Below are 72,089 nucleotides of genomic sequence, written 5' to 3'. Positions count from 1 at the left end.
ACCATGCCAGTATCTGCCTGAAGCGATTTGAGGAAATTAAGGAAAACCTAAGTCAGGATGATCGAATGCGGGTTTGAACCGTTGTCTTCCAGAATGTGAGCCCATTGTGCTAACCACTGCACCATCTCGCTCAGTGCGCTAGGGGTCTACATTTCAGAACCTTCAACATCGCAGCGCGTCAGCAATCGCTGGTTAATATTAAAAAATTAGAAACCCGACTCGATTGCGAAAAACGCACCTAGTGTTAACCTAGGTTTCGGCGTAGATAACTACACCTTTTTCAGAACAATAAAACCAACAAGTTCCTAAGAAGACCTTTGTCTACATTTCTACAATTGTCTACATGTCTACATTTCTCCAGCTGCCTGGTGAGCTGCAAACTTGCCAATTTTCTACATTCTTTGAAAAAAACTTGCAGTGAGTGTTAGCAGATAAAATTTTGTAATGGACTTCTCTCGATGTATTCCTCCTGTACAAAAAATTTCAGGGATCATTTCGACATGTCGCATTGTACCATTCACTTTAACTCTCCAGCACTATTCCAGAATAACGGGCTGCTCCCCAATGATCACGCATTGCGAGTTCAGAGATACATTGATTAAAAAACAATACCGATTGTGTGGGTTCAGAGTCAATGAGACATAAAATCAAATAGTTGGCCTTATGAATATAAAAACGTATTTTCTGCGAAATAAAGCCGAAACAGTAACTAAAAAAAGTCTCCATACTTCTACATCCATGAAATGACAACTGCTGCTCGTTGATCACCCTCCTGCATTGTAAAAAGTTTTGATCCTCCTTGAAGGGCTGTCTATAAGGTGACGTTAAGTCATTCACAGTATGATGATGGTTCCTGCCATGATGCACTGCAAATTTAAGAACTACCAATGGGGTTCATGTCAACAGGTGCCGTACGACATTCCACTCGTTTGATTCTTCCCTTCTGGAGGGAGGAATTCATTCTACTCATGCATTCTCGTATTGAACCTTCGAAATGACTTCCACAGTTACTAACGGGGTGACCTACAGTTCAGTTTCAAAAAGTAAACATTATTTTAAGTAAAATATTTAGTTATATACTAATGATTGTGCTTAAAACAATGTTTTCTTTTTGAAAGCTCTTTTCAGTAACTTTAAAAAATATGTACGTGCTAAAGGTGGGTCAAGGAAAGAACTGGCAGAGAATGTACTGACATCAGCATCAGCACTTTCTTACCTGTGGTATCATATCACAGCTGAGACAACTGCAGATGTCATATCAGCATCAACACTTACTTATCCACAAGGCAGTGCGGGGATCGGAGTCCAGCTACCTGCAGAGGCCATGGAGGGGCAGGGGGCGGGAGGGGAAGGGAGGGGAGCGTACAGTAATAGTAAGAGATGTGCCATTTCCAGAGACAATGTCAGAATCGATATCTCGGAAATAAATGAATTTACGTACCATTTACTATCGAGAGATTGAAAGGTAACTCTGGTGGGACTGTTTAATTGATTGAGAATGTCGGCAACATTTAGTGTACAACAACATTTATTTTCCCAAACACGACATAAAATATACTAAACAAATTATAGATTGAGTACCCTAAACAACTAACAGGTAATTTAATACTACACTGGGTAGATCCTGGGTGGCAAAGACAATTTAACGAGGTGATCAGTGAGTCAAGTACTCTGGCCATAAAAATGTGGATAACGCAAGCTGAATTGATCTGACGCTGAGCGGACTTTGACTGATCAAATCTACTGAAGTTTCTCTACACAGGTGCAGCTGAGAGCGAGTGGCGATTGAGATCTGTACGCCCTGACAATGCCGGAGCGGCAGTACGCTACCCTCTGTACTTCGTGCAGCGACGTGACTTGCAGCTGGCGAGATGTGTGACGGGGAGGCGGCACCTGTGAATCGACCGCGGCCACGAAAGAAATGCAAAAATCTCACGGTCTACCGATCAGGCAGACGAATCACAATTTACTCTCTACCAGAGCCCTCAAATCACGGTAGATTTCAGTGTGTGACACACCCGTTCCCTGGTCGTACCAAGGACCAATTTGGCTCACTTATACGACAGAGCGCTCAAGGATACCAAACGTCAAGACTGGTAAACCAAAAACGAATAAGTGTGCCCTCGGCAAACGAGGCGTCCGAGATGTACCAACCAGACATGCCAGAGCTTCGACCAGAAGTGCTTACCGGACCAAAGCCCTGTACCTGAGTGCTTGGCACCTCTCCAGAAAAAAAATTCCATTTTCCCACAAAGTGCATGAACGACACCACCTTCACCCTGTCTTGAGCTAGTCACAAGGCTCTAGAGGTGCTGAATCTCTCCTCCCACACGACAGCTCACTCGAACCAGAGCAGGACTTAAGAAACCTGAAAAAAAAGGAACCGCCAATCACTAGCTTTTTTTAAGGTTATGCAGAGGGGGAAGAGATGATTTTTTCCGAAGACATGTCTCTTCCCACAGCATAAAGCAAACAGATACAATCTCAAAGATGTTTATCTAGATCGTCTGTGCCTTGGAGCTTGTTAGTCCTAGCTATGAGGTGTAATAAAGATTCTATCTCTAGACGTTTCTCAAATGCCAGAGTTCTCTTATACAACAGAGGCAGCCGAGGGAAGTGGTCCACTGGCCAACTTGCACTATCGGCGAACATGAAAACATGTGATTTTTTATTACACGTAGTTCTGCATACAAAGCCTGGTTTACGACTCCACGGTGTACGCGCGTTCCTTTAGACTGTCGCCCCAGCCCAGGCTTCTGCTCGCGCCGTGGCAGGTAGCGCAGCATTGTTCTGCTGGAGTCCTGTCTTGATGAGGGGCTGTTCTGTCTGAACTGTAGCCTACAGCTGTGGGCTTGTCCAGCAAGATTTACCAAGGGATGGCCTCGCCGCCAATTGCTTTCAACTCTCAACAAGCCGTTTCTATGAGCTAAGAAGCACAAAAGTACATCATGCTTTTAGCGCCCTGCCACGCTCCATCAACGTGTGATCAGGCAGTTAACTTTCTAGAGTCTCACTCAAGGTGCGTCAGGTTGTAATAAGATCTTTTATAACTTATGCGAAAATTAGATGAGAGAGTAATTTGTCCTCTTTCAAGATATCTCACACTTTGCAAGCACATTGAAGATCCAAAAATTAAATATTACTGCATCTAAATAGTCTAGCATTAAAATGCATGGTTATCGTAATATAAGCACGACTTCTACGAAAATCCGAGTAAAAATAAAGTTGTATTACCTGCCAGATTTCGCACACCTTGAAACCATAGTGAGGCATCAAAAATGCTTAAAGTCTAACACAACTCATTATACATATGACCACCCTCCATTGCCATAAATGCTAAACAAATGCCGCAACACGTATTAAAGTGATGATATTCTCCGTAACGTACAGATATGTACATGTACATATGGAAGTAGCTGTTTTCTAAAATTTAGGGGGAGTCACAACCGGAGATGATGCCAAAGGTTCTATCAATCTTTGATGCTGTTTTAGCTGAAATATTCGCTTAACGCAGTTTTATTCCACAACAGAGTAGTTGAAAATAAAGATACAAGTCATCGTGTACATACCTAAACAGCTTTGCGCAGGGATCAAACACACGATCCATTCGCTAGTGGTCTCCAGCCTGGTAATAATATGTTCTTTAGCCAAGGAAGACGCAAACTTTTCCCGCAGACGCATGTCTATATACTTTATAAAATCTATAAGATGGCTACCAATAACGTTGTTCGCTCCTGACCTTGTGACCCCAGCTCTCTTAACGTATAATATAATATAGGTGTCATTTTGTACGCGAGATGTCACCTCCAAGAGAACGTTATAGTCCTCCTACGAAACTTTACAGAACTACGGAAGCAGGATGATCCCTGTGACTACAGCATGGCGGTGAAGAACAATAAGAGCGTCTCATATCCCTTAGTATAGATTTATAATGTAGTTTCGTGAGGCGTTATAGTATGTGACTCCAACGCGTCGTGGGTATAAATTAATAATGTCATCGTACATTCCGCAAAATGACAGCGAATACTAACATAATTGAATAATTTAATGCTAAATTCCGCGATTTGTGTGTGACGGAGCGCCAAATTGCGATGGACAGACTGTTCTACTGGTGATATTGTGGAGAACAGTGTTTCTTTGTTATTCTGTGCTGTGTGACAGGCAAAAGACCGGAGAATTCCTTGTAGCTTCTGTCCCATGTATTATATGGTTCGTGCTGAAAGGATGGTTGACGATAAAATATTATATTTTCTTTCACAACAACTAAACGATCGAAGCTCTGTAACGTGTCATGTAGTTGAACGGTGTCAGAGACGCTAGGGCGAATTTTGTTTAGCATTTATAGAAATTGAGGGTGGTCATACAATGTGTCGTTATGGCGAATGTCTTAAAGTCATTGATTTGTCGTTGAAATAATGTGAAAAAAGTGATGGACTGTGTTTCTACAACAGGTGCTTCTGATGCGGATGTTCCAGCCGGCTCACAGAGTCCTGGGGCTCTTCACATGATTACAAGCAGCGAAGAATCAGATGGAGGTATGGTGAATTATGTATTGGTGAGAACGTAGCTCAATAGAATAAGATTATATCTACAAGATTATGTGACGTCATGGATCTAGGATCTCTACAGTATACAGTATAATAACGTAGTGTTGTTCTATGTGTGTTGTGTGCCAGACACGTGTTTCAGTTAATTAAGAGGCTTATAGTAGGAATGTCCATTACTTTACTATATGTACTGCTGTAAAATAATTCATGAATTTCCAGGGAAAATAGGGAAAAAATTAAACACACATATTGCAACTTGTAGAAAGAAATATCGGTTTATTACAACTTCTCATCATATACACACACACACACTCAGATCACTCTCCCTATAGTCAAACTCGAACAATCCATTCATTAGTTATGAATCACAGCTTAAAGAACCACATCCTTTTTTGTGAATGAAATTATACATCTTTAGAAAAACCATAACAATTTATAACATTTTTTTCGTTTATATAGACTACTATCAGCACATGGTCATTTTTTCCCTTCCGTCAAAACCACGTACCATGAGGCAATATTTTCCGAGTAATTTCCTTTTATGCACTCTAAATTCGCTATGTATGTAACCCCGTCCGTGAGATGCTATGAAATTACTGAGCTCAGAGCAACAAATAGGGGATGTTGTACAATACAACGCACAGCAGCACCGACCACATCCTTCTCATCGTCAGTTATTGGATGTATCTGATCTGCGGCGAAACGTGTTGCTTCACATAACAATCAAATGTCTGCAATGCTTAGTTTCTTTTTAATAACACATGATACGTTGTCATATGATCCAATAGTTTAAGTGCTGTGCCACTGAAAACACAAACTATTGAGGAGCTAACACGCTCACAGCTGGTGAAGGCATTGATCTCTATGTTGAGGATGTCTGGCTTGAACTCTTTGGTTAATCGGCTCTCAGTGAACAACAGTCCATCGCAAAAGCGATACCATTTTGTTTGAGTGATTTGGACCTTCCTACGACGTACCACATCCTTTATTTCAACAATCACAGCCATAGAACAGTGTCGTGAGAGATGCCGACATTGACACCCTGTGAACCACAGTCGCTCATAGAAAAGGTTCTCTTGAACAACAACATCGTACTAACGACTACGTGAGCTGATGGGTTTGTATATATGCATGTAGTCCCACCCCTTCCAATCCCCACCCCAGCTGCTGTTGTTTACCGGTCACCTCCCCATGCCTACCTAAAAGGTACCTTGCCACGCGAAATAATCCTAAGATCGTTCTTCACGAGAAATTATTGGTTTGTATATGAAACTGAATAAAACAGTTCTCTACTTGCGACACACTAATACTGATACTGGTGCTATCAGCTCTTAGACTAAGACCGATGTGGGAAACTGGTTACATTTAGATTCTATGCAGCACTGGACAAAACACCACTTGCCCCCTAGTGGCTTACAAAACTAGCATCACCAACCATGATTTGCTAGGCGTTGGAAAAGAACGCAAATTCAGCTTCTATACTTTTAATGTTTATGTAGGGGATACAAGCATTGTCGTCTAATTCAGTTACTACAATGTAATTATGTGTCAACAACAATTTTTTTTTTACAATAAACTCAAGGCACTCGTACAGATTACCTGCATGTGGTGGCGTAAATTATAATGCAGAGTCCAACAGAGACGAATAGAAAGAGTGTATGTTTAAATGTAAGTCATGCTTCTAATAACTCAGAAGTTAAATGCTCACAAACAGATTCAACAGGCACACTTGTCGGGTACGCTTCCTTACGTACTCCCTGTGTGCTCAGAACTGTAAAGTCCAAAGTGACGAGGTAAACGGGCATACTACAGACAGTGTCATCCGACAAAATGACCTTCTTCCATTGGTCCAGAGTCCAGAGTTCATTGTTGAAATACCTCGTTTTCCTGTAAGTTTCATTCGCATCACTGATGAGTGGTTTGGAATTCCAGCTCACCCTGGAATATCCTGCTTATGGATCACTCAGCTTCTTTACGTGCTGAAAGGGTTCGCTAGTGCGACATTCAGTTCTGCTGTAGCTTTTGCAGGTGTCGACCCCCTATTTTTCGCAACAGTCTTCACCACTTTCCCTGTATGCGGCATAAATCTTCGATACAATGCCTCTTGGAGCACCAAATACTTCCGCTACCTAGGTCACCGAGGGACCCGCCATCCGAGCACCAACAATTTGACCACGTGCGAATTCACTTAGCTCGAACATAATGTCTGAAATAGCGCCGGAGGCACTGACACCATGAATTCTGTAGGGACGTCCATAAAACCGTACGAGTACAAGGGGTTGGAGATCTCTTCTGAACAGCACGTTGTAAGGCATTCCAGTTACGCTCAACAATGTAAGGGGAGTTTGATGGCCAGAGGAAGTATTTAAACCCAGAAGATAATTCTTGGAGTCCCTCTGTAGCAATTCTGAACGTGTTGGGTGTCGCATTGTCGTGCTGGAGCTGTCGAAGTCCGCCAGAATGTGTAATGGACATGAATGGATGCAGGTGATCAGACAAGATTCTTACGTCCGTTTCACGTGTCAGAGTCGTATCTAGACGTATTAGTGGTCCCATGTCACACCAACTGCACACACCCCACATAATTACAGAGCCTCCACCAGCTTGAACAGTCCGCTGCCGACATGCACGGTCCATGGATTCGTGAGGTTGTCTCCATACTCGTGCACGTCCATCAGCTCAATACAATTTGAAAAGAAACTCGTCCGACCAGGCAGTATGTTTCCAGTCATCAACAGTCCAATTTATGTGTTAACGGACCCATGCTAGGCGTAAAACTTTGTGTCGTACAGTCATCGATGGTACACGAGTAGGCCTTCTGCTCCGAAAGCCCATATCGATGATGTTTCGTTGAATGGATCGCACGCTGACACTTGTTGATGGCCCAGCATTCATATGCAGCAGTTTCCGGAAAGGTTGCACTTCTGTCACGCTGAACGATACTCTTCCGTGGTCGTTGGTCCCGTTCTTGCAGGATCAAATGTCAGAGATTTGATGTATTACCGGATTCCTGATATTTACGGTACACTTGTGAAATGGTCGTACGGGAAACTCCCCACTTCATCGCTACCTCGGAGATGCTGTGACCCATCGCCCGTGCACCAACTATAACATCACGTTTAGACACACTTAAATCTTGATAACCTGCAGTAATAGATGTAACAACTGCGCCAGACACTTGTCACGTTATATGGGCGTTGCCGACGGTAGCGCTGTATTCTGCCTGTTTACTTATCTCTGTATTTCAATACGCATGCCTATTTCATTTCCTTTGGCACTTCACTGTGTAAAAAGATCGGAGAAACATAATATAAAAAAGGCGAAACTTTACGTGCTTGAAATCTTTCGCTTCATCATCGCTTCGGAATTTACGTCAGCCTCAACTTTCTAAGAGACTGAGCGAGATGGCAGGTGACGACACACTGAATGCGTATTTGTGAGTACGGTGGTCCAAAGTTCTGTCCAGTTATGCGGATTTAAATTTTCCCAGGTTTTTCGAGATGGCTTTTTGCAAATACCAGGATGATTTCTTAAAAAAAATTGACGGACCCATTCCGAGCTTGTGCTGCATCTCTGCTGATTCGTCGTCGACGGGACGGTCAGCCTCAGCCTTCCTTCCTTCCTTTCTTCTTGTTGAGTCGAAACACTCAGTAATCATTTGCGGTGACGTAAGTGTGTGTACAGGATGTGGCAGAATGCAAAATAAAGAATTAAATATTTTTGCGTCATCAACCACGCTGCGTGCGGCCCCATGTTGTTGAGCTGCAACCGCAAACCGGTTCAAATGCTTATCAAGTACATCACAGTATGGCGCTATGTTTACTCTTCGTCTTCTTGGAATATAACATTACGTGGTTACATCAGCTTAGTCTTAATAGAGCGTAGCCAGTACTTTCCTGGGAAAAACATTGTTGGGAATTTCTTAGCCGAAAGTCGTTAGTCATTGCTGTTTCGTTTAGTCAGTGGATGAAAGTAGTGTATTTTGTTTCCATCTCCAGTTCATTAAATAATCTTCTTCAGCCAAAGTGTTTTTTTAATATTTTAAAAATCTTCCATGCGAAATTATTTCAGTTCAGCTGAGGCGTAGCGCCTTCGCAGCGCTAATAGACGTCATACAACAAGTGTCAGCATCATACAGACTATGAAATCCTAAGCAGTAAAAAAAAATGTAATTTGTAAATGGAACTTCGTCTCCTGTGAATTTTATGTCTTTTTTAATTATAACTGATTTAATATGTTTAGTTATTAGCGTGAACAACAATATGATAAGTGAATTTGGTCATGTCTACTAACTGCGTGAATTCTGTCTGTACAGAAAGAACTAAGCATCCTCTCAGAGGAAATTTGTAGGTTGTAATTCACCAGTTTATGTTACTGGGGAAACGAGAAACCTATTACGGTAATTCAGTTATTTAAAGACAGAATTATTTTGATATATGTGGATTTCATAAAATTGGTCATTTTTAAAAATTTCCTCATAATAGCTATTATATTTTGATTGGTTCCTGCTAAAAGAAGCGGTATAGTGCGCTTTTGTACTAACATGTAACTGGCTATATTTCTCTAAGCCAGTAAGGGCTGAAGATTTACTTTGTGGGGTCTTGAGTGAAGTTTGAAGCTCAGCCACCACGATAGGACGTCTGAATTAGGAGCTCTGAATAAATGCAATAATTTTGAGGAATTACGATTTAAAAATGAGCATGGAGAGGTGCCGCAAAGTAATCACGATCAATTGCTAAAGACGATCACGCGAAATTCCGGCTGTGACAACTGAATTAAGTATTATCCGCTGTACTTATTGTGCAAGTCGGAATCGCGAACTGAACGTTCTCAGGGATCGAGTTATGCAGTATTTGAGCGAGCATTCTGTCATAGTCAGTCCGTTTTGTAATTTTTCCGGCACCAGGTTTGGTTAAACATAATAAGCTGGCTATTATGAATTGCTCCGATTGCGTGTGTATGACGAAACTGTAGCTCGGTAGTTACTTTTAACAGAGAAATTAGAATAAAGTAGAATTGTCATTCTAAGGCTTTCCTTTTACTGTATAGTAAACTGGACCTGAGACTAGACAAAAAGAAATTGTACTCCTTACATTTCTGTAGTGTTACTGGTTCCTTTGCAACATATCCATTAGAGAAAGGCTATTCATTTTTAATTGGTAGGAGTATGGACAGAATTGCACTGCAGAAGAAGAAATCACCAAAGGCCAGCGGTCATTTTTTGTAGATGGAACATTTTATCCGCACCGTCGCACCCCATTGTTTTGGTGTGCTAAGAGAGAAAATCTTTTAGTATTTCCGCAAATAATCAACAATGTGATTGTGCCATGCTATACTTACCGATTCTGACATATTGCTCGATTCGCTGAAGTGATATTTTCTGGTGCGTGCCAGTGGCGGCAGTTTGAATGGAACATCAATCCGTGTTGATACTGCGGATTTTTAGTTCATGCTGATTTAACGCTTCACTCTTGCGCCACTTACCTGTAGAAACTTTAGGAAGTAGCAGAACAAACGCTCAAATTCGTCATTGTTGGTTGCATTTTGTTCTGAGCAACTATTAATTTACTACCATTGGACTAGAACTGGAAACATGTTTACTTCTCTAATTCCGACGGAGTATTTCTCAGTAAATATTTACAAGTATTATTCTTCGTATAGTGATATAATTTTCGTTGAAGCTGCCATGAAAATCGTGTGTATATCTAGTCTCCATTAGAGAAAGGCTATTCGTTTTTAATTGGTAGGCGTATGGAGTTCGAGTCTCGGTCGGGCACACAGTTTTAATCTGCCAGGAAGTTTCATATCAGCGCACACTCCGCTGCAGAGTGAAAATCTCATTCTGTGTATATCGACTTTGCTCACGCCAAAATCAGCATAAAACATTCCTGTCCCTTGTCTCTGATGGAGAACTAACAGCATATCGACAGTGAAATGCAAAGAGGTACTGCCATTGTCTCGGCTAATCACTAAATGAATTGTCAGTGTCATGCAGCGACCACGCAGACAAATCCAGAGCCTAAATGGCAGAATAAACAATATATCCTGGATGTTCATACTATGAATAAAGCGATGGAGTCCTTCACACACGAGCGTAAAGGCGAACCACATAAAGAATTGAAACTGAGGAAGAAACACAAGTTGCATGGAGAGCATATTTTTCATGCTTGCATTACTGTCCAACATTTGATACACTTTGTCAGGTGAAATGAAACTTGACACATGAGTAGTATATCTATGGGGCTTCTGGTCCACTTCGCATTTGAACGTGTTATTTAACCTTGCAATTCAACTGAAGTCACAATCGAAGATGGCGGACACTTTTCTCTTCAACGGCCTTCAACGCGAGACATCATAAGCCACACTTCCACTTATAAGTAACGTCATTTAGCAATGATAATACAGTCGTGATGTCATACGCTAGATCTTTTCATTATGTGACGCCACGTTGGTGTAAAACACCAAATACACTGAGAACACAGACAAAAACGTGTTCAATCCAAACAACTAGTGTTATATTTTCAAATACATAAGCTTCAAACGATCGCATAAAATGGCAATATATCAAAAATTATTCCCGTATCAAAAATCCGTAACATCCACGTGAATTGCGTAAAGTGACGCTACGTTAAAAAAAGATGTCAGCATTTCTAAAAATTACGTTATCTTCACCCGAATTGTGCAAACTGGTGCTTTTCATATCTCTAACACATACATCTACCTACGCACACATTGACAGATTCACATGCACATGTATTCATGTCTCTGAGGATCATGCCACATGCTAATACCGCTGATAGACATAGGTTGAAAATTTAACCATTAATTTCCCGATATGTGATTGACGTCACCACACAGTGCGATAAATATCATACTGGTGCTTCGTAGTGAAACATTTACCATTTCCGTCAGTGTATCTTTACCTTGATGCTGCCAGAGGAACTACAAAGTGTAGTCCTTCGATTCCACACAGAGAAGTACAATGGCTGCAAGCCGCAGGGCGCCCAGCGGTGACAAAAGTGTGGAGGGTGGCGAGCGGAGCAACAAAGTGAGCACCTGCCAGCTGGCGAGTCGCCGTCAGTTTCCGTGCCGGCCGTAAAATTAGCCCAAAAAAGGCGCCACTTGTTATTTTTTTAATACAGAAAGAACCGCGACCTGAGCGGCCCGCAAACTGCTGGATTGGCCGCAAGAACCAGTTCTGTACCCGACGACGGCAATTTGAGCGTCTGTCTGCGCGTAATGAGCGCTGCGCGGTCGTTACACTGCCGCCAAATTCCCCACAAATTCGAGGCACAGGTAGCAGCGGCCTTCGAGAAACCGAAAATCCGTGCCAATGGGGCCGTTTCAGAGACCTTAGCGCCCGATAATTAGCTGTAATGGTGATAAAGGTGAAACTGTGTCGGAATACTTTCCAGTTCATGGCATCATTCACAGATAAAGCAGGCATTACACAATGTCTACATCGACATGTGCACCCAAATTGCAGACCAGTGTCAAGTGCGTAGCAGAGGGCACTTCGAATACGAGTAGAATGTCTACTAAAATGTCTCTGTGGTCTGCACTTCCCTTGACGCTCTCCAGCAGATGAAACAGCCCTGTCATCATTCATGCTACCTATCTTACCGAACTATCAGTTTAATAAGTCACGTCTGCAAAATACTATCGCGAATTCTTTACAGACGAATGGAAAAACTGGTAGAAGTCGACCTCGGGGAAGATCAGTTTGGATTTCGTAGAAATATTGGAACACGTGAGGCAATACTGACGCTACGACTTATCTTGGAAAATAGATTAAGGAAAGGCAAACCTACGTTTCTAGCATTTGTAGACTTAGAGAAAGCTTTTGGCAATGTTGACTGGAATACTCTCTTTCAAATTCTGAAGGTGGCAGGGGTAAAATACAGGGAGAGGAAGGCTATTTACAATTTGCACAGAAACCAGATGGCATGAAAGGGAAGCAGTGGTTGGGAAGGGAGTGAGACGGGGATGTAGCCTCTCCCCGATGTTATTCAATCTGTATATTGAGCAAGCAATAAAGGAAATAAAAGAAAAATTCGGAGTAGGTATTAAAATCCATGGAGAAGAAATAAAGACTTTGAGATTTGCCGATAATATTTTAATTCTGTCAGAGACAGCAAAGGACTTGGAAAAGCAGTTGAACGGAATAGACAGTGTCTTGAAAGGAGGATATAAGATGAACATCAACAAGCCGGCCGTGGTGGCCGAGCGATACTAGACGCCTCAGTCTGGAACCGCGCGACTGCTACGGTTGCAGGTTCGAATCCTGCCTCGGGCATGGATGTGTGTGATGTCCTTAGGTTATTTAGGTTTAATTAGTTCTAAGTTCTAGGAGACTGATGACCTCAGCTGTTAAGTCCCATAGTGCTCAGAGCCATTTGAACATCAACAACAGCAAAATGAGGATAATGGAATGTAATCGAATTAAGTCGGGTGATGTTAAGGGAATTAGATTAGGAAATGAGACACTTAAAGTAGTAAAGGAGTTTTGCTATTTGGGGAGAAAAATAACTGATGATCGTCGAAGTAGAGAGGATATAAAAGTAGACTGGCAATGGCAAGGAAAGTGTTTCTGAGAAAGAGAAATTTGTTAACATTGAGAGTAGATGTAGGTGCCAGGAAGTCATTTCTCAAAGTATTTGCATGAAGTGTAGCCACGTATGGAAGTGAAACATGGACGATAAATAGTTCGGACAAGAAGAGAATAGAAGCTTTCGTAATTGTGGTGCTACAGAATAATGCTGAAGATTAGATGGGTAGTTCACATAACTAATAAGGAGGTATTGAATAGAATTGGGGAGAAGAGGAGTTTGTGGGGCCGGCCAGAGAGGCCGAGCGGTTCTAGGCGCTACAGCCTGGAACTGCGCGACCGCTACGGTCGCAGGTTCCAATCCTGCCTCGGACATGGATGTGTGTGATGTCCTTAGGTTAGTTAGGTTTAAGTAGTTCTAAGTTCTAGGGGACTGATGACCTCAGAAGTTAAGTCCCATAGTGCTCAGAGCCATCTGAACCATTTTTTTGGAGTTTGTGGCGCAACTTGACTAGAAGAAGGGATCGGTTGGTAGGACATGTTCTGAGGCATCAATGGATCACCAATTTAGTATTGGAGGGGAGCGTGGAGGGTAAAAATCGTATAGGGAGACCAAGAGATGAATACACTAAGCAGATTTAGAAGGATGTAGGCTGCAGTACGTACTGGGAGATGAAGCAGCTTGCACAGGATAGAGTAGCATGGAGAGCTGCATCAAACCTGTCCCAGGACTGAAGACCACAACAACAATAACAACATCTTACTATACGATCAATGCCCCTGTTTGGTGTATCTGGTACTGGTTTCATACACTTGAGCAATATTTCAGGTTTAGTCGAGCGCGTGTTATGTGGGTAATCTCCTTTGTAGACCGACTGCATTTTCCTGGTATTCTACCATTGAACCGAAGGCTGCCATCTACTTAACCTACTACTTACCCTATGTGACCATTCCCTTTCGTATTTCCAAGTATTGTTACATCCAGGTAGTAATATGAGGTGACTGACTCCGGTGGTGTCTTCATGATATTACAGTCAGATTACACCATATCCACTCTGAAAACTAAAGATCCGATAGCTGGTTGTAATAGTCTAGCCGTACACGTTAGAGTTGTTGTTGGAGAAGGACATAAACAGGTGTACCTCGCTCGGTTTCTTGTTCTCACTTGATGTCTTCTTAAGACACCCATCTCGCTGCATTCGTGCTTTTCAACACATCAGTATGATCTAAGGACTTCTTTGTTTTATTCCGTGCTGTAAATGTTGCCCCATCACTGTTACCATACCAAATGATTGCACAACCTGTCATTTATGTTAAAAAAAAAAGTTGCCACACAGTTCCACTAACGCTTAACCACACTCTATCGAAAACATTCTGAGCAGTGAACCAATTTACACACACTAGAGCCGGCCGGAGTGGCCGACTGATTCTAGGCGCTACAGTCGCTACGGCCGCAGTTTCGAATCCTGCTTCGGGCATGGATGTGTTGATGTCCTTAGGTCAGTTAGGTTTAAGTAGTTCTAAGTTCTAGGGGACTGATGACCTCAGCAGCTAAGTCCCATAGTGCTCAGAGCCATTTCTGAACACACAGTAGAACTCATGACGTTAACAAGGTTTACAACCACGACAGCTGTTGGCGTCGTGACTCGAAGTCGTACAAGGTGGATCCTCAGACCATGATTCCACTGTGTCTTTCCAGACTATTGGAGGAATGGAATGTCTCTGCAGGTCACCACTATACTCGGGGACGATAACCGAGCACGGTACTGCAGAAGTGTGATTCATCGCGCAACACAGTGCGACGCCATTCGTCAGCAGTCCTTGCTTCCCGCACGCGGCGCAGCACAGCTTGTGTCGCATTGTTACTTCCAGCCTACGCAGGAATTGTAACTCCCTAGACCGACTGCTACTAGTCTCCGAGAAGTTTTGAGGGATGCCACAGAATGTCACAAGGATTCCGTTGGTTATTCTCGGGTGGCGGATGCAGACGTGTAGCGGGTACGAAACGTTTGGTGCACAATACGGTGACCCTCTCTTGCGGAGATCAGACGTTGCCGATCGGAATCGTGATGACGACTATGGCTGCCCCACATTCCCATGGTGTGCAACGTTGGCCCACTGTCACATCCGAATGCTTCACACTTTTTAATGTAGCACGATTCTACCATCCGGCCAGATAAAGACTCAGTATGAGGCCCCTTTCAAATCCTTTCAGTTAGTTAGTTAGATACTTTCATGTTCCATGGATCCTTTTGCACGATAAATCGTCATGATGTGGAACGAGTCCTTTTACATTCATACTGCCAATTAATTTGTACCCTAAACACCACCATATAATTATTTTTCCCCACGAAATGAAAACAAGATACGCAGATTGAGTTATCAGTTCCTACCTACCACCTTTTACACACTACAAACATAGAAGTTCTTCTACGGAATAGAGAAACTTTCTCAGTTTATTTTCAAATTTTACCTTAATGTCTGCTAGATAGTTTATATTACTGGGTAAGTGATCAAAAATTTTTGTTGCAGCGTTGTGCACCATTATCTGTGCCACAGACAGCCTTAATGTTGAGTAATGAAAGTTATTTTCTCTTCTAGTGTTGCAATTATGTAACTCATTGTTTCTTTTGAACTGTAGTGGATTATTTACAACAAACTCCGTGAGGGAATAAATATACTGTGAAGCAGTAGTCAGAATTCGCAACGCCCAGCACGTTTTTGGGCAATGAAGACCATCTTTCTTAAAGATGAGTTACCCCAGAACATTATTCCATGCGACATTACTGAATGACTTACTGATTTCTCTCTCCCCAAAATGTGCTGTGATTGTAAGTGTAAATACGGCTGAACTAAGTTGTTTTAGGAGTTCCAAAATTTAAATTCTCATCAATATGGACCCTAAGAATTTTGAAGTTTGTACCCTATGTATTCTCTCATCACCATGTGTTAAACTTATCACTGGTGGAGTACTCCTAGAAGTGCAGAACTGAATATGATGTCGACGTAAAAGTTTTCTGTGTTTGGTACTGCGTCATAATGTAAAAACTACTGCTTCTATAGAAAAACCAACGTTTCGGCCACGATTGCAGCGGCCTTCTTCTGAGTCTAATGGTGCGTTTTAGCTATGCAGTGTCCTTTATATTTTGTTGTTAGTGTTCACTGCGCATGCCATTACGTCATAATTTTAAAAAGGTAGTTAGTTTCATTGGTCACTTAAGGAAGAAGGAGAGGGAACTTTATTTTAATAGGTTGTTGCGGTGGAGGGAGAACGTGACCTCTGTTGTCCATTAGTTCTTGTGTTATGTACCATGACTGGTGGCCACCGTCGAATGAGAAGTTTGCTGCTGTTTACCAACTGCTGGACCTGTGGTCGCGCGGCGGCAGTTACTCGCCGGTAGTGCTCGTGCCTCGTGTTGACAGTGCGGTCTGTTGGGCTCTGACTCTGGCCGCGGAAGCCTACGCAATTATGAACATGATGTGTCTATGTGAAATTCAGGGTGAGACCATTCGCTGAAAACTAGTCAATGATACTTTTGAGAACTTTGTGCACCATTTCTTCCACTTCTGTATGTATACTGGGAGTGATTAGAATACTGGTGTCATCTGCTAAAAGAACTAATTCTGCTTGTTGTACATTAGACAGTAGATCACTTACATATATGAGAAAAAGTAGTGGCCCTAAGACTGAATCTTAGGGAACCCTATACATGATTTCTCCCCAGTCAGAATTATGTCCCTGGATTCTTTTGGTTGAATTACTACTAAGTACATCTTCCCGCATTCTTTTGACTAGATATGACATGATCCATTGGTTGGCAATACCATCAATCCCATAAAACTTCAATTTATCTAGGAGTTTACTATGATTCACACGATCAAATGCCTTCGATAGGTCATAGAAAATACCTACCAGTGCTATTTTGCTATTTAATGCGTGTAATATCTGGTGTGTGAACATGTTAATGGCATTCTCAGCAGAGCAACCCTTCTGAGACCCAAACTGTGATTTGCTGAGTCTATTATTGTTGACAAGGTGGGACACTAGTCTAGAATACATCACCTTCTCAAAAATTCTGGAAAATAATGTCAGAAATGAAATAGGTCGGTAGTTACTGACGTCTCTCTTATCATCTTTCTTAAAGAGGGGTTTAACAGCGGCATGTTTTAGTCTCTCTGGAGAAATGCCTTGAGTTAGTGATGCATTACATATTTCTAACAATGCCAGACTTGTTATATGGTAATAAAGCTTTAGTACTCTATTTGAAACAGCATCAAAAACAAAAGAGCTTTTATTCTTGAGAGAATGTATGACCCTCTTAATTTCAGAAGTAGAAGTTGGTGGTATATTTATATGATGTAATTCTCTGAGAGTTACTTATTCAGCATATTGCTGTGATCTTTTCTTGAACTGTTGGTCCCTATGCTTTCTACTATGTTTAAGAAATGATTATTAAATACATTTGCTACCTGTGACTTGTCATTCATAGCCCCTTCATTCAATTCAATAGTAATGTTATCCTATTCTGTGGTTAGTTGTCTCTTGTTTCACTGTAGTCCATACTGCCTTAATTTTGTTGTCAGACGTACTGATTTCTGACATTATGTGCACGTTTCTTGATTTTTAATAACCTTTCTTAGTAATTTTGAGTAGCTTTGGTAGTGTGCAACTACTGCAGCGTCTCTACTTGTTCTTGTCAAAGGATCCAATTCCCTTTTTCTTTCACAAGCTATTTTAATTCCCTTAGAGATCCATGGCTGTTTAACGTCCCTTCTGATTAGCTTATGCGAAAAGCTATTTTCAAATACTAATATCAGTTTATCGCAGAACAGATTAAATTTTATATTGGTATTTCGATCTTTACAAATTTCATCCCAGATTGTTTCTTGTAAACCACTCTTAAAAACATTTGCCCTGTAGTCATTAATGATTCTAACTGACTTCCACTGAGGTGTATCCACACTGTAAGGCACTATGTCATTTATCCTGACTAACTGTGCATCATGATCAGAGAGAGAATTTGTTAATGGGTAAAGAGTTATTTTCTTGCTTTTGGCCTCATCCAAGAAAACATTATCAAGTAGGGGCCCTTTATCCACTCATGTTAGAAAGTTAACTACTGAGGGCAAATTGTAGGAACCAAATAAGGTTTCCAGATCATTTTCCCTATCAAAATACCTCAGAAAATCTACAATGAAGACGCCACAGACTATTAATTGCTTGCCGATGTCTGACAGGCAGCACGGTAAGGAATCCAGGTTCCTCATAAATAATTCTAAATTTCTCATTGGGGATCTATATACTGTTACAATTAAAAGTGAACTGTTTTTCAGCACTAATTCACAAGCACACACTTCTATGCGCTGATCAATACAAAATCTACTTGTGTCAATGTTTTTTAACTTGTGTTCTGTCTTAATACATGCAACAACTCCTCCTTTTCCCACATTAGTTCTGCATAAGTAAGCTGCTGGACCGTAATCTTTTATATGAAACTTATCTAACCCTGTGGTTACGTGGTGCTCAGACAGGCACAAGATGTCTATTTTTTCCTCTAAATTTTGCAAGCATGCAAGGATCTGTTCTACCTTATTACCCAGTCCTCTAATATATTGATGGAATAAGCGAACCTTACTTTTCTGTGAATTATTGTGGGCCTCTTCTGTTATAGCGACATTTTTCAAAACAGGATGCCTGAAACTTGATTCTAAACTAAAAAAGGTGCCTCTCTGACACCATTAAGCACAGGGGTCTTGAATTGTGTGATGGTGGCCCCCCGTACATTCCCAGCAAGAAGTTCAGCCAACCTATCTTTCCCTCTTCTATTCAGATGGAGGCCATGTCTAGTTAAATCCCATTTTTCAATTGTAGCAACGGGCATTGCACTCATATGAGAATTCATTTCAGTCAGCAGTAACATGCCCGACACAGAGTTAACACGGCCCACAGCAGTATTAACCCAGGGCTGGTCATGGCCCAGCAGGACCTCCATGAAACTCACATTTGTGTGTGTAGTTGCTACTAATATTTTATCCAGGTGACCCCTAATGCTGTAATTACTGTTCTTAGCTAGGCTATTTCCTGCTGCACCTACTATAATAAACTGATACTCTTTGGCAAAACCTTTGCAACTGTCCTCTGTCACCTGGCTAAGGCTGGCACTTGGCTGCACAATACTTGTCTCCTGGTACCTTGCTCCTAACTTTTCCTGTACCATCTGGCCTACATCCCTCCCATGGCTACTACCTAGCTGCAAGACTCTTTTCTTTCTAGTCTCATTTGGTACCGACCTAAATCGAGTTTCTTGGCTAGAAGCCTGCTGCACCCTACTGTACCCTACAGCTGCATGAGGCTCTTCCCCTCCTACTTCAGGTAACAAGCTAAATTTATTCGAAATTGGAAGTTCAAACGTAGAAGAAGTTGATGAGGTGTTCCCCTTTCGCCCATTGTTTGTTACCTTTACCCAGGTCCCACGACATTTCTCCCCCTTCAATCTATCTACTTCCAATTTCGTGTCATCTAATTCAACCTAAAGCGCACAAATCTTTGCCTCCTGTTCAGCGATTCTCTTGGTTTTTTTTCCAGAACTACAGTTCCATGGGAGAGCCTCATTCAGTTCCCCACAACAATCACGCCAGTGAAATTACATCCCACAGTCTACACATACCACTTCCTCTTTCACTATTTTCCGGCTACATCTACACTTATCACGCATTGCTAGACAGATTACACGCTTGAAAACACAATGAAATCACTTAACACGCTTCACACTACACGAGTGTTCGTTATTTATGGGCATAAATCGTAGAAAGTTATTTATTTTCGGCTACGAAAATGGCTCTAAGCACTATGGGACTTAACATCTGAGGTCATCAGTCACCTAGACTTAGAACTACTTAAACCTAACTAACGTAAGGACATCACACACATCCATGCCCGAGGCAGGATTCGAACCTGCGACCGTAGCAGCAGCGCGGTTCCGGACTGAAGAGCCTAGAACCGCTCGGCCACAGCGATCGGCTTATTTTCGCTTAGAGCGTGACCTTAGCATTCACTTAAATTCAGTACCTGTTAAATAACGTAATCACAAGTGAATGGACTTTACTGTACGCACACTGTATGTAAACGAAAGACTAGTTCGAAAGTTTCTAAATAAAGTTGCTTTGCACTGTTTACGTGTCGAGACAATCGAAAACAGAGAATTGCGTCTACACTATATGAACTTTTCATTTATTTCTGAGCTGGACTAACAACGCAAACTGTACTGTGCTGAAACAATTTGGTAACTGACAGTATACGATGATGTAAACAAAACTTACTTCAACATTCTCGTCTATGAAATGTTTTCCTTCATCCAAAAAATATGCAAATAAAAATGAAACCTTCAATAGATGGCTTACAATAGGTAGTAATTTACTTATTGGCTTATCTTTACGCGAGCTCTGAATGTTCACAACTCGTCAACCAAAGATCTCAGTCTTAGGTGCTGGCAACGCAGTTTCACACGAGTACGAGACTTCTGAGCGTCCTTCACGGTGATTACCCAACCTCTCTGACGCTCCTGGCTCTGAGCACTATGGGACTTAACATCTATGGTCATCAGTCCCCTAGAACTTAGAACTACTTAAACCTAACTAACCTAAGGACAGCACACAACACCCAGTCATCACGAGGCAGAGAAAATCCCTGACCCCGCCGGGAATCGAACCCGGGAACCCGGGCGCGGGAAGCGAGAACGCTACCGCACGACCACGAGCTGCGCACTCTGACGCTCCTCATGCCACTTGTATACCGTAGCATGCCTGGTAACAACCCTAATGCACTTTGCTGGCCTCGTCACAGAGAACTGAAGTTCGAATCATTTACACTCCTGGAAATTGAAATAAGAACACCGTGAATTCATTGTCCCAGGAAGGGGAAACTTTATTGACACATTCCTGGGGTCAGATACATCACATGATCACACTGACAGAACCACAGGCACATAGACACAGGCAACAGAGCATGCACATGTCGGCACTAGTACAGTGTATATCCACCTTTCGCAGCAATGCAGGCTGCTATTCTCCCATGGAGACGATCGTAGAGATGCTGGATGTAGTCCTGTGGAACGGCTTGCCATGCCATTTCCACCTGGCGCCTCAGTTGGACCAGCGTTCGTGCTGGACGTGCAGACCGCGTGAGACGACGCTTCATCCAGTCCCAAACATGCTCAATGGGGGACAGATCCGGAGATCTTGCTGGCCAGGGTAGTTGACTTACACCTTCTAGAGCACGTTGGGTGGCACGGGATACATGCGGACGTGCATTGTCCTGTTGGAACAGCAAGTTCCCTTGCCGGTCTAGGAATGGTAGAACGATGGATTCGATGACGGTTTGGATGTACCGTGCACTATTCAGTGTCCCCTCGACGATCACCAGTGGTGTACGGCCAGTGTAGGAGATCGCTCCCCACACCATGATGCTGGGTGTTGGCCCTGTGTGCCTCGGTCGTATGCAGTCCTGATTGTGGCGCTCACCTGCACGGCGCCAAACACGCATACGACCATCATTGGCACCAAGGCAGAAGCGACTCTCATCGCTGAAGACGACACGTCTCCATTCGTCCCTCCATTCACGCCTGTCGCGACACCACTGGAGGCGGGCTGCACGATGTTGGGGCGTGAGCGGAAGACGGCCTAACGGTGTGCGGGACCGTAGCCCAGCTTCATGGAGACGGTTGCGAATGGTCCTCGCCGATACCCCAGGAGCAACAGTGTCCCTAATTTGCTGGGAAGTGGCGGTGCGGTCCCCTACGGCACTGCGTAGGATCCTACGGTCTTGGCGTGCATCCGTGCGTCGCTGCGGTCTGGTCCCAGGTCGACGGGCACGTGCACCTTCCGCCGACCACTGGCGACAACATCGATGTACTGTGGAGACCTCACGCCCCACGTGTTGAGCAATTCGGCGGTACGTCCACCCGGCCTCCCGCGTGCCCACTATACGCCCTCGCTCAAAGTCCGTCAACTGCACATACGGTTCACGTCCACGCTGTCGCGGCATGCTACCAGTGTTAAAGACTGCGATGGAGCTCCGTATGCCACGGCAAACTGGCTGACACTGACGGCGGCGGTGCACAAATGCTGCGCAGCTAGCGCCATTCGACGGCCAACACCGCGGTTCCTGGTGTGTCCGCTGTGCCGTGCGTGTGATCATTGCTTGTACAGCCCTCTCGCAGTGTCCGGAGCAAGTATGGTGGGTCTGACACACCTGTGTCAATGTGTTCTTTTTTCCATTTCCAGGAGTGTACATTCCCCCCGACTGTGGTACGTGTACGGTGTTACACTCACATCCGACGAATGGATGCAGTACTTTTCGCCAGTTAGTGTGAATAACATTCTGACTGTATTTCGTGTATACTTTTTTCGTGTATATTTTGTTGCCATTTATGATTATTTGTGGTTTTGTACCGAATATGAACTAATCCTATGCACGTAATGTAACCTTTAAAAATATCGTATCTATAGGATCAAGTGTTAGGATTTTAACGATAGAATCGGGCATGCTAGAGTAATGTCTATGTGAAGGAGGAAAAATCATGCCCTGAGGAAAGATGTAGGTCTGGGAAGAGCACTCTCAACCGAGGGCAAAAGACCTTCATTAGTTATTCATCATAGTCAGCACATTTCTGATAGAATACGAGGCTACAACTTATACAGTTACATGAGATTACTGCTTACGATCGGCGTACACTCCACTGGTAAGGATATGGAGCTTTTAAACAGTGCTCCATGTCTTCTGTTATATGTGGGCCATGTAAATGCTGTGGCTAACACAAAATATTCGACAACACGGACGTAGCACTTCGCACCATTGCCTAAAGGCAATGTTTTCTTTACTATAGTAAATCACAAGGTCCAGTATTTCTTGTGTTTTATTTTACCAATATAGTTTAATTTACGGGTGCATACAGACTGTTATCGACCCAAGTCGTGCTTCCTGTGATAACTTCCCTGCCCAAATAATAAAATTTACATTAGTGGCATAATTATAACGAAAACTGTCATGTCTTCTTAACAGTTGTTCAAATGTGTGTGAAATCTTATGGGACCTAACTGCTAAGGTCATCAGTCCCTAAGCTTACACACTACTTAACCCAAATCATCCTAAGGACAAACACACACACCCATCCCGAGGGAGGACTCGAACCTCCGCCGGGACCAACCGCACAGTCTTCTTAACAGAGACAGTCAGAGATTTGTGTCATTATAAAACCATTTATCGACTAAGTATAGTAAAATTACGCAGTCAATTAGTTATGCAATTTTGTAATAGATTTTGAATTTCGTAAAAACACCACAATTAATCTGAAAGTAAGTTAATTCTGACAGTAATATTTGAGAAGCTTTCATGATGAATGACTACATTGTGTTTATCATTTTATTATTTGCAAAGTATGAGAAGTGTATGAGATTTATGAGTATTTGGGATTATGGAATACCTTTGTAAAGAAAATAGGGCTGCACATTTAATTCTTAGTTATCATGTATAATATTACCACCTAAAAGCTGATTCCTTAGCTGCCACATGAAACAGTTAATGAAGAGAGTTAATTAGTTGTGCATATTTTCGGTTTAATGAGTATATTTCCCTTGCACATTAAAACATATTTGCGAACTGCTTTGGTGACCATAATTTTATCTTTCTACAACTCGTAACTACAATTCTCTGTGGCCTTATAGAAATTATTTACCGTCCGCATTGCTTTGTATACTTGATTTGAGTCTGACTGCTTTAATTTGGCGTTAGTACCATGGTCTCGGTCACACTTTAGTAAAACAGCACCTCAAATGGCGCTTTTATAAAGCTGGAGAAGAGAGTGTTGTAAGACATCAGGATTTAACGGACCTTACATGATCTTTATTTATAACAACGGTATGATACAGTATGAGATCCTCAGAAAATAGTAAATATTTTATAGCAACAAAAGTCAATTGCAGTTAATCTCATGTACCTGAAAACTAACAAAACAATCTCTACCAATATATGAACAGTGGCATGAAACAAATAAGTTAAAGTGAAACGCATTTTGGAGCCTAACCGAGCAGGCGGCTAATGATATTGTAAAACTCACATTAGCAAGAGAACAGCGAGCTTCAGCCCAGAAAGGGATAAGGCGAGAAAATACATTTCCCCTTTTAGCATAAATAAGGCCAGGATCGAGGGTAAGTGGCTGCATGTCATTAAAAGGGCTAGGCCATGACCCAGAAAGAAAAAGAAAAATGTTTATTCACCTATAGCAAGACGGTGATTGGCTGAAGTCATACTTGGCAATGCAGACACGACACGGTGGGAGACCCCATTATATAAAAGCATTTTGTGACCTGAAATTAAGGCTCTTTCTCTCTCTCTCTGTCTCGTCTCGCAGCAGACTGCATAAGTGTGTGGAAATAAGCGAAGGCATTGAGAGTTTGCTTTCCGCGAAGTAAGAACGATACGCTTCACATAACGTGGTGACAAATGGCAAAGCGGTAGTTGACTATTCCTGCAGGAATTTTTGAGGCCAAATAAATTTCGCACGTCGTTCCAACCCATAGCGAGTGTGCAACAGCCATTACTTTGTCTAGGGAAAGATTAACTTTCTACGGAACACGGGAAAGTTGTGACTGAGTGAATTCAGTCGAGGTCAGAGTATCAGATCCAGCATGGAGACAACGACCTTGAAGATGCCACTTGGTGAAGTACCATTACTAATTGTCCATTAGACAACAGGAAATTTTGAGTCTATATTTTGCCCACTCCCACTTTTGTTTGCTTTGACCACTGAATATCGAAAGTCAGGATACTAAGCCACCCTCACATTCAGTGCATGAGAGTTTTTCATTGGTTCAAAAACTAAATTTATTCTCCACCAACTCAGTGCATTGACGAACTATGACAATGTAGATTTAAATGAGCTGATGAGGATTTTTAATATTCATTCTTTCTTGTGATAAAAAAATTTCATGTGTAGAGATAACGACTTTAATAATCGTCAGTTCAATATGTCCAAGACTTAAATATTTTGTTATTGATTATCAGAAGTAATTGAACATGATTGTTGTTTATCACTTGGCCCCTGAAAGCAACAGCAGATAAATTATATATATACAGGGTGAGTCACCTAACATTACCGCTGGATATATTTCGTAAACCACATCAAATACTGACGAATCGATTCCACAGACCGAACGTGAGGCGAGGGGCTAGTGGAATTGGTTAATACAAACCATAAAAAAATGCACGGAAGTATGTTTTTTAACACAAACCTACGTTTTTTAAATGGAACCCTGTTAGTTTTGTTAGCACATGTGAACATATAAACAAATACGTAATCGGTGCCGTTTGTTGCATTGTAAAACATTAATTACATCCGGAGATATTGTAACCTAAAGTTGACGCTAGAGTACCACTCCTCCGCTGTTCGATCGTGTGTATCGGAGAGCACCGAATTACGTAGGGATCCAAAGGGAACGGTGATGGACCTTAGGTAAGGAAGAGACTGGAACAGCACATTACGTTCACATGCTAACACCTTTTTATTGGTCTTTTTCACTGACGCACATGTACATTACCATGAGGGGTGAGATACACGTACGCACGTGGTTTCCGTTTTCAATTACGGAGTGGAATAGAGTGTGTCCCGACATCTCCGGCCAATAGATGTTCAATGTGGTGGCCATCATTTGCTGCACACAATTGCATCCCTGGCGTAATGAATGTCGTACACGCCGCAGTACATCTGGTGTAATGTCGCCGCAGGCTGCCACAATACGTTGTTTCATATCCTCTGGGGTTGTAGGTACATCACGGTACACATTCTCCTTTAACGTACCCCACAGGAAGAAGTCCAGAGGTGTAAGATCAGGAGAACAGGCTGGCCAATTTATGCGTCCTCCACGTCCTATGAAACGCCTGTCGAACATCCTGTCAAGGGTCAGCCTAGTGTTAATTGCGGAATATGCAGGTGCACCATCATGCTGATACCACATACGTCGATGCGTTTCCAGTGGGACATTTTCGAGCAACGTTGGCAGATCATTCTGTAGAAACGCGATGTATGTTGCAACTGTTTGGGCCCCTGCAATGAAGTGAGGACCAATGAGGTGGTCGCCAATGATTCCGCACCATACATTTACAGTCCACGGTCGCTGTCGCTCTACCTGTCTGAGCCAGCGAGGATTATCCACGGACCAGTAATGCATGTTCCGTAGATTCACTGCCCCCTGGTTTGTGAAACCCGCTTCGTCGGTAAACAGGTAGAACTGCAACGCATTCTCTGTTAATACCCATTGACAGAATTGCACTCGATGATTAAAGTCATCACCATGTAATTGCTGATGTAGCGACACATGAAACGGGTGAAAGCGGTGACGATGCAGTATGCGCATGACACTACTTTGACTACGTCCACCGGCTCTCGCAGTTTCCCGTGTACTCATGTTCAAAATGGTTCAAATGGCTCTGAGCACTATGGGACTCAACTGCTGAGGTCATTAGTCCCCTATAACTTAGAACTAGTTAAACCTAACTAACCTAAGGACATCACAAACATCCATGCCCGAGGCAGGATTCGAACCTGCGACCGTAGCGGCCTTGCGGTTCCAGACTGCAGCGCCTTTAACCGCACGGCCACTTCGGCCGGCGTGTACTCATGTGTGGGCTCATGGAAACAGCAGCTAACACACCTACTGCACCCACTTCTCCTGTGACGGGCCTGTTACGGACCCGTTTGCGTGCTATGACCATGCCTGTTGCATACAGTTGGCGGTAGATGTTTTGCAATGTGCGGCACGTTGGATGCTCTCTGTCCGGGTACCGTTCTGCATACACCCTGCAGGCTTCCGCTGCATTTCGTCGACACTCGCCATAGATGAGTATCATCGCCGCCTTTTCAGAGTTCGAATACACCATGGTCACAGTTCCTACAACACTACATTATCACAGACGTCTGGTAACACGGTGTACTACAGTTGGTCTGCGTGCGGAGACGAATGCAGAATATCAATAGCAGCAAGCGCTACATGCGGACACTGCGACAGCTAGACCAATCCACAACAGTGCACTACAGCCACACTCGTAAACACGGTCGTCATCGTAAACATGTCCCTGCAGATGCTGCTCGCTGACCGTGGCCCGTGTTTGTTACAAAACGCAACTGAATATCGGAGGTTTCAGGCGACAACTTCAGGTTACAATATCTCCGGATGTAATTAACATTTTACAATGCAACAAACGGCACTGATTACGTTTTTGTTTATATGTTCAGATGTGCTAACAAAACTAACGTGGTTCCATTTAAAAAAAAAACGTAGGTTTGTGTCAAAAAACATACTTCCGTGCATTTTTTTTATGGTTTGTATTAAACAATTACACTAGCCCCTCTCCTCACATTCGGTCTGTGGAATCGGTTCGTCAGTATTTGATGTGGTTTACGAAATATATCCAGCGGTAACGTTAGGTGACTCACCCTGTATAATAAAAAAGGGAATAGTTGTTTTGTCTTTCTAGAATAGACCCCAGACTTCCACTTTTATTGATTCATGCATTCTAGTTACTTGACAGCAGCATTTCTAATGAATTTTGTTATGATCTGCACCTGATATTACTTGTCTTACAGGGCCAGGGTCTTATTTAATTAGAATGTCTGTTTGACACCCTTGGATTGAGAAGACAGTTCAGAGGTTTTGTCCATTTGCACGCTAAATGGTAAGCTAAGATTGCACACACTGGTACACTCACTGTGGAGATACAAAGGTAGGATGTACAACAAAATGGTGACCCTGTCAGGATGCGATATTACAGCCTTCTGATAGATTGAGTGTTTGCTTTTGATAGGTACAGAACACATAATCCTCCCAAACAATAAGCTGACGCAAATTGGAGCAAAAAGCTGTAAATGTAAATGTGACACAATTTTCTAGTAAGTGTAGATAGAAATGTATTCATGTATTTCTTATTTGCTGGCGCACAGGGAGCACGTCATATCGTTGAACTGGGTTGTGTTGAGTTCTGAGTCAACTCCAGTAATCAAAGCCCATATCAAAGAAAAGGAAACGGATTCAAATATTGAATATAGGACCGTGGATGATATTTTGTGGTAGAATAAAGTTTTATGCTGAGATGTTAACGCATTCGGAAAATTAGCGAACAGCAACGTTTAGTGGAATGCTCAGAAATGACTGAAAACAATCAAATACCACAAAGAGAAGTCATGGAAGATCTTGGACATGCTACAAGTAGCTCAGCGTGAACAACACGAGACAGAACTCTTAGAAATAACGAATGAGACCGAAAATGCAAGACATGATGTTCAACTTGGCCCACAGAATGGACATGAGAACGGCGTTTCTAATGAATCAGACGCTGAGTCTGTAGATAGTGATTTACAGTATATTGATCCAAACGGAATCATATTGAATCAGTCAGGCTTGTAGTTGCAAGAGAGAACAGGTGGTAGTGCTCCTACATTATGTTTGGAAGTGAATGAAACAGTTCACAAAAAACGAGATAGGGAACGGCTACATCACATGACAGCCATGTTGTCAAAGAAGTTGACTGCTGTTTCCTCACGCGAATTTTAGAATGAGACATTTTGTAATGATCCATATTTTATTATCATTTGAGACTCACTAGACCAATATCTTGCTATACAAGCAGCTCTAAACGAATCATACGAATCGTAAGTTTCTGCTATCTTCTGCATATTTTCAGCAACACTTCCTTCCATATGTGCTCAAATTAAATCTAGCTTATGTTTCAATGGCCAATGTGTCGGTATTCCTACTTTAAATTGGTCAATAAATGTGCGGAGATGGAGAATATTTGCATCTTCCTTGTAGTGCTGGTATTTCCGCATTGTAAGAAAGTGGTTATCACCAAAACCTCTCGCTTATCTTTGTGATGTACCTGCTGGGTTTTGAAGATTGGAATTCCGTCCTCGGTTTGCGTCAAATCTACGCAAACGTGTGTAACTTGGCTCATTCTGTGACATTTCTGCCGTAGAATCACTTGCAGGTCTAACTGCGGAATATGCGTGCGTAATGCCCGCTACCGGCTCTGTATCTTGACGTCTAAGCAATTCTGGCTCGTTTGACGTCGTACTGTAACACGTTGGTATTCGTCCTACAGATTGTGGTGTTGTGTAACGCGTCACTATGGTTTGATCAGCATACATCACGCTTTTTACTGGACGTACTGAACCTTGCTGCAAACCACGCTCTACTATTCATGATTGACTTGTTATTCTTTCTTGAACAAGTGGTCGCAATCCAAACTGTTTCCAACGGTTACCGTGATGTTCTGGCATACACTAGTTTGGACTGGCATCCAAATGTGCCTTTCCAGCTTACGTCACACGTAATTTCGCGTGCCCTTTCTGTAGTATTATCGGCAATTGTTGATTTTGCAGTAATCACACTAGTATCAACCGACACTGAAGTGGATTCTGTCGACGTCTGCGACTCCTCACTAACGCTTTCAACATCACCACGACTTTCGACCGATCGTAAAACTTCCGATCTATGCCGCTGAAACTGGTGTTCGTTTTTCTCTTGTATTTTTAAAATACGAAGATCGAATTTCTTTAATGCTGCTTTTGTCGTTCTTTTATGAGACGTCGTATCAGCGATAACATGTTTCGCCTTCGTCGTCGCTATGTTGCGTATCTTCACACAACGTAGCCATGCACCTTAGGCAATGTCTGTTCTCAATTGTTTGTGCCCTGTAACGAGCGTTTCAAGCATAATTTGCGCTGCCTTAGCTTCAGTTCGAATTTGATCTAATTGGCCTTGAATATTATCACGCGCTTTTTGTATTTCCTTGCTAGTTTCTTTCAGCGCCAGTGTTATGCGCCCTTCTAATTCTTTTTGCCCTTGTGTTATGCGCCCTTCTATACACTTTTCTGATTCTTGAAACTGGGTTGTTTGATGTGTTATGCGCCCCTCTATACGTTTTTCTGGTTCCTGAGATTGTTGTAATAAACGCTGCAACATTCCAAATATGTCATGAATATGGGGTACTAATAAACTTGGAAAAATTCGAATTTGGAACACAACACACAGACTTCCTAGAATATGTCATATCTGCACAGGGAATAAAACCGAACTCAGGAAAACTACAGGCAATAAGAAATTTTGTAACACCATATAATAGGAAGACGCACAGAGACTTTCTAGGACTCGTAACGGTTTTTAAAAGGTTCATCTGTATAGACACTCTAGCTACACTCCGATTATGCAGTTTAACCGGTAAAAACACTCCATGGATATGGGATGATACTGCAGAAAAGGAATTTCAGAAGTTGAAAAAGGCTTTAGCGGAAGCACCGATACTGTCACACCCAGATCCTACGCAAGATTATTGTATGGCAACGGACAGCGCCAAATCTGGGTTAGGCGTAGTATTATTTCAATGCTACGAACAAGATGGACAGATAACGTATAAGACCATTGCATTTGCGAGTCGTGTGTTATCAAAAAGTGAGAGGAATTATTCCATTACAGAGCTGGAAGTTTAGCGGTAGTCTGGGGTTTCCGAAAGCTTATATATTTTCTGTTCAGAAGGAAAAATATTGCACACACAGATCATAAAGTTCTTGAGTATTTACTCACAGAGATGTTGACACATGGTAAGTTAGCAAGGTGAATTTTAATCTTGCAAGAGTATGATTCCTGTGTAAAACATATCCCAGAACCGGCAAACACCTTAACAGATTTTCTTTTCCGGTGTCCACAAGGTGCAATTCCAAGTAACACGAAGTTTGGCGCAGATGAACACCAAATTGGCATATATTACATAAGAGGAGTTGCTTTTGAGAACTACATAACAACAGCTTTCTCAAACATTTCAAACGAACAGAACAAAGACCCAGAGGCGTTAAGGGTCAAACATAAGTGGAAAGACAAGAACTCGGTTTACATTCGTCAGCATTATTTTCTGAAGAATGAAGTGCTGTTCTACAGATGAGACCCAAGTAAAAGTTTATGGACAGTATGTGTTAGTGATGAACTCGTGAACAAGTATATATGGCACACTCACTTAAATAATGGGCACTTTGGGGCGAAGAAATTTTTTATGAAACTTAAAGAGACCACACATTTCCTCAACATGGAAAGACGTATTCGGCAAGCACTAAAAAAATGTAAGGGTTGCAAACGTGACAAAAACGTTAATTTTCTCACTAGACCAGCATTGTCACACATAATACCGAAAAAGCTAAAATATCTAGCAGCAACAGATGTGATGGGACTGTTACCAAGGACAAGGAATGCAAACACGTTTATCTTTGTAGTCTTAGAGTTAATATCAAAATATGTCACTTTGACCTCTTTGAAACGTGCACTGGTGTTACGATCACTAAGGCACTACTACGTGATTTCCTCAAGCAGGTAGGGCACGTAGAAAGGCTAATTTCAGGTAATGGGCCCCAATATAGACCTTGGAGACTTTAAAAAGACATAAAACTGAACCCATCTTCATATCCAGGTACAAACCAAGCCCCAGTTTTGCTGAACGAACGATGAAGGATATTGGGACATGGTGTCGTCTGTACTGTAGTTCGCGACATACCACATGGGATGCCAATTTACATCATTTACAGGTGGCTAATGATATTGTAAAACTCCCATTAGCAAGAGATCGGTGAACTACATCCCAGAAAGCGATAAGGCCAGAACAATAGATTATTTCTTTTAGTATAAATAAGGGTGGGAGAAAGGGAAAGTGGCTGCACGTCATTAACAGGGCTAGAAGACGACCCAGAGAGATAAATAAAAATGTTTATTCACCTCTAGCAAGACGGTGATTGGCTGAAGTCATACTTGGCGACACAGATGCGACATGGTGGGGAGATCCCCATTATATAAAAGCATTTTGAGACCTAAAACTAAAGCTCTCTCTCTCTCTCTCTCTCTCTCTCTCTCGTCTAGCGGCAGACCGCACAAGTGTGCAGAAATAAGGAAAGACATTGAGAGTTTGCCTTCTGCGAAGTGAGGACAATACGCTTCACGTATCGTGGTGACAGAAAGTAAAGTGGTAGTTAAATGTTCATGTGGGAAGTTTTGTTGGCAAATAAATTGTGCACATCAGTCCAACCCATAGTGAGTCTGCATTAGCCATTATTTCGACTAGGGAAAGATTAACGTTGTATGGAACATAGGAAAGTTGCAACTGAGTGAATTCAGTTAAGGTCAGAGTAGTGACTTAGCATTTCAGATCCAGCTTGGAGACAATGCCGTTGCAGATGCCACTTGGTAAAGTACCATCACTCATTAGGCCGCAGTAAATGTTGAGTCTAGATTTTGCCCACTCCAACTTGCGTTTGCTTTGACCATTGAATATCAATAGCTAGGATACTAACCTACCCTCACATTGAGTACATGAGAGATTTTCATTGGTTCAAAAACTAAATTTATTCTCCACCAGCTTGGTGCATTGACCAGTTACAACAATGCAGAGTAAATGAGCTGATGATGATTTTTAATATTCATTCTTTCCTGTGATGAAAAATTTTCATGTGTAGAGATAACGATTTTAATAATCGTCATTTCAATACGTCCAAAAATTAAATATTTTTTATTGACTATCAAAAGTAATTGAACACGATTGTTATTTACCACTTGACCCCTGAAAGCAACAGTTGAAAAATTATATATAGAATAAAAAAGAGAATAGCTGTTTTGTCTTTCTAGAATAGACCCAAAACTTCCACTTTTATTAATTCATGCATTCTAGTTACTTGACAGCAGCATTTCTAAAGAATTTTGTTACGATCAGCACCTGATATTACCTGTCTTACAGGGCCAGGGTCTTAATTATTTAGAATGTCTGTTTGACACCCTAGGCTTGAGAAGATAGTTCAGAGGTTTTGTCCATTTGCGCACTACGTGGTAAGCTAAGTTTGCAAACATTAGTGCACTCACTTTGCAGATACAAAGGTCATATGTGCGACAGTGTTGTAACTAAACAATTTATATTGTAGGTAATGAGATTGTAATGTCGTATTTGGCATGACAGGAAGCTTGTCACAAGAGAAGGAAGAACGAGAAGCAGCCGGTGACGATAGCATCAAGGGAGCATCTACTTAAACAGAACTGATATCGAAATGTAAAATGCATGAAAGCTGAAGAGATTTCTATGATCCCCGTCAAGCATACCTGGGAGAAGAAAATGAGTTGGCAATTTAAGCGATAACGAGCTTGAATGATAGAGTTCAGTTTGCTGTATCTTGTGGTTTGAATTTGAGAATTAAGTTAATGTGAGCAACAAAAGCAATACGCTGAAAATTATTTCAATTTTGTCTCATCCAAAGCTTACGTTGTGCAGCCCAAAACTTATATGGTAGTGTAGACCACACAGACTAGAGTGTTTTTACTTAAAAATTTACTGAAGTATTACAGACGACAAAAACTGGATAACCTTCAGGGATGTAAAAAGACGCATATGGGGAAAGCGGGGTAAGTAGAATATTAAAATTGGATTAACGGTGCCTACAGTAACCTTCTCACCACCTACTGCCACATGTAAGGCTTAAATGTTGGTCACGTATTATAGAGTCGCCTATATGCGATGTCAAATATTTGCAGAGATTCTTACCCAAATATAAGAAACGGCTACCTTGTGATACCTTGACATTATCCGTGGAAACTAACTACTTTTTAAATGTTGACTAAAACGTCCTTTTACGCGTGATACACATCCTCTACACGCCTCCGCAGCGAACGCTGTTACTGTACGATGTTGTGGTAGTAGATTGGAATCACTTGAGTGAAAGACAGTTTCACTACCTGTATTTGACCACCAAGGGAAAAATAAGTGGTAACAAACAGTTCCTAATAGAAAATGAGGGCTTAACGTTTCGACGACGGTTCACCAGCTAGTGAACCACATTATATTATCATCAGCAATCTGTTACGAACTTATTGATGTTTCCATCTTCTCTTTGGTCTGCCCAGTCTTGAACATTTTTGGCATAGGCAGGGCGGTCAGAAACTTTTTAAACAGCTTGTAAAAGTGTTTCAGAGTAGGTTGTGCTGAGAAATAGTTGTTCATAATTAAATTCGATACGTTGCACCACTTCCGAGTTAATTAACATTGAAGTTAGCCAATCAGGTCGTTGCACCCGCAAATTCAAGCGCCAGATACAATTAGTGTCAGTTGTTCTCATATCATACATAACAGTGCACGAGACTGCTCAGTCTTTGGCTCGGGTTCGATCCTTACTGCTATCCCATGTCCAAATGTTGTTTCTCTCTCTTGTTCAGTTTTGGGAAACCAAACGAAGAACACGGTTTTCGACACCGTCTCTGGTGGGCCCCTTGAATTTGTGCGAGTAACGGCCTGATTGGCTAACGTCAACATCAATTAACTCGGAAACGGCGCAAAGTATATAATTTTTTCTTCTAACACTTATTTCTCAACATAATCTATCCAGCAAAACCCTTACGAGATTCCGAGACTGTTTCTGATCGCCCTGTATATCCGTAAGACCGGTTTCGCCAAACGTCCATCGCCCGTCCATCTTTCGTGAGATCTCTAATTCTGAAGATATACGAGTACTAAGAATTTGTTATTTAAACTATAAATGTTGAATGTCTCCCATGTGTGTATATTTTTCCTTCTGTCCCTATTTGATGCTCACACATCTGATCGAGGAAATTTCATTTCGGAAGCCCTGACACGTATTTTTTTCTTGCTAATGTGGGTCCACGCTCAATTCATGTACAAAACTGCACGTATTTCCATAGTCTTGTTGAACTTTGACACTGTTTCCATCCTTCACTTATTACAAGAAATGCTATTATTATATTATTACCATTATTATTATTATCGATCGAAATGACTCGATTAGAGCGTCGTCGAAAACTCCGCTCTGCAGGCTGAGTTACATTTTCTGTGCATTCAAACTCATTTAATTCAAATGCCGATATAGCTCCCTATGCATGGCCAAGGTCGATTTCCTTCCTCAGAGCTGTCCAATATTAATGCGTCGTCCGGCGTTAACAAAAAAATGGTTCAAATGGCTCTGAGCACTATGGGACTTAACTGCTCTGGTCATCAGTCCCCTAGAACTTAGAACTACTTAAACCTAACTAACCTAAGGACATCACACACATCCATGCCCGAGGCAGGATTCGAACCTGCGAACGTAGCGGTCGCGCGGTTCTAGACTGTAGCGCCTAGAACCGCTCGGCCACTCCGGCCGGCCCGGCGTTAACACTCTCAACTTCACCATAACGTTAAATTTTAATATTCACGTAGCAGCGAGAGGGACCATTCATTTACGACTGCCGTCAATTGGTATGGCAAAAGTAAATTCAAATGGCTCTAAGTACTATGGGACTTAAGGGGCTCCGGAAAGGCTCAAAATCACGAAAAGTTCAATTTTTACTTTTTTGCGTTTTCTGAATCTGCAGACTATTACCTTTTAATAGGTATATAATTTATTCAATTCCGAAGACTACAACTATTTTTAAATTTTTTTTGAAATGTGTTCTACATGGGCGTGACCCACTGTGGCGCTGTTAAACTGCTGTCAAATGGTGTTATTATTAACGTCCGTGTTCATCAGGTACATTTCAGTGATGTGAGATAAAGTATGTGTTGTGGCTAACCTGTGATGGTTCAATATATATCGCTGGTGTGATTGTCGATTGTTTCATGTTTATTTACTCTGTCGTTATCTCGAAAATATTCGTAATTAATTCTGTTAGTTGAGTCTCTGTTTTGTTGAAGTATAATAATGAGTAAAAGTAATTAGAAATCCTCTGAAGGCTTTTAAGAAAAGGAGAAATGTTGGAAAGCCAAAGGTATGTGTTATTACTGTAAACAATAAAGACGATAACCAAGTGAGTGAACCTAACCTCTCAAGTACACCTGCCCATAGCAGTCAAAGTGGGAAAGAAAATACTTCACAGAAGAAGCTTGGTTCAATGAGTGAAAACTATGAATGTTTTATGGGCGAATCGGATGTGAATGAAATAATTGATATGTCGGTTCTCAAAGGAATTTTTTCAAACTGTGTAAGATGTGTTCATTGTAGTGAAGTTTGTCTGGAACTCTCCATTATAAAGCAGGTAGGACTTGCTAGTGAAATACAACTGAAATGTGATAAGTGTTCATACATGACCACCTTTTGGAACAGTGTTGCAGTAACTGCAACTGAAGAAAATGGTAGCAAAATCTACGAACACAACAACGAGCGATGCTTGCTTTAGACAAGGTACGCCTTCGGGCTGCAGACAGGGCTGTAAAGAGTCTTTAAATACAAGCAAGAGTAAACAGGAGGAGGAACAAGAGGAAGCTGGAGGAGGAGTTTGCAGAGGATGAAGATAATCCATCCTATGGACCTGGAATGCACTAAAAAGTTAATCCAATCTTTGTCGCTCGATTCCCAAAACTTTTATTTTCTCATACTAATTACATGTTTTCTAAGGATATTCCAAACATATTTGTTTCAAACTTTCAGTAAATGTTATACAGTACCTTCTGCATAATTTAACACAGCCTTTTTCCAAAAAACTGTATATTTTTGAATATATAAATAAAAAGTAATCAGAAAAATTCTAGGTCCAAAATATACTGAAGAAGGAACGTACAGGCTAAGAGCAAATAGTGAAATTCAACAATACACCAGCATATATTCGGATATGAAAAAACGCAGATTAAAATTTTATGGGCATATTAAAAGAATGGATGCTACCAGACTAACTAAACAAGTAGTGGAATTCTACGAAAATCGAAGTAAAGCTAAATTTGAGACAATAAAATGGATTGCTGCTATAAAAGAGGACATGAAAGAGGCAGATATGAAACAAGATGAAATTCAAGACAGAAAATTATTTGGGCAAAAAATTCATGACTGGGTAGTTGGTCAAGCTGAAAAACCAAAGAAAACTGGAACCACATGGTCTGATGAAAGGAAAAGAGCTCATTCCGAGAGAATGAAAACAATTTGGGCAGAGAGAAAGTCTAAAAGAAAATAACTGAATGCCCCGTGATTGTACTTCGCGTGGTCCAGTAGGGCCCAAACGTGAATAATAATAATAAAAAATTGCAAAAAAATGTTGTGAATTTTCATTACAATTGAAAAAAAATCATCTTTAGCAACTGAACTAAAATTTTGTAAAATCCCTGTGTTAAGTTGTAGCTCATATTCCAATAAATAATCTGTAAAAAGTTCAACTTCCTACCTCAAATACTTTGTGATGAAAGATGTAATTTATAAGAGTTATTTTAACATTGCAAGTATAGGGCGTTCCGGAGCCCCTTAACAGCTGAGGTCATCAGTCCGGCCGGCCGCGGTGGCCGAGCGGTTCTAGACGCTTCAGTCCGGAACCGCGCGACTGCTACGGTCGCAGGTTCGAATCCTTCCTCGGGCATGGATGTGTGTGATGTCCTTAGGTTAGTTAGGTTTAAGTAGATCTAAGTTCTAGGGGACTGATGACCTCCGATGTTAAGTCCCATAGTGCTCAGAGCTATTTGAACAATTTTTTTTTTCATCAGTCCGCTAAACTTAGAACTACTTAAACCTAACTAACCTAAGGACATCACACACATCCATGCACGAGGCAGGATTCGAACCTGCGACCGTAGCAGCCGCGTGGTTCCGGCCTGAAGCACCTAGAACCGCTCGGCCACCGCGGCCGGCCTGGCAAAAGCAGAGAAGTTTGTTTTTGCCTTCGGACGAGTTCAGGTGCGTTTAAATTTCAACAGTTCAGAATAATACCTTGCCTCAGTTTATTCCAATCTGAAAAAAGTGCATCGGACATTTTAAGGAAATTACAGTTTCACTGCAGCACTGAAAAGATGCAAAACGTGATGAATCGCATGAAGTGCGCAGCAGTGTAAATTTTGTCGCTTGAATTAGACTTTCAGTAAATTGAAGAATAAGTTAAAGTGCATGTCGTGTGTATCAAAAACAATTTTAAAAATCTGGAGCTGTTTCTTTATGCCGAAACAATGATTACAAAACCAAACACATTTTCGGAAATGACTTTGAGTAAGCAGCGCAAGGAAATTATATGTGAGGTTGCTGATTGAAGTCGACCTTCTGAGTAACTGTTGTAGATTTACAGAACGTGTTACCGCCAATAAGGATAATTGTTTTGCTCATGCGTAAGAGGCCTTAGCGCTTTGCGGTCACATTGTTTGAGATATACGGGCTGATGAAGGTGGACAGCTGGATTGCGCTCATTTCCGTGGCCTACATGTTCACCCGTCCACCTTGTTTTCTGTTTTTACCTGTGATGACAGCTAAAACAATAAGTTTGTACGACGGATGTCCCAAGTGTACCAATTCTTTATTAATACTTTACGGAAACCTGCGAAAATACTGGACGCAGTTCGGTTCGCTTTTGTACGGTGTCTGCAGTTAATGGGATCACACGGGTGGTTGTGATACTTTCTGAAGATTTCTATGAGTTGTTGTAATGAACAGTGCTCGCTAGCTGAAAAGTATGCAGATAATATGCCGTTGCGCAAGTTACCTTCGGTAGTAAGTGCAAACTGAAGTCTTTTAGCTGATACGCATTCTTACAATTATTTCTTTGTTTTTTGTGAGGAACCTCTTCCAGAAATTTACCCAAGCACGAGGGCGTGGCGAAAGGTAACGCCTCAGATTTTTTATGTTAAAGTTCTTAAAGATTTTTAAATAGACCAGACGTTTTTAATATTCTAGATATTTATTCTTCGTGTCTATATATTTGAAACCCTCCGCCGCTGGAGAGCTCCGAATTGTAACGTGTAATTTCGCGGTGTGTAACGTAACTACATCGATGCGTGAGAGACGGCTTGCTGTAATCGAGTTTCGATTTCGAAGAGTTCGTCCACAAACGGCGCACCCTCTCCTTCAGCATGACACTGTCAGACCACACACCAGCGATGCGACACGTGTAACAACCCCTCACCTTGGATTCATTGTCATCGATCGTCCTCAATACAGTCCCTTCTTGCCCCATCCGATTACCATCTCGTTCCAAAACACAAAGAACACCTTCCAGGTCTTTACTTTCATCATTGTGAAGCGGTGCAAGCAGAAGTGAGGTTTTGGTTCCGTCAACAAAGCTACACGTTTGTACAGTGACGGTTTCAACAAACTGTTCTCTCGTGGGAGAAACGTGCTCGTTTCAGGGGTGATTGTATAGAGACATAAGTACACAGACGTAAAGAATAAAAAGTTGCTTGTTAATAACTTTTTTTTTACTTAAAAAGGTTTAAGAGTTTTCCCATCAAAAATTCAGAAGCATTGCTTTTCACCATGCCCTCATATTTATGATACATCGTCCGCACTTGAACTGGGGAAATACCAAAAATAGATTGTACGGAAGTCCTTACGGTGCAGCAGTTTGTCCTTCAACATCTACATATACACCTACAGGTATCGACCAAAAATATGAAAACACGGCAGGAAATGCATGCTTGAACATAAATGCAGATGTTTGCCAAGGCTGCATGTTGCGTTCTATTTTACAAAGAACGACACTTGTGCAATGTCCTCAATACGTTGCAAGTGTCCGTCGTGTGCAGAACAGCGTTCTGTCAGGTTGTCAGTGCGTTACGTCGGAGCTCCGGCAAATTGTTCGTGCTCATACGATGGGTGCTTTCGTAAGAAAGGAGCTGAAGTGTTTGATGTTTGAAGAGGCACCGTATACAGGGAAAGCAGGAAAACATCATCAGCTGAATCACAACACGGACGGAAACGTGTGTTGAGTGATCTTGACAGACGGTCATTGAAGAAGATTATGATGAGAAATTAGACGACTGCTCCCGAAAGTCAGTTCAAAACTGAATGTCGCACTCGCACGAAAAAAAACACGAAGGGAGCTCCGTAAGCAGGGAGTTCCTAAACCACTCATCAATGATACAGATGCCTGATATAGGAAAATGTGGTGCCGAAACAGTGAATGAATCTGCTTTCGTGGGATGAGCCTCGTTTCACACTGTTTCCAGCTTCTGGTTGAATTTACGTCCCAAGAGTGATGGACGGTGGGGTTCGGTGATGATACGGGCAGCCATACCGTAATATTCCATAGGCCTTACGGGTGCGCTGCAAGGTCGCATTACTGACAACGATTATGTGACCATTTTGGTTCATCAGGTCCATCACATGGTACATCATTTCTTCCCCAGTGGTGATACTCTGTTCCAAGCAAACAGTGCCCCTGTTCACACATCTCGCATCTTCCAGGACTGGACTTCTGTGCATGAGGTTGAATTATCACATCTCCCTGGAAACTACAGTCACCTGACCTCAAAATTATGGAGCCCTTGTGGTCTGCTTTGGGAAGAAGGATGTGTGATCGCCATTCACCGCCATCATCATTACCTGAACTTGCTAATAATTTTTAGGAAGAATTGTAGATATTCCCTTGAAAACCATATGGGACCTGTATTAATCATCTGATACGAATGGAAGTTGTTTCGAATCCTAACGCTTTCCCAACACCGTATTATGAATGCAATGTGCTGTGTTTTTGATGTTCCCGTATTTTTATATCTCCCGCGCCCCCTCTACATTTAACCACTGCAAACCACTGTGAAGTGTATGGAAGAGGGTATGTAACATGGTAGCAAGTATTATGGTCTATCCCCTTTCCAATCGCGTAATGAGTACGGGAAATATGACTACTCAAACATCTGGTGCAGTCTAATTAGTCTAATCTTGGCTGCACAGTCCCTATGGGAGCATTGTCTAGAAGAATGAAGAATTCCTCTATGATCTTCACTATATACTGGTTCTTGAAGCTTTGTAAATAGGTTTTCGCGAGACTGTTGGCGTCGATCTTCAAACTCCTGCAACTTCGGGTTTTCCAACATTTTTGGGAAATTTTTAGGAAGTTCCTATTGGACCCAACTGCTGAGGTCATTGGTCCCTAGGCTTACACACTACTTACTCTAACTTAAACTAACTTACGCTAAGGACAACGCACATCCATGCCCGAGGGAGGACTCGAACCTCCGACAGGGGGAGCCGCACGAACCGTGGCAAGGCGCCCCCAAGACCACGCGGCTTTCCAACATTTGCTTGGCGCTCTGTGTCAGTCAAACAAACCAGTGACGGGTTCTACCCCCTTCTTTGTACAAGTTGAGTATTCCCCGTTAGTACTCTTTGCTACTGGTCCCACATACATTGAAGAGCCAAAAAAACTGGTACACCTTGCACCTGCCTAATATCGTGTAGAGCCTCCGTGAGCACGCAGAAGTGCAACACGACGTGGCATGGATTCGACTTATGCCTGACGTAGTGCTAGAGGGAATTCACACCATGAATCCTGCAGGGCTGTCCATAAATTTGTAAGAGTACGAGGGGATGAAGATCTCTTCTGAACAGCACGTTGCAAGGCATCCCAGATATGCTCAACAGTGTTCTTGTCTGGGGAGTTTGGTGGCCAGCGGAAGCGTTTAAGCTCAGAAAAGTGTTCCTGGAGCCACCCTGTAGCAATTCTGGACGGGTGGGGCGTCGCATTGTCCTGGGAATTGCCCAAGTCCCTCGGAATGCACAATGGACATGAGTGGATGCTGGTGATCAGACACGATGCTTATGTACGTGTCACCTGTCACAGTCGTAACTAGACGTATAAGGGTCCCATATCACTCCAACTGCACACGCCTCACACCATTTCAGAGTCTACAAGAGCTGGAACAGTCTCCCACTGACATGCAGGGTCGGTGGATTCATGAGGTTGTCTCCATACCCGTAAACGTCCATCTGCTCGATACAATTTGAAACGAGACTCGTCCGACCAGGCCACATGTTTCCAGTCATCAACAGTCCAGTGTCAGCGTTGAGGGGCCCAGGCGAGGCGAAAAGATTGTGTCGTGCAGTCATCAAGGGTACAGGAGTGGACCTTCATTTCCGAAAGCCCATGTCGTTGATATTTCGTTGAATGGTTCGCACGCTGACGCTTTTTGATGCCCAGCATTGAGATTTGCTGCAGTCTGTGGAAGGATTGCACTTCTGTCACGTTGAACGATTCTCTTGAGTCGTCGTTGGTCCCGTTCTTGCAGAGTATTTTTCCGGCCGCAGGGATGTTGGAGATTTGATGTTTTGCCGGATTCCTGATATTCACGAAACGCTTGTGAAATGGTCGTACGGGAAAATCCTCACTTCATCGCTACCTTGCAGATGCTGTGTCCCATCGCTCGTGCTCAGACTTTAACACCACGTCAAACTCACTTAAATCTTGATAACCTGCCATTGTAGCAGCAGAAACCGTTCTAACAACTGCGCGAGACACCTGTTGTCTTATATAGGCGTTGCCAGCCGCAGCGCCGTATTCTGCCAGTCTACATATGTCCATATTTGAATACGAATGCCTATACCAGTTTCACTAGCGCTTTAGTGTACAAAAGACGTATTCTAGCGTGAGACACACAAGCTGACTGCACCTCGTCATTATGCTGAAAAAAAGACCCAAGTCAGCCACCTTCCTTACCTACGACAGAGCCTATGTTATCGTTCCATTTCATACTCTTACAATATATTACAACCAGGTATTTGTACGAGGCGGCCGATTGTATATGTGTCTCACAGAAATTCTATTCATAAGATACTTCATTTCTGCGTTTTGCGAAGTGAACAATTTTACATTTCTGAACAGTTAAAACAAGTTGCCAACCTTCCACCATTTTGAAATTTTATTAGAATCTAACGGGATATGTGTATAGCTTTTTCCAGATAGAACTTCTGTACAGATAGCTACATCATTTGCAAAAGCTAAGGTTACTATCAGTATTGTCTGGCTGTGCATTAGTGTATAAATCATTAGCAACAAGTATTCCAGCGCACCTTCCTAGAGCACACCTGAAGTTACTTTTACTTCTGTTATTGGTTCCACGTTCAAAATAACATGATTCGGCCTCCCGGTCAAAACAGCCTCACTGTCCTCGCAATTTTTGTTTGATACCCTACGTAACCGTACATTCGTTAACAATCGTTGGTGTGGTACTGAGCCAGATGTCTTTACTCGTAGGTATCGAAGGCATCAAGATGGTTACAGCAACTACAGGCTTTTGACTGTGTGAATCACATCATTTTTAAGTAAATTAAAGTATTATGGCATCACTGGTAGTGCTGCAAAGTGGTTTCGGCCATATCTTACTAATAGAGAACAAAGGGTGTCATTAAGCCCATTATGTAACACTTAAACAGTAGGCAATCAGACATCATCTGACTGGGAAGAAATTACATGTGGTGTTCCCCAAGGTTCTATACTAGGTCCACAACTTTTTCTTGTGTGTATTAATGACCTGTCATCGGTTACATTACCAGATGCTAAGTTTGTCTTATTTGCAGATGATACAAACATTGCAGTAAATAGTGAATCAAATATAAATTTAGAAAGGGCAGCTAATCAAATTTTTACCGACATTAATAAGTGGTTTATAGCCAATTCACTGTCATTAAACTTTGAAAAGACCCACTATATGCAGTTCAGAACTTCCAAGAGATTTCTTTCTAGTTTTTGTATAAAATATGGTGACATGGAAATAGAAGTTGAGAGTGTAAAATTCTTGGGATTACAACTTGATAATAAATTCAGTTTGGAGCGACATACTAACGAACTGCTAAAGCACCTAAACAAGTCTGTGTTTGCAATGCGAATGATGTCAGACGTAGGAGATATAAATGTTAAAAATACTGCCAGATTCTGCTTATTTTCACTCCATTATGTCATACGGTATCATATTTTGGGGTAACTCCACAAACCGAGAAAAATTTTTAGAGTACAGAAGCGTATAATAAGAGTAATGTGTAGTGTAAATCCTAGAACATCATGTCGAAACCTATTTAAAGAATTGGTCATACTAACCACAGCTTCTCAGTATATTAATTCCTTAATGAAGTTTGTTGGAAATAATACATATCTTTTTCCAACTAACTGCTTAGTACACAGTATCAGTACTAGGAATAAGAACAATATACATAGAGATTTAAAATCACTTACTCTTGCCCAAAAAGGAGTCCAGTATTCAGCAATGCATATTTTCAATAAGCTACCAGCAACCATTAAGAGTTTAATTTCAGGCAAGGCACAATTTAAACATAATTTAAAAGAATTTTTGGTGACCAACTCCCACTATTCCATCCATGAATTTCCCAAGAAGTGTAGTGGACCATTTTAATGAAAATTTATTATACTTTAATTTTTGACAATACTTAGTTGTAACAGCCAAGTAACTACCTACTGTGTGAATGATGGATGTATGGAAAGTATATGTAAGTCTTAAGTCCGTAAATAATGGAAGTTTAATTTTACTTCTTGTACATAATTTGACTGCTCTTAACTGAGGATCGTTGAAATGAATAATTTACTTTAATTTTTGACAATACTTGGTTGTAATAGCCAAGTAACTAGCTACTGCGTGAATGATGGATTTAATGAAAGCAGATGTAAGTATAAAACCTGTAAATATTAGAAATTTAATTTTAATTCATGTACATAATTTTACTGTTTATTGACTGAGGATCATTAAAATTAATGAAACTCAAGTCTTCCTAATTACATTTTTGTAATGTGTTTATCTGACATGTTCCACACCCAGGAGGATCCCCTCTTTTGTGGGTCTGTGGAATGAATAATTGATCTAATCTAAAATATTCGATTTCCGTTGGTGCCAACGACTGTTCTTGGTTGGGGGATCAAAATAAGCAGCATGCACCCTCATGACAGGTTTACGGATCTACTCAGGTTCGATCAAATACGCTGTTTATTACGTGGCTCATAGTGAGATGATCTTCGAGGACATGATACATTTCATAGAAGGAAAACAAAAAACAAAAAAACATGCTTACAAAGAAACAAATATGCCAATCCTAAGATCGTATGTGAAATTATCCTCAAGGACCCAAAATATTTCAAAACTTCCATTAGACATACTATCATTTGAAAATAAATATCACAAACATATTAATACATGCATACGACAATGCATTAGAAATTTTCAGGCTATTGAAACGATACATGGCAAACATAAACTGTTTCTAATTGTTACTTTCACAAATAAGATCGCTTCACTGCATATGTGCCGAAACGATATGGCACGTAGCATTCGTCTAGTTTGATATTGTTTAATAATTTGTTCCTTAATTATTTCTCGTAATAAAGATGGCTACCGAGTAAGTAGAATTGACTGACAATGACATCGTATAGCATTATGAAACGAAAGTAAGGAAAATATCCCAGCTTTTTTTATTTTTCAACACCTATGACTGAAGAAATTCGGATTGTAAACGGATTTATTTAGACTCTTCAGAAGTCCTATAGTCCCATCTGAATTTATTATCGAGCAGTAGTACCAAGAACTTAAGCTGTCAGTGTCTCCTACACATGTCATCATATTTACGCGTATGGAGAGTGGAAACCTCTTGCAGTTTCAGAACTTAATACTGTAATTTTTTTCCCGATCTTAATGAGAGAAGACTTGTTAGAAACCGTTTGTTGCTACGTGTGAAGATTTCCTTCACTGTTGTTCCTGAATTTATACTTGATTTGTCTTTTGATTATTTTAGCACCGTCTGCAAGATAATAAACTTAGCCAAGGGCAAGTTTACTTATGAAATATCATTAATAAACATAACAAAATGTGACAACTCTAAGATGAGATGTAAGAGCTGTAAGATGAGACGCTGGGGGACATGACATGTAACCAGTTTCCAACAACATGAAGGCTGATAATTTTGTTGTTGCCATCCTGCATTTCCATATACAAGGGAGGAAGGAAGATTAGTGTTTAACGTTCTGTCTACAAAGAGGCCATTAGAGAAGGAGCGTAAGCTCGAATTAAGAAGGGGTGGGTTAGGATATCGGCCGTGGCCTTTTAAAGGAAGCATTCCAACATTTTCCTGGAGTTATTTAACAGAATCTTGAAAAACCTTGATGGGGATGGCCCGACGGGGATTTGAATCATCATCCTCTCGAATGCGATTCCTATTGCCCTACTTCACTCTGTTTTCCATTTGGAGATGTACGATTCGAACCGCTATGCAGAAATTTCTGTTTCCTCTAACTAAATACTGATTTTGTTGCTCTTGCAAAACTATATGCTGATGAAGATTCCTGGCGGATCAGAATTGTGTGCCAGACCTAGACTCGAACACAAGACCCATTCCCTACGCTGACAAGAGTGAGATACCCAAGCACGGCTCACGACCCGTCCTCACAGTTTCACTTCAGCATGAGAGCATCTGCGAAATTTGGAAGGTAGGAGACGAAGTACTGGTGGAACCGGATCTGTGAAGAGCGGTCCTGAGTCATGCTCAGGTCGCTTAGTCGTTACAGCAATGGCCCGCGAGGGGCAGGGTTCCCGAGTTCGTGTCTCGGTCGGGCACAGTGTTTTGATCCGCCAGGAACTTTCATGTCAGCGCACACTTCGCTGCAGACACAAAATTTCATTCTCTTTGATATTTTACATAAGGGAGAAAACTTTCTCGCTGTACAAACATCCACTAAAATATAAAATTATGCAACTCATTTTTATGAAGAGGTGGGTGAACAGGAAAGCAGATGCTAATGACATTGACAGCCAAATATACCCCAGAGAAGGGGTGCATCTGTAGAGTAACTCGCAAAATTAAGTTGTTGATTCTTCGCTTCCACACAGTCAGTAAACAATTTCATGGGAAAATTTTTATCTTACTAATGATGTTAACATGTGTTTCGTGTATGATGAAAGACTGTTCAGTGTGGCGTTGGAGCCAATACTGGGGAGGAACACTCGGATCTCTGCATACGTTCTGACCCGTCCTTTGGAATGTGGCAGTCGGCGTGTCGGTTATAGCCGAATTGGACGAGCTAGGTGCTTCCGAATAATCGCTTCACCGTTTAGTACTTCAAACTGGTGCGTCATTAGCATCTCCGCTCAATCTGAAACTGAAACCTTACCAAGTTGTGGTAGCGCATCGAATAAATAATTCAGATAGCGTTGCTCGAAGTCAGTACTGCAACTAGCTAGTGCAGTCTCTGCGTGGTGGAAGGTTGATGAAGCGTGACTGCATTCGTGGGGTACGTGAACTCCCAGAACAATCAATTTTGGTGGTCTGGAAACCATCACCCGTTACATTACGAGCTCCGTGTGATGTAAAGACAGGAATGTGATTTGCAATTATAGCTACGCTAATAGTTGGACCGATCCTGTCCCATACAACCGTAATTTCCGATTGGTGTGTGAGTTATGTATTGAATCTCTTTTTGATACAACTAATAACTCGTGGAAAAACCTATGGTTATTTCACACAGGAAAATGCAATCGCACTCACCACCAATGCGTCTATGACAGTGTTGAGGATACAACAAAAAAAAGTGGATTTCTCTATCAAGCTCTTCATCATACAGACAGCAATAAGTTGTAGGGCTGACGTCGGGCAAAGGTAGCTGAATTAATCAGTCAATACACTACTGACTTTGAGCTTCTTCACAGTTTTGCGACCACAGGCTACAGACACACCACTGAGAGGTGCTAAATGGGGCAGTGATTTTCACATACGTCTTCCTGAGGCTTCTACCTCGCCTATTCCGCCTAAAACCGAAATGAGACCTGTCGCAGTCCGTGGAACCGGCAGAATTGGACGGGCAGAGTGGAGTCTGCCTACCCGAATTCAGGTTTCCTGTCGTAAGTGAAACAGATCGTACTGTCACACATATTTAGTTGCATATCCATACGTTGTTGCTCACTCTTTAATTTGAGGTTTCCGCACTTAATACGCCAGACGAAGAATCAAATCTTCATGTCTATCTGGACAACGTAGACGTGTGCTGTATACGACTCTCCACTCGCATTTTGCGCGTATCCTGAATTGTTTTCCATAGACGCGTTAGGTACATACTGCGAACACAACAGAACGAGCTCAGTAACTGTACAGAGTACAGAGAGGTGACACACACATTTGATAGTCTTACAAACACCCCGGAAAATATGCATTTCCTCCTGAATATGCACCCATACTCCTCAAAAATATGTCCGTACGTCATACAGAATAAAGCGAGCTAGCTGTATCGTTAGTTCCCTTATTTATTGTTTTCATCCAACCAGCTGCGGTGGTCCCATCTGCCAGATTTTCTTGACAGTTCCTTAAGAAAGCCCTAAAGGGATCCTGTGGGGTACAAGCGCAACTTAAATGGCTTGTAGTCCACACATAATTATATAACGAGTCCAGTATTAGTTAGTAGACGACAAAAACAAAATTATGACATCCTGTTCAAATTAATTACGGGGATGTAGCCAGGTGACGTCGTCGATAAGCGCCGATGTATCGACAGGAGCATCTTGAAGGCATAACTGCAGCATGTAAGCTTCAGTAAGATGGTGGCTTTTGTTTACATTCTGTATGGAATCCTGCTGTATTCCTTGTCAAAAAACAGAGGGACAGTGTTGATGCTACCTCACCCGTTGATTATTAATTTCACTATCGATAACTTATGACGTCGATCATATTTGGTTTGTGATGGCTTTAGTGTTTACAGTGCGTCTGGATGTGTGTGTGTGTGTGTGTGTGTGTGTTATCTTCTCGGAGTTTCTCGCAAATTCCCTTGCGCTAGGCTCGTCTGCTACACTTACGCCTTGAAACTGGCGGGTGCGCTCTTTCGAAGTATCGCCGGTTGTCGACGACTTCACACGACGGCATTCTGGCAAGTTATTTGAGCAATATATACGCCGTGAGGAACTCAGGTCTCGTGTGTGAAATACTATCTGGCAAGCGTCTTTGGAAAAAAGAAAGAAGAGCAAGTTTAGAATATAACACACCGTCGATATCGAGACTATGACGAACGGGACAGAAGTTCCTATTGGAGAAGGATGCCGAAGGAAATAAACAGTGATTTTTTAAAAGTAACTAGCTTGGTACTTGCCTTAAGCGATTTAGCGAAACTACAGCAATCCAAATTTGGAAGGCAGGGTGAATATTTGGATTGCTGCCTTCCGTATGCAACTCCCGTGCTATCACTACAGCACACCCCCCGGTAAGTGTCGTTGGTGTTCGCTGTTGGTCCTTACGGAAAATTGCGATTCTTTACCTTGGATTCTGGTGTCTGTAGTCGGTGATACTTGCAGGTAACGCTTCTGAAATCAGAATATAATTCATTTCATTGCTTTGTCACTAGTTCCTTTGGTCATTTAGTTACTTTAATTGTCATTTGGCATGCACAGAATTACTATTTCGCAGCAAAATTTCTCATAAATATTTCACAAAACATCCATGAGCACTGTAACGTTTAAGATGAATCAGTATCAAGTAATTCACAGATACATCATAAAATGTCACTACACCGTTTCGATCTACAAAAATACGTCGCAACAACTACAATCGGCCGAACATTTATTTTATCACGACACACCACAGCCTTTCAAACAGTTAGGTGGGTCGTGTGGTAGATCATAGAATGAAGTACATGATACATTCCTAACCGCTGTGGCTGTAAGACACTGGACTCGCATTCGAGAGGACAGCTGTCGAAATCCCCGTCCGGCCCTCCAGATTTGCGATTTTCCGCAGATTCTCTACATAGTTTGAGATCTATTCCGGAATGGTACTTTTGAAAAGGCCCCACCCTTGTCCATCCAGTACCTGCGCTCCGCCTCTAAGGACATTGTCGTTTATGGCATGTTAAATCGTAATTTTCTTTCTATTTTGGTGCTGTTCTACGGAGCATCCACAATGGAAGTGGGTGAAACCGAAGAGCGTTTTTTTTTTTTTTTTTCGCTTACACAATGTACAAACCTATTGTTATAAAGCAGATACACAGTTGTTATTCGTAGGTTACGAAACGGAAGTTTATATTTCCTAACGATTACGTTCATGCTGAAAGTAGAATAAAATTAGAGCAGGTCGCAGCTAGAAAAGGTTTTTTCATTGCTAATCTACTTTAGTCAACTGCAACAGGAGGACGAATACGATGTCGGCTACATATAAAATGAAATTATGAACTTAATTTCAGCAAGAATACAAAAAGAGTTTCATAGTTTTTATTTCCCATTTTTCACTGAATACATTCATACTAAATGCAGCAACTCTAATACCGCACATTTTACTTGTTTCCAATTAGCTGTAAGAACCAGTAAAGGAAGTTTGACAATCATACCATTGGTATACTATTTTGCTTTTTCAGTACAGAACTCATCGGGGTGTCGTTATCCATGCTGCAACTGAGTGGCTGGCGTCTGAACCTGACAACAGATAACAACAGCCCATCACGCTTGACGCAACATCGTTGCAAGATGCGCGAGCAACGGCTCTGCAGCATGTGATACGCGCCTCAACTCCTCGATTTGATGCAATGCCACGATTTAAGATAAAACTTCCAGGTGTAGGATAGCGTTCATACTAGCACATTATTTATTTATGCACCTTGGAGAATTTAACACACTGCGAGCATCACTATCATCAGCGACTGTGATTAAAAAAATGAGAAAGAGTGAGGGTCATTCATCTAATTATCCCCGAAATAAAATATTGTAGCTATTGCATTACGTTCTTAAATGAATTTGAAATCCACGCTAAAGGTTAAAGGAACTGCTGGATATTTTTAGCACGTGGCACCTCGTCCCATCGTACTTTTGGCGGTCATGCAAAGCGAACTCACAACGGACCAACACAGTTCTCTCAATTGGTAAACAAAAAGCTTAATAAACAGTTATTTATACCAGTTTCTGTACTCGTTATTGAAATACTTTTGTCCCAAATTAGTCACATTAACTGCAGAAGTTACCAAACATCAAATTTCGTATCCTTCTCTTCCTAAATTCTCAGATGCTGCCACAATGATTCACTATATAATAAATAATATGTTTCACACATTTTCATTTAGGAAAATCACTGAAGCAGGTCATTCCAATTATCCACTTAATTCTTGAACTACAGTTGTTTCAGAGCATATAGGTTATGCAGTATCACTGCATATTATAGAGTCACCCGCTGTGTATTTCTTTATGTGAAAGCTAATCTCAGGAACTATCGCAGGGATTTAGATATGGTTTCCACTAATAGGTAACTTATTCAAGAGGAAGATTTGTGTATATAATCTATTACCGCTACGTCAGAAAAGCCGTTTGTCGCAGATACTTAATGCTACCTGTGCGATGTCGGAAATGGTCGCTAGAAACTTACACGCATCGCCGTGGCATGTTCCAGGTCATAGATTGAACGGTGCAACGATTCTTTATTTCTGGTTAAACGCCAACGGGAAGTGCTGTACAATTGAAATGACAGTAAGCCTTTTCCTTTCTGTTTTTGCCAGCATCACGTCTTCGTTACAGATACTAGAAAACATCGCTAAGAGGTACGTATCATAAAATTCGAGCGAATAACGAATGAAGTATTTCCACAAACACTAAACTCTTGGTGGCACTGTATAGTAACAGGCAAACTACCTTCGAATTTCAAGCCTTGTTTAAGAATTACGTTATAGTCGCAGGATGCTCCAGTTGTTGTTTTCTGACATATTTTTCATTATTAATAAATTTAATTCATTACGAAATAAGACTTCCGGCTACAGAAAACAAAAGTCATAAGGTAATCCCAAAATTTTGTTGCCACAATATTACAGGTGCCATCAAGGAATCTCCTCAACACCCTTACCATCAGAACTAAAATAAATCGCTTTCTGTGCAACGAGTTTCGCACCTGGGACAATGAAACAATTATCGCTCAAGGAAGGTGCACGCTGCTACTAGGTCAGTAAGTCTTCATGCATGCATATCTTCTCCATCTCCTTTTTTCCGGCCCTATCCTGTATCTTCATGTGGTCGTCGTGCTGATTTGGATATCTGGATTTGGCAATGTTAGTGCTATTCCTGTGCTCCTCCCCCCCCCCCCCCCACCCCCCTCCAGAGAAGTAATTTCGTGTAGCCATCTGTTTGCGTACAGAGGAACCGAATCGGGACGCAGATAGCAGCCCGGTTTTCGCGTAGTAGGCTGTGAGAGTTCACTTTCAGATCCAGGCTGGTTGGCACACCGCCCCTCGCCGTAAATCAGCGGGGCGAATTCGATCTAGAGACGGCAGGCCATCACAAATATCGGAAGCGGTGTGGTAACGCTCGCGGCTTTCTGGATGCTTCATATATATGTCTGCTAAAAGTTCTATAAGCAGTAAACATTTTAGCATGCTGCTTTGCTACACTGCTGTAGCTTCGACTAATCTATCCTCTGTTTGTAAATAGGCATGATCGCACTGTATTAGATTTTGCTTCCGTTTTCTTTTTATTAGTTCAGAAGATCACCAATGATTTGTTGACACCGCTAGGAATTTGTGTACTGTAAACTGATTATTCAAATAAGTACTATAAAATTTGTGCCGATCACGAATTTATCCATTTCGTCATTATATGGGTATTCCTTCAATTTATTCTCAGCTAATATTTTTCTCTCGATACCACATCAACGATAACTTGGAAACGAATACTTTCTAAACAGTTCATTACTAGTAAGTGTCACATTTTCAGAAAAGGATCTTCGGATTTTCTATATCTCTTCACAGGCTATTTCAAAGGGATTTTTTTCTCGACTCAATTTTATGTGATAATAACTGCGAATACAGTGTAACGGATTAATTAACGAACAAAGTTCAAGAATTTAGGCTTATTTCCCAGGAACTAGTGCTTACGGAAAGAGCGAGCCTACGATAATAGATTTTTTGCAGTATTTCGGTTTCAGCGTACTCGACGAAGCATGGCGAGAAATAGTTTAATAAGAGCGAAGCACGGAGAAATTCTTTGTGTAGTGTAATGTTTTCAGAAGCGTAAGCACAATTCATCATTGTATATTAAAAGCTGCTAACACAGGGAACGAAATATCAAAGACAAATGAGTACTTAGTTTGACTGTAATCAGTATTTGATGAAGACACTGAACAATTTTTCCTTCAAACACTATAATTTCACTTTCATGTGAATTACCTTGCGATTCGGGCGTCTTTTTTATGAACAGTTTATGTGGTTATGCTGAGTTGAACAGTGGAAGACCCAATCGGATAAACGAACTGTGCCATCGGATCTTATAACACGATTAGATAGTGACGACACTTTTTTTTTTCATCGAGCCAGAGTCCGTCACAAGGAATCCACCTCTTACTATGTAACCTTACTCAAATAAAATGGCTTCTTTAATATGGTACCTGAAAAGAGGAATAAGATCCGATGATACGCGGAATTTATTAGCAAACATTTATTTAAGAGGAAATAGTTTGCTAGAGCACGGAAACAAACTTGTGACTGTCAGTACTGTTAGATGTGACCTAAGAGGCATTACTCATTATCATGTCGCGATTAGTATAGTGTGATCCGAATAGGAATGGCTGCCACTGAATCCTGAACAGAAGCTTGCAATTCGCAAAGATTGTCGGTGCATGATAAACGAAACTTAGTCACGCAGTGTTCATAAGGAAAGTGGAGAATGTCGTTTCCTCGTAACTTATTAATTCTATAATAACCCGACAGTTAATCTCTAAAAGGGACACATAGAACCGAGAAAATGCTGTTTTCCTGTTAATCAATGCTCTTTCAGATTTCGAAGTGGGTACATGAGGGTAACAGCTGTCGCAGATATAACAGTTCCAATAGAATGTGGTTTGAAATCATTCATCCGGTTTCATAAGAACACATCTTCTATATGAACGATGATAGAAACTTATACAAGAGTATATATTTCACAAGAACGAGCATACAAATTTTAAGTATCTGTTTCGTTACGTTTGGGACCAAAATTTTCATTTAGCATTCACAAATGTCCAGTATGACCTCCATGGGTTCACAACATACATCCATACTTTTGTGAGCATGTGTACAGTTACACCATTCACTGGTGTGTCTGTGCGGCATCGCAGTTTGGCAGGTGAGCCACATACCAGGCATATTTCAAAAACAAATACGTACCATAAGATCAAGGAACCATCGAGGTCAATGGTACAATGCGAGATCCGTAGATCTCTTACTACCAGTCCACCGTTGAGACTACGTCGCCACACAGTTGTAACATCACTGCAGCTGCTGAAACGGAGAACACAAAACGCCATTTGTTGCTGTGTTATCGCAATCTCATTGCATAATGAAAGAGTGATCAAGCTAGTTGCATCAGGAAGAGTATAAGAACCAGAAACTTACATCTGGAACGAACATAGACTTTTTGTTTCGTAAAGTGAGTTAAAATTCACTCCAGGATCCTAGCTTCGCTCGTGTAGCAGATATAGTCTTTTGGAATACCATGAATCTTTAAAAACATCGTGTATTTCAGTAGCAGGACGCAGTTCCTGTGATCACATCATTATTTTTTCCTAAGATGAGAGGGTAAGACATTTGTTCTATTTGTCTGTGTAACGTTATAGTATTTGGTTGTGTTCACATGCTTCAATTGTTTCTGTGTAGTGTTTCTGAGTCGGATATGTAGAACCATATTAAAATGCCCTATGATACTTAGAACCATATTAAAATCCCCTATACGTGTGTAAGAACTCACTTAAAATCACTCTCAGGCTGTCCGACGTACCTCATTAGCGTTTGTTAGTCTGACCGATAGCGATCCGCTCCCTATTTCAAGCTAGCGAGCTGCGCGCCGCACTTTATTATCAATCAAATCGTTGGAGAACGATGGTGTCTTACATTAATTTCACGTTGTGTAATCATTTAGTAGGTCGAGATACTGTCTTCAATAAATTTATAATCTAGTCCCCATAAAAAATGTTATATATCATATCCGAGTGAATGACTTTGGCGTATATCAGAAGAATGAAGTTACGCATATATCACGCAATTAGTTAAGCCCAGGTAGAAATGTCGCACTGTGTATTGACTGACGCTGCGAGGCGTTAATGTGATCTCATGGTCACAAGCCGCTAATGTGGGCATTCAAGTTCTGGGACAAACGAACAGACCCAGTTGAAATAAGGTACATGGCACGCTACGAATCGTCGGTAGGATACTGTGAAACTTCGATACCATACCGTGATGGATAAGAAGCTGAAATCGAGCGTGTGTATGGGATGGCTTGTTTGTCTAACTTACGGGAAAGAGTAACAGTAAATGCCAAAATCTAACCAAGGTGACACTGGAATAAAAACGTAGTCCAAGAATATTCTTAAGTTTGCCATGCATTTATCCAGAGTGTTACGGCATACAGAACTATCACATTTGATCTCCTCCCTGAGCAGTGCATTGCTGTGAAGGTATACCTTACGTCCTTCAGGCTCAAGCTGAAGAACAAATGTAAAAGTTGCATGTGCAGTACCTTTCAAGTGAGGAGATGATATTCGACAAGCGTTACGTTACAATGTTATCACACTTTTAGTTTTTCGGAAATATATGTCACTGACTGCACAGTCGACATTTAAATGAGTCAATCAATTCACTGTCGTTGTTTGTAGCAAGTACGTCACCATCTGATATCGTATGTATTAGTAACTTAAACATACAAGTAGAGACTGAAACATAGCTTACAGCGATCCGAGTGACGAATACAAAGATGTAATCTGCAACAAATAAACGCTTTTACTGAAAGTACCCCGCATGTTTTCAGAATTGACATGAAATTATATATGTAGGCAGATATAACGCATTTCTTACATTTATACGCATTGTTTATCGAATAACTGGCTATTTTAAAATATTATAACATTACTTCCTTATTTTAAACACACAATGGAGCGTGGCAAATACCAGAGAAGGACTATTTGAGCAATTTGATGAAAAAGATACAACACAACAGTTCACTCTATCTTCCCACTTTTGTAACTTTGAATGGAACGTGAAGAGACTCAAACCTACATTACAATCAAATACTTTCTCTCCAATATACGTTAGAGTGGGTTACAGAACATGTATGTAATTGTAGATATAGAAGTTTAGTTTTCGCTTTGGAGTCCGTTCATGCGATTACTTAGTTTTCGCTTTGGAGTCCGTTCATGCGATTACTTTTAGTAACACGAGCTAACGAAGTATCGCACGAGAGCTGGTCAGCGAAGAGTTGCAAGTGCTTTTAACAGTCACTTGCTAAATGCAGGAGTATGAATATAATATCACAACTCAGTTAAAGAAACAAAAGAATATATTATGAATGCCATTCCACAAAACTTTAAGCAACTAAAAACGGCATCAAAATCCTTCACTGTAGCTCATGTGGTGCTAATGGAATTTCAGACAGAATTCTGAAAAGTTGTCCCAACGTAATAAGTAGTGTCGTTAGTGATACACGCAGTGCATCACTGGAGTAGGGAATTTTTCCGCACAGGTTAAAATATGTAATTGTTAAACCTCTTCTTAAGACAGATGACTAAGCAGACTTAAGCAATTATCATCCAGTTCCTTGAGAACGTCTTCTTCCAAAATATTCGAAAAAATAATGTAGTCAAGAGCAGTTTCGCCCTTAAGTGGAAAAAAATTTACTTAGCGTATCACAGCTTGTATTCCAGAAGAGTTGCTCGGCAGGAAATACTATTTCTACATTCACTCATCAAACAGTACAAGCCTTAAATAATAAAATATCGCTAGTCGGTATTTTTTGTCATCTTTCCATGCCATTTGATAGAGTTATTCACTGGTCTCTCTTAGAAAAACTTGGGTTTTATGTAATGGATGGCCTTAGCACAGCTGACTTGAATCATACTTGAAAAACAGAATCAAAAAGTTTGTGCTAAACAGTTAAAACACTGTCGTAAAAGTAGAAAATTTTAGTTACTGAGTAGGTATCATAAAGGGAGTCGAGCAGGGTTTAACTTTGGGGCGACTATTATTCCTTATATATGTGAATGACCTTCCATTTAACATTCAAGAAGCACAGTTGGTACTTTCTGCAGAAGATGCTATTGTCATAATAAATCCGATTACAGGGAAAGCCGCAGAAGAGATGGTAAGTCAAATTTTCCAATTAATTTTAAAGTGTTTCTAAGAAAATGCACTCTCCCTAAACGTTGAAAAAGCACACGATATTCAGTTCTGTACAACAAATAGTGTCGTACCAAAAATATATATAGCACATGAGCAGGCATCGGTAAATAGGGTAGAGTGTTCCAAATTTTTGAGTGTACGTGACGAAAACTTAAACTAGAAGAAGCATGTTACTGAGCTCGAACACTTAAGTTTACCTACTTTTATTCTTCGTATAACTGCTAATGTTGGAAAGAAACTAATCAACCTCTTGACATAATTCACTTATTTCGGACAAGTACCCTATAAACGCAACGGTATCACTCTGATACGCATATAAACGGTACAGGCTACAAGAGACGTAATGTATGTCATAGAGAGGTTTACTCATTAAATTCAAATAAAGCAATTTACTGCTTCCTCCAACATGCATATCGCGAAACGACCGCTACGGAAAACAAATCCTACGTACCATGCATGAGTCGTTCTTTCTGAAATGGACTAGGAAAGTGCGGAAATGACGGAGGCAGAGGCCTTTCTCAGCGCACCGTAAAGTGTCTTGCGAAGTATTGATGCTGATGCAGATGAAAAGACAACAAAAATTGTACGATCTTAATAAAGATGAGATTACTGTATACATAATATTCAAACTTTTCATTACTGCTGTGTGTGCATCGTATAAGAATCAGTTTAGTTTCAGTGGACATGCAGCAGCTCTATATCTGATATTCCTCGTTACATGTACTACCGCTAAGCGAGGTTAATGTGGGCGACTGGCACACTACAATTTCACTTATTTTTGTCGTAATGCGTGTACTACGTTCCGTGTCGATCTCGCAATGGGTCAGCCAGACACCGGTTTGTCATGGAGGCATTTTGTTCACATACACAAAAGAATCCACAGGTGAAAATCCCACGAACTAAAGGAAAGTGTGCGGGGCCTGGGAAAGGATAATATAAAATCTTAGATATGTAGTCGGATATTTACCAGCCATGATATAGACAATGTAGCTCATTCAGTTAATGTGGACTGAATTAATTCTTTCTTCAGCAATGGATAAGGCTGTTTTGTACATTACACATGATTTACGGACTGTCAAGGATTCTTCTGGAGAATACAGAAATATCTAGCTTCATTGTATTAGGAATCAAAGGGGAATAAGACTCTTATTTGCAAAAACAGAATACGAACGATATCGAATAATAGCAAGAAGCAAATACAAAAATTCAGTTCCTAGGAATTAAAAGCTGCCCAGCGTGTTATGAATGGAAGCAAAGAAGCTTTCACGTTGTATCTGCCAATTTCGAGAGATGGAATGTTTTGCCCCTTCTGACTAAGTCACGCCCACAATGGAAGATGGCAGTGTGTTTGAAATCGTTAGACAAATCTCTGGCAAAAAAGGGAGTATCGTTACGGAAGCAATCTAAGCGTTCGGTAAGTAATAAAATTCGACGAGCTGATCTGGTTTTTACGCGGGTGAGCATTTTTGTTTCGGCAGCGCGCGTCTTTTTGCGGCGGTATGCCAAAAATCTAGCGGCAGAATGGCTCCGTATAAATTTGGTGAAGAACAATGTGCAAGGCGCGCAATATTTGGGACCAGTATGATATTATGGAAACAAAAGGGAAGACGACGACGGGGCGAACGTTAGTCTTACATTTAAAATTAAGAAATGTTAAGTGGAATTTTCGGAACTTCAGAAGATTCGGCAATTCCTCGGGCGGCCTTTGAGGGCTGTAGTTAGCCCGTTGCCGCTGACAGTCATGACAGACATTCTTTACTCTTGAAAGACATCCGTCAAAATGTCAAGCGGCGGGTCCGAGAGGCCTGGCATCCAGCCCGCTCACATAATTATGAGCGGACGCCGGCGCAAAGGCGCCGCCAGCCGCCCGCCGGCTCGCCGCACTTACATCTACATGTCGCACACCACACAAACATTGTCAGCTCTGACGAGCGAGGGAGCACACGAGCGGGAAGCACGGGTTCCCTTCTGTCGCACTTAGTTATTGCATCCCCACCGCCGCTCGAGTATAACTTGCCATCGGCTCCACTTTTGCCGTAGATGCCTAGGATTTTCAAATAAGGAAGATTAAATTTATAAAATTAGAGTACTAATGTAAGATAGCTGGACATCATTGTGTTTTCGTCATGTACTGTGTCGGATACTATTCATCTTGTAAATAGCAGTGTAACGTATGTGGCGCGTGACACGGTTTATAGCTGTCGATCTGACAATTCCCTCACAACAGATTCCGTGCGTGTTGACAGTATTGTTTAGTGTCCTACACACTAATGTAGCTTTTGGACGTTAGTCAAATGGCTTCTGATGATGGCCTAGTACAATGCAAATGCAGTTCGTTCCTTTTATTATTTTATTGACTGAGATTTTCCTCTATATAAAGGTTTTTCTCCAACATAACAATTACCCGGAAATTATTACATCTTTTACATAAGATCTTAATTTATCTCCTCAGGATGTTCCTCGATCTTGTATATACTCTTCCTCTGCGCCAACTCTTCTCACTGTTAATCGTACGTTTTTGGAGCCAGGTGGTCGTAGGGCGTCCTCTTCTCTTCTTTTCCTCTGGTTCCCATTTCAGGACCAGTTTCGGAATTCTGGCTTCCCCCTTTCTTCTTACATGCCCGTACCATTGTAACTTCTTTCTATCCTTCACGTTATGTGTTCTTTCTCTTATTTCCATTCTCTTTATTATTTCGTCGATCCTTACTTTCTCTTTTCTCGAAATTCTTGCTGATCCTCTCCAGAAGTCCATTTCTACTGCTTGCAGTTTTTTTTAGGTGTTTCAGATTTGTAGTCGAAGTCTTCACTCCACACATAACTACGCTATCTAGTGTCGACTTATATATGATTTTTTTGGTTCGGTTTATTACATTTCTGCTCCATAAGACTGAGTTGAGCATCCGAATAACCTTCCTTCCACTGTTATTTCTCTTATTAATTTATACCTCTGATTTTCGCTGCAATTCTAAAATGGATCCCAAACAAGACCTTCTTACTTTTCTTTCCCTCTATGTATTAGTCATCTGGATCATTAGTGAGGTATTCTGCTTTCTGGTAATTGGTCTTCAATCCCCAGTTTCTGTCCATTGCTAATTGATTACACATACAATTTGCATCCTTCCCGTCTTGTGCTTTAACTACTTGATCATCGGCGAATAGTAGGTGATGTAAATAAACTCCACCTTTAATTTGCACTTACGAGACCGTGTCTTAAGACTGATATCTTATAGATTTTAAATAATGTTGGTGACATGGGGCAGCCTTATAACAGACCTTTGCTTGTTCTAAATTTCTGTGAAAGTGTACTACCAATTTTCATTTTACATATGCTATCTTTATACATTCCTTGTATTATTTTAATTAAAGGATCCTTTATGTTAGAGAAATGTAATGCTCTCCAAAGTAGTTCTGTCGGGACAGTATTATATGCTTTTTCTAAATCTACGAAAATTAATCCTATGTTTCTCTAAGATCTGTCGTAATGTGAAAATATGGTCTACGCATAATCTACCAGCTGTGAAGCCACATTGTTCTTCGTGGGTTTTATAATTTCTTTCCAGCTTATTTTTAATTTTCCCAAAAATTATCATTAATGTGTTTATAGCTCAAATTCCGCACTAGTTCCAGCAGCTTTTGCGATCGCCTTTCTTAAATATAGTATTAATATAGACTAGCTTCGTTTCCTTGGGTATTGAATCTTCATGTAACATTTTACTGAATAACCGTGTTATTAGTTTCTCAATTTTGTAGCCACCATATTTTAAGAGCTGCAGATTGATATTGCCTGGTCCACGTGACTTACCATTCTTCCTTGTTCTTAATACCTTATTCATTTCCTTTTTTTCCAATCTTAAATTCGAAATTATTCTAGAACGCAAAGAGTGAGGTATTCATAAATACGATGATAACAACAATTTGTTGTCATATGTTCTTAGTTAACAGCTTTAGCATTACTTCCGAGAAATTTCAATTCGGAGATATGTCACTTGAAAAACAGTCATACGAAAATTTGAGAAGCACGTATGTCACGGTTTACATGATATAAAGCGGAAGTGTATACTCAACTTTATCAGTCAGCTGCAACTACACAGCAAAAAGTCTCCATGTCCCGCCCTTTATCCGCTGAATGAAACATTGTGGCAGATTGAGTTACGAGTGACTCACGACGAAGGCGCGTAACACACCACCCCTCTCCACAACGAGGAATGAGAGAGCCAAACTCTGAAAACTGGAGCGGATCCGTGGTTTCGGTTGTGATATAATTCTATTCAACTCGCCACTCCATTCACAAATCCGTGATCGAGTGCGTCCACTCAGTCTATTCCAAATCGACTGTTTCGTTAATCATAACCTACATTCTACGTAAGAAAATTGCGTTCTGACGTAACCTAATTTTTTTTAAAAAATATCCGTCCCTCTCCATATTGATCTTTCACTTGTGTTTACTTGATCACATTTCTCCGTGTGGTTCAACTTTTGGTATTTTACTTCTCTTCAAAAAAATTATCTCTAGCTGTGCTAACATGTATTGGAAGCAGAAATCATCTGTTATTGACTGCGACATAAGATTTTTGTGGGGTGGGGGGTGGGGGGGAAGGGGAGAATATTTTACACAAACTAATCTCGCAATGCCTGACATGAGAACACTGCTAACTTATTTTTATACTTATTTAGTAAAGCATTTTAAAGCAAATGATGCTTTTTAGTCTACGCAATAGGTTAAAATACCTCGATTCTGATAACTAGTTTTACTTAATAGATGATATTCAACCACCGTTAGTTAATTAAAATAATGATACCTCGATAACCTCATAATACTTTGCTTGTAAAAAATAAAATTTTAGTTTCGTAATAAATTGATCAAGCGGAGTCGGTTGAAATATATCGCGACAACTTTCTGCTTGATTTTTATTTTGATATTTCTTTACTGATACTAGTTTCTGTGTTATTTTAGCTCTTTCACCCGCTTTCAACTCGCTTAATCTATATATTATAAACACGATTTGCATATGAAAAGACCGGCGATTTCTGAAAGACTCTCAATGCCATTTGGATGCACTAAATTAACTGTATAACTGGCTATCAGTATTGCTAAAAATATTATTAATCTTAATCTGATAATGATATTCTTCGAATTTCTGTGTATGGTTTATTAAGTGCCAAGGAAATGACGTCACAACCTACTGGAATAAAAAACAGTAGCTTCAGCAGAAGCATGGGGGGGGGGGGGGGGGCGAGGCCCTTGGTCCATAAGGGTGAGAGTCTTAACACGATATCGACGAGTGTAGCAATCTGTCGGTTTGAAAGTTATCCAGTAGATGTGCCTATGCTTCCAGGACTGCGTTGTATTATTTTTTCCTAGAGTGAAGGCGGCAACACTGAATTAGCGAGATATTTCCGTGCGTTGTACTCGCGTAAATGTTTTTGTGCTAAACAATTGTAAACACACATTACTTTAAAGTTTTGTTATTAGCAAAGTTGAGGGATACATCAAACGATATCTGTAGCCGAGGACCTGCAACCCCAGACAGCAAACGAGTACAAGATAATTACGTAGGGACTTCGGAAAGTAAGCTACGCTTGTCGTCCCACGCAAAGTCATTGCGCAACAACAGTGGCGCATTGACAGAAGAGAGTACATGTTCTGGGTTTCCTGCAAAGACGATTCTGGTACGGTACGGATGACAGGTGCACCACAGTGTGCGACTCAAAAGGCGTTGCAACTGGGTACGTACTCCAAAGCTGAAGTATGCGGGGCAGTACGATTCTTGTGGAAAAATCATCTAAATTACTCAAACATTCACTGCGAAGTTCTATCGATATGTGGACCAAATGTATTGTCGCGTCCAGCCGTAGCAAAATTGTGCCAACAATTTTATCGAGGTCGTACAGACGTAGGTGACGCTGATCGAGAAGTCCTGATACTGTACAAAGCGATTTCCATCTTTTCGGCAAGCTGAAAGAACGTCTTGGGAAGTATGAGACTTGGCAAAGATAAGGACGCTTACAGAGTAGTTCTGGAATTGCTCCGTGACAAAGGAGCGGATTTCTATGGTCGAGAAACTGAAAGACTGGCAGAAGGCTCCACCGTGGTTAACAGAGACTTGGAGACATGTTCAAATTGCCCCTTAAACTGCAGTGCACCATCATTAAAAGTTAATAGGTCTGTAATTATAAAGTGGCAATGCGCTTTTTGAAATCCTCTCATAAATCCACGGTAATCGTGGATTTGGAAATCTACATTATTAGTGACGGCTGAAATTAACGCCGTTTGAGTAACCTATGGCACATCTTAAGTATACAGTTTCTCGTTTTAACTCCCCCTCTTCCCACCACCAAATACAAATCTGACAAAACACTACGTTTCACGGACCATAGATTCCTAGGGTTTATTAATAAGACCGATAAAACTCATTAAATAATTTAATACAATAATTTAACGCAGCTGGAGATTACACAGTTCAGACTCCACTTTTGCTGAGCATGTGACGAAGGAAGACAAGAGATAAAAAAAGAAAATCATAGAAGTACCGCCTATTAGTAGCACTTGGTGCAGATAAGCATCTAGCACAAAATCTCCATCTGGCTCTAAATGATCGTTACCAGCTAGGCACGTCCCGAGTCTTATATTTCACATGATTTTATCAGCTAGCTAAATACTTCCTGATCTCAGTCCCAATGATCTCATTCATCTCCAGTATATTTTAGTACGGTGTGTTTTCGTTATGTAAAGTATTTCATCCCATCCTTCTTTTAAATTGTAATTTAGCATGTTCGGCGCATGATACAATTTATGGAAGCTCGGTGCGGCATTTGCCACCTAATGTCAAGGCTAAAAATTCCGTCTAGGCCGATGGTATATTTGTTTCTCAAGTCTGGTTTTCTACACACTAATGCCTCTTGTGGACGACAGTCATTTGTTTCCTGACGGTTGTCTAAGAAGCCGAAAGAAATCAGTAGTACCAAAACGCAGTTTATTTCTTTTCAACCTTAAATGTGAAGTTATTCTACCGAGTAGCGACGGAAGACTTCATAAATATAATAATAATAATAATGATTATATACATCAGTGCTTCGAACAACACTTTAGAATTACAAGCAAGATATTGGAATTCGAAGAACTGCATCATTTGAAAAAAAAAACCCTTAAATTTGAGACGCGTATGTGACTTTCACTGTGTAGCGGAGTGTGTACTGTTTTGAAACTGTCTGGGAGTTTAAAATTGTGGTCCAGACCGGGAGTCGAACCCGCAATCACTCGTTGGCAGTTCTCGAAGCACGTCCTCACAGTTTCACTTCTATCAGAATTTGTTTCCTACTATCCAAACGTGACACAAGTTCTCGTGTACACTTTGTTGCAGCAGCGCTCTTGGAAGAATGGAAATAGCTTAGATAGCCTAAGTAAGGCAAGGTTCCAAGTTGGAGTGCCGGTCCGGCACACAGTTTAATCTACCGGAAGGTTTAAAACATGCGTAAACGCTGTTGCAGAATGACAAATTGTCTCTGGAAACAATCCATGTCTAAGTAATTCATTTCTGTAATGTTTTCTTCCGGAAGCGCTAGTCCTGCAACGTGTGTAGGAGAGCTTTTGTGCTGTTCGGATATCAGGTGAGAGATACTGGTAGAATCAGAACAGCGACATGAGGAGAGGATGAAATGTCGTGTCTCAGTAGCTCAGTCGGTAAGGCACGGTTACGGGTTCGACTCCCGACTCGGCTCACACTTTTAATCTGCCACTATGATTCGATGCTAATTTGTTTACATTGGTGCTTAGTACATCGCTTTAGCATAACATCCAAGAAACCAGTACTCGCTACATTCACGAGGCACACACTGCAGCACTAACTGCATAAACGTTAATATCAGGACTATCGAGAAAATGTAACTATTTTAATTAACGTCGTGACGTTGTAAACACTCAACAGTGCATCATTAGATCGTTCTGCAAAGACAATGCAACTATCTCATGTGAAACAAAATGTACGAAACCGATAACTCGAGGAAATAATTAAAATATTTTAAGTATGTGTCATGAATGGAGTTATTGGAAGCCCTTAGCTAGCGTATTTTAGTATATACTCACGGTACTCTCCGTATGTCATACGATGGCAAAACAGCAGTAGTGAGAGTGACGGACAGAAATCTGAGGACGACAGTTTGTGAGAGTTGGAGGAAAGGCACCGTCAGATGTACCTCCCCCGTCTCCTGAAAATGGGAGGGATATTCGATAAACACGGGTCATAGACTCGTCGTGCAAGGTGGCGGTGGTATGACCGAGTGGACAGTGAGAAGCTTGCGGATCAAGTGGTTCAAATGGCTTTAAGCACTATGGTACTTAACATCTGAGCTCATCAGTCCCCTAGACATAAAACTACTTAAACCTAACTAACCTAAGGACATCACACACATCCATGCCCGAGGCAGGATTCGAACCTGCGACCGTAACAGCAGCGCGGTTCCGGACTGAAGCGCCTAGAACCGCTCGGCCACAGAGGCCGGCGCTTGTGGATCAAAGAAAGTAATGGTAGCACCTGACACGTACATCAGCACTAGATGTGAAGACAGACAAAAACAGAGAGAAGCTACTTCAGGAAGTTAACAGGGGTTAAACGACGGGAAACTTTTACTTGAAAAACAAGAACAGCGGCTGTAAGAAATATGGAATGGTGGTATTGCTTGGCTACGAGAAAATAGTAATGTTGTATCATAATTAATATGGAGTACATATAAAACACATATATGTAGTTGTAATGACTGGTTTCAGCTTAAAGAGGTCAACCTCTAACGCAAAGTAAATAGAAGATGGTAGCTTTAACTGGCATCAGCCGGTGCGATTCATCACAGCTGATTCGGTCAAAACTGATGTGAGCTGTGTTTTGTTCCTGAAATCTAGATAAGTTCTCTTCCAAGATATGGAAAACTTTTCGCTTTGAACAGCGGGCCAGATTCTCTTGGTGTTATAGATAGAGAACAGAGATCTTTCACTATCGTCGTCCACATATGAGAAGTATCTGCACGTAAAACAAGGAATCGCAGCTTCTTTTTTTATTTTTTTTACTGTTTGTCAAGAGTATGTTGATGTCAAACTTTGCGAAGTTACTAACCCAGATACTGATGTCAGCAAAACTACTGTTGTACAGTTGGTGACAGTTGGTTAAATACTTGGTGCGTGTCACTGAAGAGCTAGAGAATGCCATTTTTGTAGAAGGAGTCCAGAGCATTTCTCCAGCACGGCGTGGTCCCTGTTCCTGACACATTATGCTCACCAGCTACTGTAACACAACGTCAAAGTCACAACGAAAACGCTCTCATCTTAGTTTAGAATCAAATCATTTTGTTGAAGTTATTGACGCTGACAAATTCTTTAAGAAAATCACGACAGAAGTGAGTCAGTAAACCAGGTGAAACAAATAAATAAAAATTCAGACTTTACATCAAGTTACAAAATTTAAACGCTGTTAAATTTCATGCCCTTAATGTGAATGTATAGAACGTATATATATATTTCCCGGCCGAAGTGGCCGAGCGGTTCTAGGCGCTTCAGTCTGGAACCGCGCGATCGCTACGGTCGCAGGTTCGAATCCTGCCTCGGGCATGGATGTGTGTGATGTCCTTAGGTTAGTTAGGTTTAAGTAGTTCTAAGTTCTAGGCGACTGGTGACCTCAGAAGTTAAGTCGAATAGTGCTCAGAGCCATTTGAACCATTTTGAAAGTAGCAATTAACCATTCCTAAATAATGTGTATGCTTCTACGGTTAACGCATTCTCCATACACAGAGATTATTTCTGTTCTGTAATTACTAGAGTGCCTATACGGCTTCCCAATTCTCCACCTGAAGAAAGTAAATTGACAGTTAAAAATATTCTTAAACCTTAACTAGTAACATCATTCTTAATTTGTCTCCTATGTACCCTGTCTTTTATTTGAACCTTAAATACGCCCTCATTTTCTCTTTCAATCTGATTAATATGACGTTTTATTTGTATATATAAAATATTAGTGTAATGTAATCTGGCACGTTTTTACTTAAAACTGCTCCTTAAATTATATGTTTAGGATTTTTTTATTGATTACTCCTAAAGTATACTTGGCCCACTGGGGTTTCTAAATGACACGGTTTAATAAGTGAGAAATGCTAGACACCATATGTAAAAGGAAATTATCTCACAGTAAAAGAGACTAACGATAAAAATACATAGGATATAAAACTCTTAACTAGTCAAACTCTAAAATGTATGCAACTTGACAGACATGTGACATCGTACATTTTTTTTCCTTTTTGTAAATAAAATAATGTATTTATTTGTAAACAAAACGTTAGATTCCTGTAGATCAACTCACATTTTTCTGTGGTCGAATGTCCTGGGACCTAGTCCGCTCAAACTCACGAAACCGAACTAAGAGCTAACTGGATAGTTAAACAGCGAAACTGACATGCTACTCGTTGCTATCAAAGAGGCGTAAAAAGAATCCTTCCATCAGGATAGTAGTCATGCAGCAGTTAATTGTTCGATCTTTCCTAGAATACTGCTCGGGTGTGTGGGGTCCGTATCGGTTACATGAACTGAGTTCATCGAGGGTATGCAAAGAAAGAAAAACTTAGATTTAAACCAACTTTACCTGGGTAATAGGAGAATATATCTGAAATAAAGCGATGTATGAACTTGGCGAACGTTTTAGAAACGCCTAATGTATAATGGAAACCTAGTTACAATATTTCAAAAATTAGTTTATAGGGTGGAGTCTGCAACAAATATGATTAATCGCCCCCATACGAACATATAGCAGTTGCAGTGTCCTGCCACATTTTATACAGCTCATCTCACGAAGGAGCGCCACATCACCTGTAGGGAACACTTGGAAAGGACCTTCTTCATAGTCAAAAATTTGTTAAACCAAGCTGACGTTTTACCACTAAGGTTACGATATTTACTAACGTCTCACGGCAAATATATAACGACCTTTGGTTTACACCGTCATTCTGGAATGTTTACCTACAACTCAAGAAACTTGTTGTAAATAACAAGTAAAAAATTCACGTCATTTGCGTTAATGAAACGTCAGAATTTTAATCCTGGTGTCGCATTGGTAACTGTACTGGCCAATTCTTCTCTCACAATGTGAAAAATTATGGAAATTTTATAAATTTAATACTTATTGAAGCTTGAGTGAAAAAATGTTCCCTTCGTGCAATTTAGCAGCGAGCTAAGTTCACGCGTCATGATTTATCCTCGAGAAAAGAAACGAAGAATCTTAGCAATAGGCAAGATATTAGCGACAGAGTGATAGCATAGAATGACGACGTAAAGGGAAGGAAGATTATGGTTTATTGTCTGTCGACAACTAGATCGTTATAGACGGGACAGAAGCTCGAATTTGAGAGGCACAAAGAACGAAATTGGCCGTGCTCTTTGGAAAGAATCATCCCGGCAGTTACCTCAAGCAATTTAAGGAAATGACGGAAAACCTTATCTAGGGATTTGAACCGGCGTGCTATCGAGTACGAGTCCATATTCCCAACACTGCGAGACCTTTTTCGTTGACAACGTGAAGGGATGTAATCTGCATTTTTCGTACCAAAGGGACCGTCCCGTAATTCGCTTTAACTGGTTTGTGAAAGCTATAAGAAAGTTATAGCAGGAAGACTATATCGAAAATTGAAGCCCGCTATTCACAAGTTTTTCTTTCTAATTTTGCTACCTCAGCTTGAGGAGAATTCAGACAATTCATTCAGCAGTAATTACACACACACTAAATTGACGGCGACTTAGCAATTCCACAGTAATTCTTTCGTTTCTTCTTTACGTTCCTCTTAACCGGTTGTTGATGTTTCTGTATTCGTAACTGTTTTTCAACTTTTAATGTCTCTTCGCCTTGCAAATTGTAGGTTTAGTTTCGATTACAAAATATAGCTACATTATTCATAGTTATGTCTGATATTTATTTTTGTAGGACAGATCAAATATTATTGTTGAATACCTCAAAAGAATTTATTCTCTGTTATAATGTCACCCCATTCGTGACAACATTTTATTGAACGGCTGGAATCAGTTACTATAACTGACAAGAAATACATACAAAAGCAACATAAATAGATTGTTACCACAATACGTTAGAATAGCAAGCAAACCGGATAATGTATGACGTACTGCAAAGTATAGCTCCCGTCTTCCAACCAGTACGTCGTCATATCTAATGTCCCGATAGTCGAAGGCCTAACAGCCGCTTGAAAAAGAGGTGGAGTCCCTTTTAGTCATGGAGGCATAACTGAGTTGTGCAATTTGCATAACAATGCTATAAGACGAAGCGGCCATTTAGATGCACTCCAGAAACTTTCAGACGTCTCGACAAAACTTTTATTATTTCTTAAGCCTCCTGATGCCTTTCGACATTCCGTCATTATCAACGGCAATGTTGTGTCAATCATACAAAATTGTTTAGTAGATATATTGTATATCGTCAACGTTGTTGCCTCGTGATTAAGAATGTTCACGAGATATAGAGTATCTGTTGAATAAGTATATACGACTGATATAACATTGCCTTTGATCATGGCGGTATGTTGAAACGCATAAGGAGGTTTAGGAAATAATAAAAAAAGTGTCGTCATGATATCTGAAAGTTATTGAAATACCTAAGCCCACTAGACTCCGGACAAAATATTCCGCAATCCAGAACAAACACCATCGACGAATCAGAAATTTCAACGATAAACATTATAGAAAACGCTCTATAAAACTGATATGATCTTCGAAGATCATTCATTATTCAATTTCCGCAATTGACATTAAGCTTATGACAACCACAAAATGAAGGCTGGACATCACTAAAAAGGATAGGCATGCTTCATTTTATGAAAACTGACCATTCAGTCGATCCGCAATTGTGAAAGTTGGGAGGGAGCAAGGGAATAACTTCATTTCGTTTATAAGTGATCGACGGTGCGCTAGCTTTCGAATTAATTTCTCCGAAAAGTGCCCATGTTATTTATCCCTCAGCTGCAATCAATTTTTCTGCCTGTGGATTACTTAAATAGTTCATCATCATTTTCTATATTAGTATCGTCAGACAGTGAGTAAAATCGTTACTCATCTGGATGGAATTAAGAATTTTCGGCCTCCAGGCACATTTTGATCAGTCTTCTTCATAGACAAGCTGGTATTGGTCATGTGACAAATCAGGAATCTTGCTTATTTCCTATCGATTAAGTTGCTTGCAAAATCCACATTTCACAAAACTGTGATAGTTCACAAAACATTTGATAGCATTTAGTGTCGACCGCTCGGTGTCAACTGACAATATATTTCAACAAAATCGGCTGTCGATAAAGTAATTCCTTAGACTTTTATCACACATAACAATATTAGAAATTTAAATTTAGGAAACTAACAAAGAAATCAGACGTTCTCGGGTGACCGGAATTTTTTCACATACACCTTCATTTACAACGGTCTTGGCTGCTTTGCTAAGTAGGGGCTAGATTCAGAAGATGACGTGTGTTTCCCTGTATTGAAGTTCCGTGCATCCATTTTGAACACATTCTGCAGTAGCAAGAAGTAATGTTGTTACTGCAGCAAAATTAGAATGATAGTTAGGGCACAAAATAAAAAGGCAAATATAATCATACATATAGTTCTCTTTGTTTTGTTTTATCTGCGCAACTGATGACACCGAGCCAACAGAAAATGGATCACTCGGTACATATACGAAACCACAGTACACTGCGTGCTACAGTGTATATCACGCGTTATCAGTGAACAGATATTTTTGTGGAACTTGCGTGCGTTTCACCACGTCAGGAAGGAAATTAATTGAATGAGAGAAAAATTTCGACCCGATTCTGTGAACGTGATTTGATGACAGAGTTGATTTTTCTCAGTGCTTGGCTCATTATTTAAGTGTAATGAAATTTGGTTTATGTAAGAGACAACCGAAGAGAAAAGTCGATAGAACAAATGACTTCAAAAACGATAGAAATTAAAAATTGATAATATGACAATAGGTCGCTTACTGGCTGCAGGTATTGTGCAAAGTCAGAACTTCAAGACATGGCTATTTGCTAATTGTGCCACAATTTGCATTATAATAAAAGTTCCATATTCGGTTATAATAATATTAAAACGAATGTGGTTCGAAGCTTCTCCACTCGTCTACATTTATACAGCATACATAACTATCTTTTTAAACTGAAATTCAACCTAAAGAACGTCGCTGTGAAAGCAATGCATTTCTTCGACACTGCCTTGAAGCAGGAAGTGGGAAAAAGCATTCTCCTCCCCAGGTAACGCTCTAAACACGACTTCATTATAGTTAAGATGAAGTACAAAAACAAATAAAATATTCCTGTGTGATATATGGCTGTCGATGAGTGAAACTAAATTCGAAGCGTTTTCATCTTATTATAATTTAATTTTATCGTAACTTTACAATGAATCTTTAAGCGCATAATCGCTTCAACATAGCTATGGTTTTTACGTAACAACTTTCATTAAGTTCGCCGCAAAACTGCACGGCCAACAGTCTGTAAAATCAGTGGCAGCAGCGGAAGCGTTAAAAAAAAGGGGGGGGGTGGAAAAGAAAAAAAGAAAGAAAGACATGCACACCAAGGATGTGCTTCAGTGATGCTGGTGCTGCATGCGAAAAGTATGTCTTTATGGCTATATCCCAACTCTTGAGGCCACTGTAAAAAGTACGGCGGCGTGAATTTAGCCTCATTCTGTTCTTCACCACCCGCGTATAACGCCGGGAGAAGATGACTTGGTACAAGCCCTAATCCCATCAGCCCTACGCGTTACACAGCCTTCTTCGACACCCTGGTTATGTAAACTTACTCAACAAGTTTTCGCGACAAAAACCTTGCCTTTCTTTCACACATCCCAATTTAAGAACACTGAGTGTAATTTCATTACAGGTTTCACTAACGGATTACAACCCTTAAAGCAAGACAGTAAGGATTTTAAACTGTACGTTACAGAAAAATATAAAGATTAATGCAACAAAAGCTTTCTATTGTTGCATCCATCCGGCACATTTTCCTGCTTTAAACGTTATGCACTTAACTTACGGTGGTATATTGCATTTCCTCAGTAAACTACTTTTATTCATTGATTA

The sequence above is a fragment of the Schistocerca serialis genome, chromosome 3, assembly GCF_023864345.2.
Source record: "Schistocerca serialis cubense isolate TAMUIC-IGC-003099 chromosome 3, iqSchSeri2.2, whole genome shotgun sequence".
NCBI classification, from domain to species: domain Eukaryota; kingdom Metazoa; phylum Arthropoda; class Insecta; order Orthoptera; family Acrididae; genus Schistocerca; species Schistocerca serialis.
The sequence above is the reverse complement of the archived record's forward strand: the minus strand, read 5'-3'. Positions refer to the sequence as shown.